At 36.0% G+C, this 72,089-nt stretch overlaps 1 long non-coding RNA gene across 1 annotated transcript; it reads left to right on the top strand.

Annotated features, from left to right (window-relative positions):
* Positions 1–25,690: 25,690 nt before the first annotated feature.
* On the top strand, positions 25,691–63,665 carry LOC135970787 (uncharacterized). The gene is made up of 3 exons (XR_010586639.1): positions 25,691–25,792; positions 62,384–62,613; positions 63,426–63,665. It is a non-coding gene; the product is annotated as an uncharacterized lncRNA (long non-coding RNA).
* The last annotated feature ends 8,424 nt before the right edge of the window (positions 63,666–72,089 follow it).

The raw sequence follows: 72,089 nt of genomic DNA, 5'->3' as shown, positions 1-72,089 counted from the left end.
GTATAGAAAAATAAACAAGAAAGAAACACTGAAGTTCATTGAAAAAGAAGTGAAAGGATTTTTTAAATATTTGAAAACTTTCAACATTATTCATAAGAAAGATAAAAGTTTCCTATTTAATAAATAGAGTTTGGAAAACTGGCTAGCCATATGCAGAACACTGAAACTGGACCCCTTCCTCACACCTTATACAAAAATTAACTCAAGATGGATTTAAGACTTAAATATAAGACCTAAAACCATAAAAACCCTAGAAGAAAACCTAGACAATACCATTCAGGACATAGCCATAGGCAGAGATTTTATGACTAAAACACCAAAAGCAGTGGTAACAAATCCAAAATTGACAAATGGGATCTAATTAAACAAACGAGCTTCTGCACAGCAAAATAAACTATCATCAGAGTGAACAGGCAACTACTAAATGGGAGAAATCTTTGCAATCTATCCATCTGACAAAGGGCTAATATCCAAAATCTACAAGGAACTTAAACAAATTTATAAGAAAAAAACAAACGACCCCATCAAAAAGTGGTGAAGGATGTGAACAGACTCTTCTCGAAAGAAGACATTTATGTGGCCAACGAACAAATGAAAAAAAGATGATCATCACTGGTCATTAGAAAAATGAAAATCAAAACCACAATGAGGTACCATCTCATGCCAGTTAGAATGGTGATCATTAAAAAGTCAGGAAACAATAGATGCTGGAGAGGGTATGAAGAGATAGGAATGCTTTTACACTGTTGGTGAAAGTGTAAATTAGTTCAACCACTGCAGAAGACACTGTGGGGATTCCTCAAGGATTTAGAACTAGAAATACAATTTGACCCAGTAAGTCCATTACTGGGTATATACCCAAAGAATTATACATCATTCTACTATAAAGACACATGTACACATATGTTTATTGAAGCACTATTCACAATAGCAAAGACCTGGAACCAACCCAAATGCCCATCAATGACAGACTGAATAAAGAAAATGTGGCACATGTACACCATGGTATACTCGGCAGCCCTAAAAAATAATGAGTTCATGTCCTTTGCAGGGACATGCATGAAGCTGCAAACCATCATTCTCAGCAAACTAACACAGGAACAGAAAACCAAACGCCGCATGTTCTCACTCATAAATGGTAGTTGAACAATGAGAACATACAGGCACAGGGAGGGGAACGCCACACACTGGGACCTGTCAGGGTTTGGAGGGCAAGGGGAAGGATAGCATTAGGAGAAATACCTAATGTAGATGACAGATTGATGGGTGCAGTAAACCACCATGGCACGTGTATACCTATGTAACAAGTCTGCATGTTTTGCACATTTATCCCAGAACTTAACATATAATTTAAAAAATAGACCAAAAACTTTATATGAACATACTTCTATTGGTGTTGTACATAAAGAATGGCACAATCTGTGCATTTACCAGCAATATTACATATGCATCAGGACTTTATTCAAGCAAGTCCACTCCTAGCAATCTAACCCTAAAATACACTTGCAAAAACATAAAAATAAGGTATTTATATGACTAATCAGTGCAGTCCTCTGTGTTATGGAATGGTTTGATCAGACGACTAAATGAAGACAATCAAAAACTAATTAAGCACCCCATTGGAATACCAGACTACTGAGAAAGAGAAGAAAAAAGATCACTATGCATCACGATGATTAATCTTCTTTGCAATGTAGACTTGGGTAAATATATGAAGTTACAAAAGAGTATCAGTAACCTCTTGCCCTTTATCTAAAAATAAAGACTACAAATATGTGTGTATGTATGTCTGCACAGAACTACATTTTATAAAATAAAAATGGAATGTCAATTTAAAAAGTGTGAAGAGTTTTCTATTGTGGAAAGGAAGAGTGGAGAAGACAACCATAAAATTCAAGCTTACCTGAATATGCCTTGTTTTGTCATTTTGAATTAAGATTCATGTGAATATTTTATAAAAGTATAAAAATAATTAAATTTAAATATAAATAGCAATCTCAAAAATCAAAAACAAAGTAAATGAAATAAATTTTCTTATCTGAGCATCAGTATTCAAATTATTTAATATATTTCTTTTATCTCTCTTTGTTTTTACAACCCCTGAGTAATTAAATGGAATAAAAGAGAGAAGAGCACTAGCTTCTTTTATCTTAAAAAATGTAACTTGCATACTCAATATATGCAAGACAATCATTATCTGGGCATAATGAGACAAAAGACAGTGTCCCCTTGTAAAAAAGCTTACATTTCAATGACAAAGATGGATACATACATTACAAGATAATATAAAATGTAAAACAACAAGAAATGGGAAACAATATCAGCCACTTCTCTAATTCAAAATAGGTGTTGCATTTTCTTTCTTGTATTCCTGTTCTGTAATTGTTTATTTCTTTTGATCTCAATTCCAATTATTCCCCAGGTGTTTTCCCATTGTTTCTATTTTCTACTATATTTTCCAGTATCTCCTCTGAGGAGGTTGGAGTGAGTAGGAGGGAATTAACAGAATTGTTAAGTATTGCCAAAGAATACTTAACATATGCAATCAGAATATCTGTGCAATAAATGTACTCTAAATATATTCATCTTGGAAAAGAGTAATTTGGAAAATAAAAATTTCAATTTTATTAAGAAAAAAAGATGTATTTCAGTTATCTGTCTCTATGGGATATAGTTTGGCTCTTTCCCCACCCAAATCTCATCCTGAGTTGTAGCTCCCATAATTCCCACATGTTGTTTGAGGGACCTAGTGGGAGATAAGTGAATTTTCGGGGTAGTTTCCTCCATACTGTTCTCATGGTAGTTAATAATTCTCACGAGATCTGGGGGTTTTATATGGGGAAACTCGTTTCTCTTGATTCTCATTCAATCTTTGCCTGGTGTCATGTAAGATTTACCTTTCACCTTACACCATAATTGTAAGGCCTCCCCAGCCATGAGGAAGTATGAGTCCCTTAAACTTCTTTTTCTTTATAAGTTGCCCAGTCTGGGATATGTATTTATCAGCTGTGTGAAAACAGACTAATATAGTAAATTGGTCCCAGTATAGTGGGGCTCTGCTGAAAATGTACCCCCAAATTTGGAAGCAACTTTGGAACTGAGTAACAGGCAGAGGTTGGAAGTTTGGAGGGCTCAAAGTGGATGGAAAAAAGTGGAAAAGTTTGGAACTTCCTAGAGACTTGTTGAATGGCTTTGACCAAAATACTGATAATCATATGGACAATAAAATACAGGCTGAGGTGGTCTCAGGTGGAGATGAGGAACTTGTTGGGAACTGGAGTAAAGGTGACTCTTCCTATGTTTTAGCAAAGAGACTAGTGGCATTTTGTCCTTGCCCTAGAGATTTGTGGAACTTTGAATCTGAGTGAGATAACTTAGGGTATCTGGCAGAAGAAATTTTTAAGCAGCAAAGCATTCAATAGGTGAACTGGGTGCCATTAAAGGCATTCAGTTTTAAAAGGAAAATGTAGCATAAAAGTTTGGAAAATTTGCAGCCTGATGATTTGATAGAAAAGAAAAACCCATTTTCTCAGGAGAAATTCAGCTGGCTGCAGAAATTTGCCTAAGTAATGAGGATGAGGAACCAAATGGTAATCACCAAGACAATAGGGAAAATGTCTCAAGGGCATGTCAGAGACCTTCACAGCAGACCCTCCCAACACAGGCCAGGAGGCCTAGGAGGAAAAAATGGTTTCCTGGGCCAGGCCCACGGTTCCCCTGCTGGGTGCAGCCTAGAGTTTTGGTGCCCTGTGTACCAGCCACTCCAGCTTTAGCTAAAAGGGAACAAGGTACAACTCAGGCCATGGCTTCAGAGGGTGGAAGTTCCAAGCCTTGGCAGCTTCCACGTGGTGTTGAGCCTGCAGGTGCACAGAAGTCAAGAATTGAGGTTTGGAAACCTCTACCTAGAGTTTATAGGATGTATGGAAACACCCGGATATGCAATCAGAAGTTTGGAAACCTCTACCTAGAGTTTATAGGATGTATGGAAACACCCAGATATGCAATCAGAAGTTTGCTGCAGGGGTGGGGCCTTCGTGGAGAACCTCTGCTAAGGCAGTGTTAACAGGAAATGTGAGGTTGAAGACTCCAAACAGAGTCCCCACTGGGGCACTGCCTAGTGGAGCTGTGAGAAGAGGGTCACCATCCTCCAGACCCCAGAATGGTAGATGCACTGATAGCTTGTGCTGTGCACCTGGAAAAGCTGCATATAATCAATGCCATCCTGTGAAAACAGCCAGCAGGGAGGTTGTAGCCTGCAAAGCCACAAGGGCAGAGGTGCAAAAGAGGTGGGGAACACACCTCTTGCATCAGTGTGACTTGGATATGAGACATGGAGTCAAATGAGAACATTTTAGAGTTTTAAGATTTGACTTCCCTGCTAGATTTTGGACTTGCATGGAGCCTTTAACCCCTTTGTTTTGGACCATTTCTCTCTTTTGGGATGGGTGTATTTATCCAATACCTGTACCACCATTGTATCTTGGAAGTAACTAACTTGATTTTTATTTAACAGACTCCTAGGCAGAAGGGACTTGCCTTGTCTCAGATGAAACTTTGGACTTGGACTTTTGAGTTAATGTTGAAATGAGTTAAGAATTTGGGGGACTGTTGGGAAGGCATGATTGCTTGTGAAATGTGAGGACATGAGATTTTGTATGGGTCAGGGCTGTCCCCACTGAAATCTTATCTTGAGTTGTAGCTCCCATAAATCCCACACGTTGTTGGAGGGACCAGTGGGAGCTAATTGAATCATGGGGGCAGTTTCACACACACTGCAATCTTTGTAGTGAATGAGTCTCAGGAGATCTGATGATTTTATAAGGGGAAACCCTTTGCACTTGATTCTCATTCTTTCTTTGCTTGCTGTCATGTAAGACATGCCTTTTGCCTTCCAATATAATTGAGTGATTTTCCTAGCCATTTGAATCTGAGTCCATTAAGCTGCTTTTTTTCATAAATTACCCACTCTTGAGTATGTCTTTATCAGCAGCATGAAAATGGACTAATACACTATGTAATAAATCAAGAACATCAGCAACAGATCTTTGTGTCTGCACACACCAACTGGAATTCAATCCAGGCAAGACAATGCATTTATAAGAGGCTTACTCAGTGACTGGAAAATTAGTAAGACTCTTCATGGGACTGCTTCACCTTCCTCATGGCTTGGTGGCTGAGTTTCAAGAGAGTATTTCAGGATCAATGAAGTTGAAGTTGTGAGTTCCTTAAAGATTTTTCCTGGAAACTAGTGCATCACTTTGACTCTACTCTATTGATCGCTAAACTTGGCCAGATTCAGAAAGAGGGAACATAAACTTCACCTCTCTATGGAAGAAATGTAAAAGCATTTGCAACTATTTTTAAACTACCACCAAGCTACCCAAACGAATAAGGATATACTTGTAAAAATAGATAAATAAATAAAATATATATATGTATATATATATCAAATACATGCATTCACACATACATACACATACAAAAGGCAAAACAAACCAAAAAACAAAATCTCAATGCATTAACTCACTAAGTGTATTTATTTTTTAACACATGTCACAGTCCAGTGCCACTTAGTGGGAGTTGGAGGAGGGGCTTGCTCCAGAGTATCATAAACACGGTTTCCTTCTCCCATGTAATTATGACATATTCTTGGGCTTGGGCCTCTTCCACTGTCAGCTAATACCTGGGGAAAGATAGTAAGCATTTAAGATGCTGGGGAAAGTTTTTAAAAATGCCAGTCCTAAAAGTGACATAAATAACATATCAGCAAAACTCAGTCACATAATTATACCTCACTGAAAGAGAAAAATAGGACATTTGAACTACCTCTTAAGAATAAATAGATTAGTGAGCATACAGCCAATCTTTGACATACCTCTTGTCTAAGACTGTTTAGTATGCTATCAAACATACCTTACGTTGGGTAATTTATAAATAATATAAATGTATTTCTCATAACTCTAGAGACTGAGAAGTCCACGATCAAGGTGCAAGCAGATACAGTGACTGGTGAGGCCCCATTTCTCATAGATGATGCCTTCTCACTGTGTCCTCACATGGAGTAAAGGGAAAAAGAGTGAACAACCTTTCTCAAGTCTCTTTTATAAGAGAGTTAATCCTATTCATGAGAGCTCCACCCTTATGACTTAGTCACATCCCAAAGGCCCCACCTTTTATTACCAACATATTGGGGTTAGATTTCAACATAAACATTTTGGAGGGACACAAACATTCAGACCATAGCACCCCAAAATTATAATTGCATGATAGATACCTGTGTAAACTATCTGTGAATTTTATGAACTTTTATCTATTAGTTAAATGAAGGAGCAGATGAACTTTAAATCCCGATATTCCAATAATCAGATTTTTGGTTAGGATTTTTCATAATAAGCCTACAGCTTTAAACAGTAAGCATCTACCTCAATCTCTAAGCTGGGCCGTCACTCCTTGAGAGTTTTGAATCCCTCATACCTTAGTTCATTTGTACTACAATAAACTAGCACATACTAGGTAATTTATAAATAACAAAAATTTATTTGTCACAATTCTAGAGACTGGGAAGTCAAAGATCAAGGGGCTAAGAGGTTCCATGTCTGATGAGGGTCTGTTCTCTGCTTACAAGGGGACACCTTGAATGTTCTGTCCTCACATGGCAGATGAGGAAAGGCAAAATGGAAGAATTCCCTTTGGCAAGCTCTTTCATAAGGGTAGTTAATTCAATTCACAATGGAGGAGCTCTCATAGCCTAATCACCTCTTAAAGGTTCCACCTTAGTACTATCACATTAGCAACGTCTGAATTTTGGAGGGTACACATTTAAATAATAGTACCCAGTTTGTTCAACAAACCAAACCCTGGACACTTGCTTTATGGTAAACTTTGTTTCTTTAGCTATTCCTTGTCTCCTGGCTTTGGACGCATTCACTGTCTCCTGTCACACATTGAATATAATGCCAGTGATCCTGGGGTTGTGCTAATATTAGTTCACGTTGTGTTTAATTCTTCTCTGTAGATTTGCAGCATTTCTCAAAGCATGCACCCCTCAACAACAGCAAAAGCCTCACTTAGGAATTTGGTAGAGAGGCAAATGTATGTCTCCCATCCCAGACCTACCAAATCAGAAACCCTGGGGATGGAAGCCCACAGCCCAAACTGTAACTATCCATTTAAGTAACTGACAGAATAAAGTGTTAGAATCACTGAACTAGAATATGCCGATTTCTCCATTTCTATATCCATAATCAGCTGTCCACCTAGTTTCTAACCTGTGTACTTATGAGCCCATGTTTCTGCTATTTTCCCAGAAAGGAGTGACTATACAAGTATTAATCTCTTTGCTCAATTGTTAGTTCTATAAGGAAATAAGTTAGGGAATATGCTGCAGCTTAATTAATACCTAGAACAAATTTTGAAATTAGCTCTTATTTACACCTTTTATTTATATAGTTGCTATGAAAAAAGCTGTCTAGTTTGTTTTTTTACAGTTTTCCCTGAAAGCTTTAGTACCATGTTTGTTACTACTCAACTAAAAACCTAATTGCTTTCCTCTTAGAAATTTTCACTGGATGGTTATGCAGTGTTTTAGAAATCTCTTGATTTGTGCACTTCTTCATTACATGTTGGTGACTATAATATTCATGTTATAACCAGTCATGTGTTTACAAATTATTTACTATTGTTTATATCTAAAAATCACAGCTATTCAAGATGAAGTACAAGTAAAAATGTTGAGTCTACTCCTATTAAGTTCTTAATTACTCTTGTATATAAGTATTTTTACCTAAAATGTCTTTTTTTTTTCTTTATTATACTTTAAGTTCTAGGGTGCATGTGTACAACGTCCAGGTTTGTTACATAGGTATACATGTGTCATGTTGGTTTGCTGCACCCATCAACTCGTTCTTAAAGTAAGTTAATACTATAATAACCTGCATAATACTTGTGATATAGTGAATAAATGCGTTTCTCTGAACTGCCGCTTTTAGAAGGAAATTTAACAGTGTTATGCAATATGCATGATGGTGTCTTTGCTGCTGCACAATGAGAATCCATTTTAAACTTGAGACCAAGCAGAAAATGATTCATTCCATCAAAGGTACTGAAAACACTTCTCCTATGACCCAACAGCATGGGCTGAAAGATTATAGCAGGAAACACACACAGAGACACACACATGAAATGCCCATGTTAGAGAAAACAAGAACTTCCGATCACACAGCCACTTTCATTAAAAAGCAAAATGAGGCCGGGCACGGTGGCTCACGCCTGTAATCCCAGCACTTTGGGAGGCTGAGGCAGGTGGATCATGAGGTCAGGAGTTCAAGACAAGCCTGGCCAAGATGGTGAAACCCCATCTCTACTAAAATTAAAAAAAAAAAAATAGCCAGGAGTGGTGGTGGGCACCTGTATTCCCATCCACTCAGGAGGTTGCTTGAACCCGGGAGGTGGAGGTTTCAGTGAGCCGAGATCACACCACTGCACTCCAACCTGGGTGACAGACTGAGACTCATCTCAAAAAAAGAAAAAGAAAAAGAAAAAAAGTACAACAAGTAGCTAGTTTTAAGCAACATTTATTTTAAAAGAAACAGGTTCTTCTATACAAATAGAACTCAGACATAATAAATGACTTGCTGAGATTAGTAATGAGCTCCTTTATGCAGTAAGTGAATATTCCAGCATTGGTATCTTAGAATGGAATAATGGCAAATAGTTTAGAACAGAACACTGGCTCTACCTGAAAAAAATTCAACCCTATTGTTTAGGGGTATTCACCACTCTCTTTGAAAGCATATCCCTGCAGTCTTATAACAGAAATCTTGGTACACTTTTATTTTTATTATTTTTATTTTTCTGAGACAGAGTCTCACTCTATCACTCAGGCTGTAGTGCAGTGGCTTGATCTCGGCTCACTGCAACCTGTGCTTCCCGGGTTCACGCGATTCTCCTGTCTCAGGCTCCGAGTAGCTGGGATTACAGGTATCTGCCGCCACTCCCGGCTAATTTTTGTATTTTTAGTAGAGAGAGGATTTCACCATGTTGGCCAGGCTGGTCTCGAACTCCTGACCTCAAGTGATCTGCCACCTCGGCCTCCCAAAGTGCTAGGATTATAGGCATGGGCCAGCGCACCTGGGCTCATTTTAAATTTGTTCTATGTAATCTGTAGAATCAAATGTACATAACTTGCTATCATCAGAGAGTGTGAGTAACTCTTGGTACATTATTTTGTGGCCTCTGTAAATTTCCAAGTTATGTAACCTCTTTGAGATTATTATAAATAGCTCTGTGAATAAGGTGGACTCTATATTGCTATTAATTAAATAGGATAAGAAGAAACTTTGGAATTCTGTTTTAGCAAAAATTGTATTGTAATTCAGAAAATATAAATTAATTACCTTCTTCCTGCCATGTATTGAGCTAGCTGAGAAGGTAGTTCTAAGAACAAGACAAATGTAGTCTTCATCCTTATTTGTTTTACATTCTTGTGAGGGAACAATAAAAAACACTGTAAGCAATAAAATATATAAAATAATTGAAGCTATTATGAGAGTTCGAGATAAGTATAATTTTAGTAGAAGAAGTTTCTAGATTAGAAAGGCAAATAATAGAACTTTTATAAACAAAAACTAAATTGACATGTAAAGGATTAAATTACATGAAGATGGAAGAAATAATGTTCCCCTTCCCCCACAAATGAAATTCTTTTTATAAAGCCACATGGTAAAAAAGTAGCCTTAGACAGAGAGGAACTGAATCATGCATGGCCTTTTGGGTCCTGATACAGAGTTTTAATTTAATTTTGAGTTCAGTAACAACTCCATAAAAATTTTAGACAAGGAGTTACACAACTCTATTTACATTTTCAACAGATATTTTAGAATAATGTATGTGAAAAAAGAAATGGGATAAATTTGGATTATAGATACCAATCGCAAGTCTAGGGCAATAGTTCAGACAAGAACATTTTAGAGCCCCAATATGGGGCATGCCAAGGCACATGGAAATAACTGAAGAGATCTGATAAAGAACTGACAAAGTTTGCTATGAATTATATGTGGAGGATGAATGAAAGTGAGGAATCAAAGATGGTTCAAAGATGAGTGACAATGCTACTGGCTGTGATGGGGAAAGAAGAAAGCTCTAATACAAGATTGAATAATAATGAAAAGTTGCATTTTTAAATAAAGTTGTGACATCTGTGAGACATCTAGTTGAAGCTATCTGATTGGGTAACTGAAAATATGAATATGGGGCTACAATGAGAGTTTTGGCAGGAATGTAAATATTGTGTAAAAATGTGTAATGATCTACCTGCCTAATAAGACAGAGAAATGAGGTGGACCCAGAATGGAATCGTGTTTAGTATGGAATAATATGGAGGAAAGGAGTTTATAAGGGAGTGGCCAAGAAAGTAGGATAAAATTCAGGAGAAAATGACATCATGAAAAAAAGGGATGAAAAAAATTAAAAAGAGGAAGTCTTCAATATTATCAACTTTTATTGAGAATTTGAGTGAGGTGAGTACACAAAGTAATTCTATGGACTTGGCACCATGAACAGAATTACTGACTATGGCAAAAACAGTGTCAGTGGGTGAATAAGGAAGCCAGAGAAAGGCTGACTGGGGAATAGGGAGTGGGAAAGTGGCGGCAGCACATATAGATTTCTCAAGCAAGTAGAAAGAGAAATACAATAGGCACGCTTGATGCTATTAAATACCAGTTTGTGGCCTCTATTGATGATAATTATTAATTTAACTGAAACCATTCAACTCAATTATATAATTTCTTTCAGCTGTTCAGGTTGGTTTCACTTACACATTGAAAGTGCAGCTGTTAGACGCTATTCATGTTGGAGTTTTGAAAACAAATTCAAAAAAGAAAGAGAGGGTTAAAGCGAATGAAAGTACTCATGAAGAAATTCTTAGAGTAATGAACCATTAAATCTAGTAAAGTGAATAGAAATAAAGGGAAACTAGGTGAGAAAGTAGTGAAATTGATGCATATGAGGGTTTGGGTGACATCTAAGTGTGGTAATGGCAGTAATTCAGGAAATGGCTGGAAATGAGAAGCTCTGTTGACTCCGTGAGTGGTCAATGTTTGGAAAGTGGAATTTCATGGCTGGCTAATATTCATAAGGTGAAGTTGCTGATAATGGCAAAGTTCAGCATCGTTATAGATCAGGATGAGTGAAAGAAAATCATCTTGGAGATGGGTGAGTCAGTGACCTTGAGGTCAAAATGCAACATGAGTCCTTGATTCAGATAACAAAGTAACCAAGGATGATGCCAGAGTTTAGGACTGTGGGAAAGACATTAAGCCAGGAGGAATGATACAGCAGGATAGTTTTGATCCCAGCTTAAAAATTTCAGAAGGTGCAGTAGAAAAGTTAATGAGGAAGATGAGTGAAGTTTATAGAGTAATTTGGAGATGCCCAACTGTTGTTCTATATATTGCATTAGTATAGACATTTTCTACCATATTTCATGGCTCAATTTTACCCATAAGCAGAACCCATTTGATGAAAAAGTTAGTGAATTTCTTATGTTATAATCAGTGTGTTATTTAAAATATATGTTCTAAAAGTTGGGTTTCTTATTACTAAAGGAGAAAGAAAGAATTTGTAAGAGTAATTGGCAGTTCCTGCCTTAGGAAATATTTATTGGCAAAATCCAGAAATCAAAATAAAGTTAGCTCATTGAACTTAAAGATTTTTGTTTGTTTTCAGCTAAGGATGTATATAATCAGTCTGTCATAGAGGCTGATAATACAGATTCATGGAAGAGTCCCACTTAATTTTATTTCAATTTGAATGATAAATTTTATAGTCACTTTATATATGATAGCTTTTTAAAAATTTGTTATTGTCAATACAATGAACCACTTCCGATTTATGTTAGAGAAGGAATATGTTATAAACTATTGGATTTATAGAGGTTAAGAATTCTAAAAAGGTAAATAGTCATACCATTCTGAAAATATGCTCCCTATCTTCAATGAAATGTAGTTAATTAACATCTTGCTTTTCTGTAAAACTCCAACTGTGTTCTTTTCTCTGAAATGTTCCTAAAATTTCAGAATTAGAAATTAGAGCCTGTAACATTTTAATTCTGTCTCTAGATCATTACTACTTCTCTCTTTCTAAATATTCTTCTTTCCTTAGGTTCACTTTACCTTCTTCATAATAATTTCCACACCTCCGGGCCGGGCGCGGTGGCTCAAGCCTGTAATCCCAGCACTTTGGGAGGCCGAGACGGGCGGATCACAAGGTCAGGAGATCGAGACCATCCTGGCTAACACGGTGAAACCCCGTCTCTGCTAAAAAATACAAAAACCTAGCCGGGCGAGGTGGCGGGCGTCTGTAGTCCCAGCTACTCGGGAGGCTGAGGCAGGAGAATGGCGTGAACCCGGGAGGCGGAGCTTGCAGTGAGCTGAGATCCGGCCACTGCACTCCAGTCTGGGCGACAAAGCGAGACTCTGTCTCAACAACAACAACAAAAAATAATAATAATAATAATTTCCACACCTCCTAGTCACTCTACCTTCCTCACTGAATATTTCAACTCTTGGACAGAGTCATCTTCACTCCAATTCTTGATGATTATGAATAATTTTAACATCCCTGCATACAGCTTCAAATAGGAAATATGATTTAAAAGTTCTCTTTAAACATCAGAGTTCCCAGCTTCTTCAAAGGGGGTCTTTCTGAACAAGGTCCCCTATAGGAGGTGTTCACAAAGTGACAAATTGTGCTTAATATTTTATCAAAACTTATAATTATGTGTTTATTTATGTAATTATTTGTTTAATATCTCCTCCACTAGATTCCAGATTCTGTCATATTGAAGAATATTTTTTGTTTTCCACTATATCCCCAAAATAGGGACTCAGAGACACTTATTGAAGAATTTATTAAAAACAATTAAATAAATGCACTTTAAAAATAAAAGATAAATACAATGAAGAGCAGCACATTATTAATTTTTAGATAATTTTTATTTGTGCTGATTCCATGTATCCCCCCAACAAACATTTAAAACACTTTACAAGCAAATACATAATAAAATTGAACAAGTATATTGAAAAGAATATTTGGCAAAACTGTTTAGAAATATATCAATTTGCTGTACCTGCTGCTAGAGATTGACCACAATTTCGCTCTGGGATTCCTAGATAAACAAGAAAAAATGGGAAATGGAATCTCCTGCAAAGTTCATAGGTTTCATAACATAAAACAAATCAGTTGCTCAAAGTTAGGGCTTTCATGGAAAATGGGATCACCCGCAATCTTCATAGGTTTTGTAACGTAAAACAAATCAGTTTCTCAAGGATAGGGCTTTCTTCTACTAAGACAAAAAAGTAATATTCTCTGCATATTCTTATAAAAGAGGTTCTCATGACACATAACAGAATTATTGCATTGGTTTTATACAACAATATTGTAACGTTCTTCAATAAAATCTAAGGGAATACTTAAATAATTACTTTGTGGCTAAAACAATGACAAGAATAAAATATTCAAAGCATTTTTAAATGTTTTGAATGAATGAGTAAATGTATTATCCTCTTAATACAAAGATAAAATTATCTCTGAACACAGATAGTGATTATGTTTTCTGTAATGGCTGTGAATGTTTATGAGAAATGGTCTGCATTCTAATAGCAGTTCACCTTGAAGTTTAATGGGACATATGCAGCTTCCCTTATTGAGAATTTCTGTAACCTCTTTAATTGTACAATACATGTACATATTTATCTTTATTACAGTTTTATTGCATTGTGTAATTGCTACACATGATTATTAGTATATATTCTCTTGCTAATAATTATTAAGCCTCTAAGCTATATTTTCTTGAGAAATAGTAAAGTACTTAAGAATCATTTTAATGTATATATTTCTACTATCTCTTTCATAAATATCTCAAATTTAACTTAGAATACAACTGTGTCTTATAGTTTAATCCCAGTTCTAATTTCAAAGCTGGGATTATACACGTTTTCAATTTCTGCTTATTGATTTTATAAGCAATTATACAGAATTATGGTCAAAAAATATATTGTTTGTATTAATTTAGATAATACTTGTTGCTATTAAAAAACACCAGTTTTTCAATGGTTTAATAAACTAGAAATTTGTTTTTCTTTTATGTAAGTATCTAACACAGATTCTGGTTGACAGTGTGCTTCTTTCATCTATATTGTGATTCAGGTGCTCACATTACTTGCATCTTATGTTTCCACACCCCTCAACCTGTCTCACTAGGAAAGAAATTCCCCAGGCAATTAAACCAGAATGTTCTAAGGCATCCATTGTATGTAATGAATTAACTTTTCTCCTAGACCTCTAACAGCCATAGTTATGTGAATCACAAAGAGAACTGAGAAAACAGTCAATCAAATTACTTACTGTGTTCTATGGTTTAGCCAGGAGCTCCAGCTGAGAAAGCCTGTCTTGGAATCTGCTTGAGTTAGCAGGAAGAGCAAGAGAGACCAGTGAAAGCATTTCTTCAAAGATTCAGGCAATAAGTGAAACACAAAATTATTATACATTTTATTGGCAAGAACATGTAACCTAGGCACAGGTGCCCAGGCGCTAGAGAAAGCGGAGCCTCTGGCTGAACAGCCTCCTTCCAGCGGTAGCTCTACACTCCGGAAAAGGAAACAGAAGTTTTGCTACAAACCTCATTGCTTTTATGTCACTGTTTTGTGTAAGATCAAAGGTAATTCTCATACGATTAAAAATAATGCTTATACCTACTCTTTATTAAGCATTTTCTACGAATAAAACCATGCACTAATCACATGATGTAACTTCTTAACAAATTTTTCAACACAGTTAAATTTGAACCCTAATCCAAGGTTCCATCTGGGAACTCTACTTCCGATACTGATTTGCTAGTATAATCAGAACTAACACAATTTGAGAAACATATATTTAGTAACTTTTATTTTCCTATGAACTTAGGGAAAAATATCAATATTCTGTTTTCTTGAAAGGACAATCTGATTCAATTCATTAAACATCTCTGAGAATGTAATTTGATAAAGAACAATCTAAATGCTGATCATCTCTTTGGTATTTATACAAAGGAGCTGAAAAACTTACATCTCCACAAACACCTACATGTTGATATTTATAGCAGCTTTCTTCATAATGGCCAAAACTTGGAGGCAACCTTCAGTAGGTGAGCAGATAAGTAAATTGGCTTATATAGATAATGGAATATTATTCAATATTAAAAAGAAATGAGCTATGAAGCCATGAAAAAACATAAAAGAAAGTTAAACACATAAAATATTGATATGGTTTGGCTGTGTCCCCACCCAAATCTCAACTTGAATTATATCTCCCAGAATTCCCACATGTTGTGGAAGGGACCCAGGGGAAGGTAATTGAATCATGGGAGCTGATCTTTCCTGTGCTATTCTCATGACAGTCAATTAAGTCTCACAAGATCTGGTGGGTTTATCAGAGGTTTCCATTTTTGCTTCTTCCTCATACTTCTCTTGCAGCTGCCATGTAAGAAGTGCCTTTTGCCTCCCGCCATAATTCTGAGGCCTCACCAGCCATGTATAATTGTAAGTACAATTAAACCTCTTTTTCTTCCCAATCTCAGGCATGCTATATCAGCAGCATGAAAACAGACTAATAAAAATGTAGTGAAATAAGCCAATCTGAAAGGCTATGTACTATATGATTCCAACTATTTGACATTGTGGAAAAGGTAAAACTATGGATAAAATAAAAAGATCAGTGGTGGCAAGGGGTTGAGGCTAGGAAAGAGAATTTTTAGTGCAGTGAAAATACCCTGTATAGTACTGCAATGACATATAGTACATGTCATTATACATATGACCAAACCCACAGAATGTACAACATCAAGAGTGAACTCTAAGGTAAACTATGGGTTTTGTATGATAAGGATATGTCGGTGTAGGTTCATAGATTGTAATAAATATATCATTCTGGTGGGGGATGTTGATAATGTGGGAGACATTCCTATCGGGTGGTATACAGGAAATCTCTACCTTTCTCTCGATTTTGTTGTGATTCTAAAACTGTTCTAAAAAAAATCAGTCTTTAAAAAGGTTGAGCAAGAGGGACAGATTATTTAAAGCACTGATTTGTGAGAAAAAATGTTTATAGCAACTATTATTTTTCTTATCCCTAAATAACAGCAGAAAGTTGTTTTTGAAAAATATTCAAGTAATACCAAAGAATATAAAGTAAAAGCCTGAAGGTCCCTCTCTGTTTCCAGCCTCTCCCAAGATTCTATTCCATGGTGGAATCACTATTAAGGAGGCATGTGTGTGTGTGTGTGTGTGTGTGTGTGTGTGTGTGTGTGTGTATACATTTAACAAAAATGCAAACAAAAAATAGTGTTATTACTTCACAATCTTTTTATAAAAACAGTATATCTTAAACTTTCATGTCATGGCATATATACTTCTATAACATCAATATATGAAGGTTAATAATGATTTTCTTATTTTAGACATTTATGTAATCGCATTTTTTCTACTATGACAAATTATGAATTTATATTCAACAATATATTTTTAAACAATCCCATGCTGTGCATATAATTCTGTATTATGCATATATCAAAAATCATTCCCCTATTGATAGATATCAGATTGTTTCTATTTTTCTACAACAATGCTGCAATAAGTATACTAATAAATACATTTGCTGTAATATACATGCATTTAGGTTTGATAAATTGTTCAGGCTGTGAAAAAGTTGTAAAATTGTATTCACATATGTTTCAAACTTTTGGTGTTATGTGAACACTTTATACTTTTAAATTACACTTTCTCATAGAATAATAATAGCATATAAGAAAATAATTAATTTGGACTGATGATCGCATATCTACTTTGTGAGTACGTGTATTTACATTTACCAAGAACCTATTATCTGTTGCATAATGAATCATATTCTTTTCGTGTATTCTTTCATTTAAATCTTACCAAAAAATCTGTAATATTATTATCTCCATTTTAGTAAATGGCAAACTGAGGCTGAAGTTATTGTTTTCTGACAACCAGCAGCAGAGGGGGATACAATTCAAATCCAAGTATATCTGTCTCTGTAGTCTGAATTCTTCATACTATACTGTCATTTAAGTTCTAACGATTTTTCATTTGAGGCTCATATTTTGTAAGTAAACTTTTTTTTGGCAAATACTTATAATTTTGATTTTTATTTCTCATTTTGATACATATTTTTTCTCTCTTATTGCTTAGGCCGAAATGTGAGTTTTACCTTGTCACCAAGAATCTTAATCAAGTTTTCCCAGTATTTCAATATTTCAGAAAAAGCATATTTGTACATGAACACTCTCTGAATTCATTATTCCAATAGGGAAGCACTTAGGAAACCTTTCAAAATTTTAAGTGTTATAAGAAAATGGTAATGTTAAAGATTCTGAAATTTATAAGCATTTGGGTTAAACTTTTATCTCAAATACCAAGTGAGCAACTCCTTTATAATTAAATTCTTTTGACTGACTCCACAATGTTACCTACTTCACAAAGATAGCACCTCTTCACTATAATTTTGTAGTCTAGTGCTTATTTCCTAATTTTAATCTATAGCATAGTAGATAAAGATTTACCTGTCCTCTAAACTCCCATGTTTTCTGGCTAAAATCTAACTTGGTATCTTTTAAGCTACAACTAAAGATCTGTCTTTTGTGCCTTTGCCTACACAAAAAGGACATTGATAGGAATAAAACTACCATTTTGAATGACTACTTCACACCAGGAATATTGAGAAGCACTTCTGCTTATTTTACCTGTTACTCTCGTTTAATCTTCACAAAAAAGTATAATGTTGATATTATTATTCCTGCTTCTAGATGTCAGACTACTACCTTTATACTCCTTGGTCATTTCATTACTACTTTTCAAGCATCAGGGCTGCTGTTGGCTTTTCCTTTCACTTTCAGTTAGCAGATGTGATTTCATGCGTATGTAGTTGAATACATGAAAAAATGCTTGCAATGTACTTAGATAGTGTTGCTGAGAGAGCTTAGGCTACAAACTAGACAAGTCTTGGTTGACCTGCTAACTCTATTATTTACTACGTAGTGAATTGGTGCAAGTTGCTGACTTTACGTGCTGTAGTTTCTTCACTGATAAAATGAAAATAAGACTAATATCATAGCATTCATGGAATGATTAAATAAGAGAACATGTGTTAAGTGCTGAGTTTCAAAGTCTGGCACAGTATGCATTAATACAAACCAGTGTTAATAATATGCTTTCAAGACATCTAGTCAAAAATGGATAAAAATATTTACTAGTATTTTAGAACACTTTTGCTAAAACATGGCTCTATTTAAAAACTGAAGAAATTTTGAAGGAGACAATATTTTGCTATAAATATTATTTTAACAATTCTAATATAAAATTAGCAAAACATAATATTTATTAAAAAGAGAAATAAAAATCAGGAGTATTCTAAGATCAGATAATCAGAATAAAGAAATGGCAAAGTCTGGGACTTAGAGGATTTTTCACCAAGAAAGTGTGAAAGTTTGTTTTTCCATTACCTACATGTCTATTTCTTTTCGTACTCTTTAGAAATATCCCAAACCACAAAACTATCTAGCAAATGGAATTAAAAAGTCATTTTTAAAATGTTTACTGGCTTAATGCTATTAAATACATACGTAATCCAAATATCATTTAGTTTTGAATATTTGTCTCAAAATATTTTTCTGCCAAAGCTATTTTTTCATTTGTGCTTTTTTCCACACTCATTTCATGTCATCTAACCAGAAAATTAAGAGATACATTTTATAAATTATTCAAAGATTTATTGCTGTTGCACTCGAAGCATAAAAATGTGATTGATTCTGTATTGCCAGAATGTTATATGGGGTATAAAAATTAAATAAATAGAATGTATAATTGGAGAATGTCATAAAAATTAATTATCTCAATAAATTAAATATGTTAGATTCTTAAAAATTACCATCAGAAATAAAGATTATTAAACAATGTATTGTTTTATGTTTGTCAAATGGCAAAAATTTCTAGCTAATATGTTGACTATTAGAAAATTTATTGATGTCTTTGCTTCAAAGTTTCAAGATTAATATTCATGAAACTTTCTTATACATTCACTGCATTCTGTCACTGTGTTAGAATGAAATGGCAAAGGAAACACAAATCGTAAAAAAAAAACTAAAGTAGGAACTGTGGCAGTTATACATATAAGCCACTCAGATCTCCTCCAAAAAACAAATAATTGCTGTTCAGTTGCAAAGGAGGTAATTCAACAGGATGCCTCCAAATGTCAATTCTGCAGGATCCACCACAGCCTTCAAGGTCATGATATTCTTGGGACAATCCCTACGCAATGACTGCACAAGGAATTAGTTTAAGATCCTAGTGATTTCCATCCAACGTGGGACTTTTCTAGCAGGCAGGCTTTGCTCTAGAGCTTTACCATGCTTTAACAGATTTGGTCAGGCCTGCATCTTGATCTGATGGCTCTCCTTGTCTAATTATATTTCATTTTCTTTCTCTTCACAGATAGTAATGCCTGTGAATCTTTTGCATTGCTTACTACTTCTAAGCTTCTAGCTCCCAGATAATCCAATCAGCTCAGGAATTAAATTCAAATGTTTTTCCAACTACATTATTGCATTTGAAGAATGAAATATTATTTTTCCAAAACAAAATATGCTTACCAAAACACCTAACTTAATAACTGCTCGAGTACAACTTCAATTTTTCCTCCAACATGAGTGAAACTATTTTACCTGTCTAATTTATATATGCATGTATTATTTATGACTGATCATTTCCCATTACTGATCTTGCATTGCTACAAACTCAGCACAGTAATACAGGGGATGCTAGAACACACATCTGGCCCAACCTAAACAATCAGACTGATGTGTTAAATTTTCTCATTAACACTGGTAGGTTAAAAATGAATGTTTTCTTCCTACCTTCATAGTTCTTAACTGGGACTCCATGTAACAAAAGGTAAATTAACAAGAAAAAAAAAATCCAAAAAAACAGAAGTTTATTCACACATAGACCTCATGTATACATAAGGGAAAACAGAGAAAAAAAGGAAATTGCTATAGGAGATCTCAAAAAAGCTTTTAAACTTCAGGCTAAATATCGCCATTTTGTTTTCTGAAACAAAGCAAGATGGCTATGGGGGAAGGTCCTAATCAGACAAGATGGCCACAGAAAGTGCCTTTAAGTTAGAGTTTGTTACGCAGACTTAAGTCCCAGCTTTCTCCATTAAGACGCGCTATTGATACTGTCTTTCTTTTCCTGGTTCAGAAAGGGAGTGAAGAAAGACCATCACAAAGGGTCTTTTCATTTATACAGGCAAATTTATCTTATAAAAGGGCTATTTCTCAGAGCACTCCTATGTCTGAAGTTTCTCAAAATAACCAGTCCCAAATAATCGATATGCCAAAGAGGCATATTTTAGAGTGGCATATTCTGGTTTTCTATGGTCATATTTTGGGGTGTTGTTTCCTCTCCCCAGAAAACACCAGTGCACTAAAAATTACTATTTATTTCTCAGTAATCACATGTCCTATCATTCCTTGTGTTTTCTTTTTTTCCAATACCCTAAGAGGTTGAACACATGACAGAAGAGAACCAACTTTTTCATTGGCAGGCTTTATATTCCTTATTTAGAGTGGATTCATATTCTTAAGGTAGTCACCTTCTTGCCTTCTTTGCAAAATATAATAAGAAAAACTTGATATCTGCATTCAGAGCTGTTGGATATAAATCTTGATGATGGTCACAAAGACAAAATTTTTCCTGGAACAGAATACGGTGGTGAAGAGGGCATGCATTTTGTTGCATATCCCTAGAGCTGAAGTTCCAGCTACCATTTCTATTACTATAAGATGAAATACCCCTTGGTTTATTACTACTAATAATGATGGCATCAGTCCTGACAAATAATTGGGTTGGACTGGAAATAAACTTGATATTAAAAATTGAAACTTTCTCTTCTGTCATTTTTCATGCATATATTCATTCATTTATCCACTTATAAAGTATTTGTAGATGCTTTGCCAATATAAGTAACTGCTGTTGACCCTGAACCTTTATAGGTTTTAGAAATGCTACTGTAGGCCATTAGAGGTAGGCATTTGGTTGTACCATAATAATAACATGAACATAGTTCCTTCTCTTACAGTATGGTGGAAATCACGTAAGTAAAACTGTACATATATATATCATGAGGTCCGTGCTATTGAATAGAAAATACAGGATGCTTTAGAAGCACAGATGACTTGCCCTGTTGTAGATATGGGGGATTGAGGCCATGGATAGATGATTGTAGGAAGTGACCACCAAATTGAGAGCTAAAGGATGTGTCTGGAGGAGATGGGGCAAGACTATAATGTCGGAAAAAGATTAAACTGTTCCAAGCAGAGTGGGTAGCATGTGTGAAGGCCCACAAATCAGAAATAGGTGGTTCTTCTTTCCCTTTTCCAAGTGTTAGACATTTCTCTAAACACCCTAAGGGAAAGGAAAAATATTATGCATGTTTAGATAAGAAACAGTGCAGTCATTTCTTGAATTATCCCTTATTGCGCATTGCCTGCGTAGAATGATCATGCAGTATTCTGTGCCTCCTTTGCTGGAAAGCACATCATTGGTTTTCAAGCTCTAACTCATGGCACCTCCCTATGAAACCTTTTCTAAGTCATAGTACAAGATTAATCATTTCCTCCACTATGCTTTGATGAAACATATGATATTCGGGACAAAGTGACTAACCATGTACATCCATAAACTCTTGCTAGAGGAGAGTTTTATTGTTGAAATAAAGAAAACAGCATAATGTTATGAAATGGGCAGATCCAATGTCACCTCAGGGGCTAAGTGTAAAATGATTATTTCATCAAAACCATCATGATAGTGAGTGAAATAAAATTGGTTCCTCAGAATCAAGGCAAAATGCTTAAGCTGGAGAAACAGAAGCTGTAGCAGCTAGGTGCCATTTACATAAACCAAGTAAAGCATCTGGCTGACATCAAGCAACACTTACTGGGGGGAAATACATCTTTCCCCAAAACTTGTTACATGAAAACTACTGTTTGCAGAAACAAGGACTAAGGTATTCTCTGATTTGTCAAATAAGCTCTGATATAGTTTGGCTGTGTCCCTACCCAAATCTCATCTTGAATTGTAGTTCCCATGATCCCCATGTGTCGTGGGAGGGCCAAGTGGAGATAATCAACTCATAGGGGTGGTTTTTCCCATGCTGTTCTTGTAATAGTGAGTTAGTTCTCATGAGCTCTGATGATTTTATAAAGGGCTTTCCCCCTTTCGCTTGGCACTTCTTGCTGCCGTCATGAGAAGGATGTGTTTGCTTCCCTTTCCACCATGATTGTAAGTTTCCTAAGGCCTTCCCAGCTATATTGAACTGTGAGTCAATTAAACCTCTTTCCTATATAAATTACCAAGTCTCTGGTATGTCTTTATTAGTGATGTGAAAATGGATTATTACAAATTCCAAAAGCAGAAGCCAAAATCAGTGCACACATCTTGATATTCACAAACACATGTAAATGCATATTGGTACCAGAGGAATATATTTTAGATGAGGATTTTTTTATCCACATTTTTAAGGACTCCCGGAGAGCTCATTTATCCTTTCTATCATGTGAGGAAATAGCTAGAAGTTGCCATCTATGAACCAGAAAGCAAACCCTTGCTAGAAACTGAATCTGCCGTATTTTTGAACTTCCCAGCCTTCAGACTTACGAGAAATAAATTTCCATTGTTTGTTAGTTACCCATTCTATGATAAATTGTTATGGAAGCTTGCATAGACTAAGACAATTGGTAAAATCTGATTAAGGACAACTTATATAATATTTTAAGTTAAGAAGGACTTCTGTCTTGGTTTCCTCAATGCACATATAAAGGGGTAGAAAATGTATAATATTTTCCTCAATCAACAAAAGGGTCATGGCTAACACTCTTATAATTAAACACATATTAACAAGAGCAAAGCATAACAAATTTATTTAATCAAAGTTTAATGTAACATGGGAGCCTTCAGAAGTTAAGACCCAAAGACCCAGGTATGACCATGTGTTTTTATGCTTAGAAATGATGTAGAATAGACAGCCATGTCGAAATGTGAGGGGAGCATAGGGCATAATCTAATAGTAATAGACTGAAGGGGAAACTCAGTGCAGTGAGGCCTGACTGCTCAGATTCCTCCTGATTCTTCCGTATACCATTCTTTCCTCCTGGGTATGGGACAGGTCCCTCTAGAATGAGGCTCTTTAAGGAAGATAGGAGAAATTGACCTTTCTGGGTTTTATGGCTTGTTCTGGAGAGAGGGATTCTGATTTCTATGACTCACAGTGGGAAGAGAAATTCTGGTTTCCATCACACACTTTGGGGGTGAAAGAGGATGGGACACAGAGGGAAGGAGAAGGTCAGAGAGAAACTTTTAAGGCTGCTTCTGAGGCCTTCCAATCTCCTTTAGTTTGAAGTACTCGGCATACCAAAACATTAAACTTTGGAGTATTGCTTTCTGAGCCACGACACATACGTACGATGGTACTTTGTTCATATCTTTATCCCAGCATTTGTTGCCATATATATACACACACACAATTATATACACTTTTATTCATATATACATCATGAGACTATCAGAGGCTGAGGTTCTCAAATTAAAAGGGACTTTAATGTTGTGTTATCTCATTGGTCTAGTATAATGTTTCTCTTTCTCTTTCAGTAGGTGAATGAACATGGATGGGTAGATTCATTACCAAAAATTATACAGCATAGTACTACTGTTAGTTATGCTATTAGGTTTTAAAGTACAGATTTTAAACATTGTATCATTAAATTATATCAAGATATTTAAGTTGAATTAGAGGGAGATAAATTTCAGTGGGAATCAGTGAGAAATCAAGCTTTGCATATGAAACAGGATTGGGAATCTCTGACATTTATGCAGAATAACAGCTGACAGAGCGAATCATGTTAGCTCACTTACATTAGAGAGTATGAATATAATTTTGTCTTGTTTTATTTCTATACTCAAAGTGTGTTGTGTAGTATTTCTTTGGCAGTAAAGATAAGAAGCAGAGATTAAAACCATTCTATAAAGAAGACTTTAGTGCATGTGCCAGAGTAATTCATGGATGTAATACCTTATTAGATGAATGATATCTCTGAAATACCTGTAAATATGTTTTTCAATTGAATATTTTCATACTTGGATTTATAATAATTTAATTAAGGAAGCTTACAGAATGAATGAATTTCTTTTGTGAATTCTCTTGGAAAATTAATAGTCAACTCTTAATTTACTACTAGTATGTTGAATTTTCTGAAGATAAGAAAATCATGTATATTCAAATATCCTCTGTGAGCATATGTTTTTTTCCTCTCTCTTTTTTTACTTTTTCTTTTGAGAATGGAGTTTTGCTTTTTTGCCCAGGCTGGAATGGAGTGACACGATCTCAGCTCACTGCGACCTCCGCCTTCCAGTTTCAAGAGATTCTCCTGCCTCAGCCTCCCGAGTAGCTGGGATTACAGGCACCTGCCATCACACCCAGCTAATTTTTAGTAGAGATGGGGTTTCACCATGTTGGCCAGGCTGGTCTCAAACTACTGACCTCGAGATCTGCCCACCTCGGCCTCCCATAGTGCTGGGATTACAGATGTTATACATAGCTACAAAAGCCAACATACACCAAAATTAAAATATTGGGAAAACGCCAATCTTAGATTGTCTGGCATTGAGGAAATAATTCTGCTTCTAGAAAAATAGGTACTTATAAAAACATATTAAGTGGTGTGCTTATATGTATAAACAGCATAAAATGAGGAACAATAAAACATAATAATTTGCATGACAACTTTCCTCTAAAGAGATGAAAGTGCTCTCCAGTGCATTATCTCATTTAACCTTAACTTCCTCTCTGCTTGAAAAGTTTAGAATTCAACATCTATAACATTTTATTAATTCCCAGCTACCTCTATATTTCCCAAAGTAGAAAAGCTTCCATCAGACAAAGTCTTTACAAACTTGCTTCAAAGTTGAATCTAAAACATAGACATTATCATTACTACCACAAGCTCTAAAGCTGCATATTTTTAAGATAAGAATTCCTAAAATATCAATCTGTTCTAGACATAATTACAAACAGTTGCAGGAAAATCATGAATTTTTCAATTCAGACAAACAGCTTTAAATCAGGCTGCAGTCCAGAAATATAAACAATTGGTGATTGAACCTACTACATTAATAGTTCAGGTTTACAAAAAATGACTCCCTTCTCAGGAATCTCTTAATCTAAGACATAAAAATTGCTATTCTTGCCTTTATAATCTCCAACCAATAGACAGCCTTTCTTTTTTAAAGTGAAAGTTATAGAACGTTTACATGGAATTTATGTTACAGGCAGTAAGGTATTACACATCTGTGTGTGTTTATGTATGTGTGTGTGTGTGTATGCACACACACACATATACCTTATAGTGTGTATGTTTATAACACACATACATATTATATGTGTGTATGTGTGGATTAAATGTGTTTTGGACACAGGACAATTGAAAGGTAATTAGGTCATAAAGGTGGATGCCTCATGAGTGGAATTCATGCACTTATGAAAAGAGGCCAGAGAGCTACGTAGATCTTTTTCTGCCATGTGAGAATACCACAAGAAGTTAGCATTCTGCATCCCAGTAGAGGACTCTCACTAGAACCCAGCTGTGCTGCATCCTGATCTCAGATTTCCAGTTCCCAGTACTGTGAGAAATAATTTGCTGTTGTTTATAACATAGACTGTTCATCCAGTCTATGGTCATTTGTTTTAACAGCCCAAACTGAAATAGACAATATGACATTAAAAAGTTAGGAACCAGATCTTCCTTTCCCTGTGATCTTATGATATTCATCTGTTTTTTTTTCCTCCAACATGCTAATCATAAATCTGATGCAGGGTATTTGTACTTGCTCTTCCTTCTGCCTGGATCTCTCCCCCAGAATTCAAAGAAGTCTCCCTCACCTTAACTTTATTCAGGCATCTGCTGAAAAATCACCTCCTTTAAACCCTTATCTGAATGACATGTTTAAGTAAGAATCCACATCTCCACCCACCAGCCTCTAAAACTTGCATTCCTTTCTTTTTCATGTATAACATTTGACAGTCTGACAATACATTATTTATATTAATGTTGTATTCATTTATCATTTATCACTGGTCTCTCCCCCTGAAATTAATATGCCATAAAGGCAAGTAAAGTTATTCACTGCTGTGTTTAGAGCAATATTTGGTCCATAATAGTGACCCAATATATATTTGATGAACAAATGAATTAATGAATTTATCTAAAAAAAATCTGTTATTTTCTCTCTTGAAAATATTTCACCTAATTAATAATAACAGAATTATTAATTAGATTAGACATTACTATTCAGAATCTTTTCAAATAAGTTGGCTTCTCAATATAAGATTTTTAGGAAGCAAACAGGATATGTTATATGTAAAATATAACATAAATTACTAACAAATACACATTATAAGGTATTTTACAATGTCACTGGAATGATACTGTTTTGTAGAATTCAACCCTGGAAGAAATGGTCAAGTCTATCACTATAATAGTCCCTACAACAATGAGATTTAACTTTTTAGGTACCACAATATCTTACAGTTAATAAAACTATAAAATTATTTCCTGCAAAATGTGTTTCAGCAAAGTGGTTTTTTTTTTTTTTTTTGAGATGGAGTCTCGCTCTTTCACCCAGACTGGAATGCAGTGGTGCCATGTCCTGCTCACTGCAAGTTACACCTCCCGGGTTCACGCCATTCTCCTGCCTCAGCCTCCTGAATAGCTGGGACTACAGGCGCCTGCCCCACGTTCGACTAATTTTTTTTTTTTTTTTTTTTTTTTTTTTTTTTTTTTTTAAGTAGAGACGGGGTTTCACCGTGTTAACCAGGATGGTCTCGACTTCCTGACCTCGTGATCCACCCGCCTCGGCCTCCCAAAGTGTTGGGATTACAGGCGTGAGACACTGCGCCTGGCTAGCAAATATCTTAAAATATTATATATTCAATTTCAGTGAGCCTGGGCGTAAGACTAAAAACTGCAGCCATAGACCAAGAGCATTTAATGTTAGAAAGAACTTTTAGAATCCCCTAGTCAAAAACCCTCATTTATAAAGTGAATAAATAGAACCATAGAGAGTTAGCATGGCTTATGGAAAGACACACAGCTGCTAAGTTGTAGGTCAATATTTTAACAAAACATGAAAACTCAGGGCTTTTTCAGTAACATATATGCTAATAAAACTTTCAAAAACAAAATTTCTGACACAACACCTTGCATGTGTTGTGAAGTCACTTGAACGTCTCTGATCTAGTAAAATGGTAAATGCCGCAAGAAAGTTCCACTAGGTCTTGTACTCCATACTTATTTTTCCAAAGTGCTTTATAAATACTTTTTTCACCACTCCAACTGTCTACCTATGTATATCTCTTCAACATCTTTTAAAATCCTCTCAATAAGATATATCATCATATATGCCAAATATTTACTTAAACTAATATGTCCATTTTTTAATATTTAATGAAAGTAAAATTTTTAACAAAGGTATCATGCTACACTATTATTTCTTACCCTGATGTGTTGGATAAAATTTATATGTACATTTTCTCATTTTTAAACATTTATTTATATTTTTGTATACATAATTATATATATATGTATATGCCTTTGGGGATATTAATTTTTCAATAGAGGAAAAATGTACAATGAAAATTTTAAGAGTTGATTGAAATAAAGCCTTGTTTGAATTAAAGCCTTTTCTGAGTTCCCTTTCAGCAACAGTATGAGAGCTTCTCCCATGTTCACTGATTCAACTATGACAGAATGTCTATATAGTATACTTTTTCCATCAATTTTTAAAATTCACTTAAAAAACTTTCTTTTTAGTGTCCACCCTAATTATTCTAGACAACACATAAGTGTGGCTAACAGTTTTCATGGCAAAATATATAAGAAGAGAACAGATATCCCATAGGGAAACTACTCAACAGAAATGTAAAATATGCTGAGTAAAGTATCAGAAGGAATGCTAACCTAATAACATTGTTACAAATTTAATTATGAATGAGTCATAATCACTTCAGTGCCATGATTTCCTAAGCACTGGTAAGATAACTTAAGAAATACACTGGCCGGGCGCGGTGGCTCAAGCCTGTAATCCCAGCACTTTGGGAGGCTGAGACGGGCGGATCACGAAGTCAGGAGATCGAGACCATCCTGGCTAACATGGTGAAACCCCGTCTCTACTAAAAAATACAAAAAACTAGCCGGGCGAGGTGGCGGGTACCTGTAGTCCCAGCTACTCCGGAGGCTGAGGCAGGAGAATGGCGTAAACCCGGGAGGCGGAGCTTGCAGTGAGTTGAGATCCGGCCACTGCACTCCAGCATGGGTGACAGAGCGAGATTCTGTCTCAGAAAAATAAAAAAATAAAAAAAAAAAATACATTAATTGACCTTTTCTCTTTAAGCAGTTCTTGAATTATAAAGTGATATATCAAAGAGATAGCGCTGCAAGAGATATATGACGTTTTGGTGAAAATGTGAGAAAATTTACTACTGTCCTAGAAATAGCTAAAAGCAGAAGAGTAAAGAAAAATATCCATAATACCCTAGAATAAAAATTTTAGGTAATAGCTAGTTAATTTGGGACATAGAAGAGAACAAAAGAGGTAAAACCATGTGAAAATGTTTATTAAAGAAAAATTAAAATATTTAAAGAAACCTTTATAGTATGATATAAAATGAAATACATTAAAATGATGAAACAATGCCCAAATATATACATTATTACGATGAATGCAAATGGACTAAATTTAAAAGTGAAAAGATAAAAATTCACAAATTGGATAAAATGAATGCAAATTCCAGAAATTCACTGTTTACAAGAGGCATGAAAAAGCATAAAACCAAAAAATTTTAAAGAACTGGGAAAAGACACATGAAGCAAATGTTAACTCCAAGATCATGTTTCAATTTAATATCGTATACAATAACCATCAGATTAAAAGGTAAAGATATAAACCTACAGAAATGACACTAAAATGTTAATGATAAAGAAAAATCAATTTTATACTGTAAACTACTTATACAATAAGCTCAAAACATGAAGCAAGACTTGATAGAACTATAGAGAAAAACTGAGAAATCTACCATTATGAATTATTTATTTCTTTATTATTCATAAGTCAACAATTTAGCAATAATATAGCAAGGGTGTACAAGATTTATAAAACAAAGTGACAATTTAATCTAATGAAAATATTTAGTCATGAAGTCTTTGCCCATGCCTATATCCTGAATGGTATTGCCTAGGTTTTCTTCTACGATTATTATGGTTTTAGGTCTTACATTTAAGTCTGTAATCCATCTTGAGTTATTTTTTGTATAAAGTGTAAGGAAGAGGTCCAATTTCAGTTTTCTGCATATGGCTAGTCAGTTTTCCCAACACCATTTATTAAATAGAGGATCCTTTCCCCATTGCTTGTTTTTGTCAGATTTGTCAAAGATCAAATGGCTGTAGATGTGTGGTGTTATTTCTGAGGCCTCTGTTCTGTTTCATTTGTCTATATATCTGTTTTGGTACCAGAACCATGCTGTTTTGGTTACTGTAACTTTATAGTATAGTTGAAGTCAAGTAGTGTGATGCCTCCAGCTTTATTCCTTTTGCTTAGGATTGTCTTGGATACATGGGCTCTTTTTTGGTTCCATATGAAATTTAAAGTAGTTTTTCTAATTCTGTGAAGAAACTCAATGGTAGCTTGATGTGGATAGCATTGAATCTATAAATTACTTTGGGCAGCATGGCCATTTTCATGATATTGATTCTTCCTATCCATGAGCATGGAATGTTTTTTCATTTGTTTGTATCCTGTCTTATTTCCTTGAGCAGTGGTTTGTAGCTGTCCTTGAGGAAGTCCTTCACATCCCTTGTAAGTTGTATTCCTGGGTATGTTATTCTCTTTGTAGCAATCGTGAATGGGAGTTTACTCATGCTTTGGCATACTGTTTGTCTATTAATGGGGTATAGGAATGCTTGTGATTTTTGCACTTTGATTTTGTATCCTGAGAATATGCTGAAGTTGCTTATCAGCTTAAGGAAATTTTGGGCTGAGATGATGAGGTTTTGCAAATATACAAACATGTCATCTGCAAACAGAGACAATTTGACTTCCTATTTTCCTAACTGAATACCTCTTCTTTCTTTATTTTGCCTGATTGCCCTGGCCAGAACAAACACAAAAAGTAATGGCAACAAAAGCCAAAATTGACAAATGGGATCTAATTAAACTAAAGAGCTTCTGTGCAGCAAAAGAAACTATCATCAGAGTGAACAGGCAACCTACAGAAAGGGAGAAAATTTTTGCAATCTATCTATCTGACAAAGGGCTAATATCCAGAATCTACAAGGAACTCAGGCAAATTTACAAGAAAAATAAACAACTCCCTCAAAAAGTGCGCAAAAGATACGAACAGACACTTCTCAAGACATTTATACTGCCAAAAAACATACGGAAAAAAGCTCACCATCCCTGTTCATTAGAGAAATGTAAATGAAACCACGACGAGATACAATCTAACGCAAGTTAGAATGGTGATCATTAAAAAGTCAGGAAACAACAGATGTTGGAGAGGATGTGGAGAAACAGGAATGCTTTTACACTGTTGGTGGGTGTGTAAATTAGTTCAACCGTTGTGGAAGACAGTGTGGTGATTCCTCATGGACTTAGAATCAGAAATACTATTTGATCCAGCCATCCCATTACTGGGTATATACCCAAAGGATTATAAATCATGCTACTATAAAGACACATGCACATGTATGTTTATTGCAGCACTATTCCCAATAACAAAGACTTGGAACCAAACGAAATACCCATCAATGATAGACTGGAAAAAGAAAATGTGGCACTTATACACCATGGAATACCATGCAGCCATGAAAACGAAGGAGTTCATATCCTTTGCAGGAACATGCAAGAAGCTGGAAACCATCATTCTTAACAAACCAACATAGGAACAGAAAACCAAACACAGCACGTTCTCACTCATAAGTGGGAGTTGAACAATGAGAACACATAGACACAGGGAGGGGAACATCACAATCCTGGGCCTGTTGGGGGATGGGGGGCTGGCGGTGGGATAGCATTAGGAGAAATACCTAATGTAGGTGACGGGTTGATGGGTGCAGCAAATCACCATGGCGCATGTATACCTATGTATCAAACTTGGAAGTTCTGCACATGTATCCCAGAACTTAAACTATAATAATAATAAAAAAAGAAAATCAGGAGGTAACATTTAAGCTGAGACCTATAAGATTACAAGAATCCAACTATGCTGAAAGTCACAGAAATGGTGTGTCCAGACAGAAGTGTCAACATGTGCATAGGCCAGATAGCAGAGCTTGCTGTATTTCTCTCAAGAGAAAATATGTATATATGTGTGACTGTATTTGTGTACACACATAGGTTGGTAAACATCTATATAATGAAAGCTATATAAAATGGCATAATATAAAAGCATGGACTCTGGAATTAAACAGCCCAGGGGCAAATCCTGCCACTTACAATTAGCAGCAAAGGTTGTTCTGCAACTCAATGCTTAGTATCAACTCTTTCTTCTGTCAAATGAGGCTTGTTATATACATGCAGCAGGACTCTTGTGGGGATTAAATGTGATTATGTATGTTAAGTATCTAGCAAGATAGTAGAATAAATAGTATATAATTTGAATAAAAGAAAATATTTAGCCCTCTCTGTCCAGCAATTAGAGTGAATATGCATCTTTATTAACACTCGTGGAACATTTACAATAATGAGTTATTTACAAGATAAAATTCCTCAAAACATAAATAATAGATGTCAAAAATATAATCTTTCACTGTAATACAGCAGTTATAATTAACAAAAAGATAAATTTTAAATCATCATATATTTGGAAAGAAAAAAGTACATGTTACATAAGTAATTAAAGAATAAATCATAATTAAATAATGTAAAAAAATGGAGCAAATAGAATGAATTAAAATTACACTGTAAACAGCACATGTGGGGTTTGAGATGTAATAATAGTTGTGTATTATGGTGAAATTTGTAGTCTTGCATGACTATGCTGAAAGGACAAAAATTAACATAATGAGCTGAGTGTCCATCATTAATTAGTAGAAAAAAAAACAAGATGAACCCAAATGAATGGAATGATAGATTTAAGAATAAAACCAGAGACTAATAAGTTGCAAAATAAAGATACTGTACAAAAAACAACAAAGCCAAAAGTTTCTTCATTGTAAAAGCTGACAATATCAACGAATCTCTGGCAGTGTTTATCAAGAGAAGAGAAAAAAACTAATAAAAACTATCTTGAATAAAAATAGATACATATATATGGGCAAAAGATATTAGACAATAATAATAGAATATCAATAACTGTATACCAAATAGTTTTAAAATGCAGATAAAAGGTACAAATTTCTTGAGAAATTCTTTCTACTGAAAAGGCTCTACAAGAATGAAAAGATTGAAGATTTCTATAATAATTAAAGAAACTGATGTCAGGATTAAACTTTTTCTGGATGGAAAACATCAGGCCCAGAAAGTTTCATAAGAAAATTCTATTAACCTTTCAAGGAACAGATTATCCCAATTTTATTTAAACTTTTCCAGAAAGGAGAATAAAAGGGAAATGTTCTTCAACACATTCTAAGAAGCCAGCATAAACCTGATACACATATTACCCTAAATGTAGAAATTTTAGAAGACTTATTATCATAAATATATCAATTTGCTACAAATTGACCTGTACATTTCATGAAATTCCAAGAAAATCATATCTTTTAATTAATTTTATAATTATTATCAAATTTACATGAAGAGTTATAATTCTAAGAAAACAGAATACATCCAAAGAATAACCAAAGCAGAATTGTCATATAAGATTTTAAGTTTAAGATATAGTTTATAAGTTGACTGAGAAGAGAGAGAGAGAGTTAGAGAGCCAATTAACTGACCTACCTATGTAGGAAACTTTTGTGTATGTTAGAGCTGTCAGTTCAGATAAGCACTAAAAGAAAAACTTTTCAATTAGTGGAGTTGGAAAAAAATGGTTTTCTTAAGAAGTACAACATTAAATCCTATCAACACTATATGTTATATTCAACTCCAGATGCATTACAGAGTTATGTATCTAAACTCTTAGTAGAAAACAACTTAAAAATTGGAGAATAAAAATATGCATGACTTTCAATCTGTGTATTCATTTTTAAATAATATCTCTTCTAAAGACCATAAAATTTAGTATTAAATTTATTCAGCCTGGCAATCACTCCATGATATAATTTTGCAGATTTCCCACCTAAATCTCCTCTTGAATTCTGGTTCCCATAATCCCCACGTGTTACAAGAGGGACCAGGTGGAGGTGATTGAAACGTGGGAGTTGTTTCCCACATCCTGTTCTCATGATAGTGAGTTCATTTTCATGAAATCTGATGGTTTTCCCGGGCATTCATTTTCCTTCTTGCTGCCCTGTGAAAGAGTGTTTGCTTCCCCTTCCGTCATAACTGTAAGTTTCCTGAGGCCTCCCCAACCATGCTGAACTGAGTCAATTAAACCTCTTTTCCTTATAAATTATCCATCTTGAGTATGTCTTTATTAGCAGTGTGAGTGCAGTGAGCAATGTAGAACGAACAAATACAATAAATTGGTACCGCAAAGCGTGGGGTGCAGATATAAAGACACTTGAAAATGTGGAAATGACTTTGGAACTGTTAACAGGCTTTATAAATTACCCAGTCTCAGATATTTCTTCATAGCAGCATGAGAACAGACTAATATATTACCTTTAAATTAGAGTGCTTAATCCATTTACATTTAATGGATTTAAACGTCTTCATGTGGCCTCTTCTCTGTGTCAGTGTCTCTCTGTTATCTCTTCCTCCTCTTATAAGGACATCCGTCATATTGGATTAAGACACCACTCATGATCTCATTTGACCTCCATTGCATTTTCTAAGGTCCCGTTCTCCAAATATAGACAATTTAGAGTTTAGGGTGTCAATACATTAATATGAATTTGAGGGCTCAAAATTCCATCCATAATACTGTTCTCCACTTCTGTTGTTTTTAACCATATCTTCATTTTATTGTTTAGTCATAAGTGTATTGTCCTGAAATCGTAATACATACCCTTAACTTATCAAATTCTACCTAAGATTAATATTATGACACTTTACATATTCTCTAGGAAACATGCAACCATATAATCCCATTGACTACTCAGTTGTTTTGACTATTGATGTTACATGTTTTGTTCCTCCTGTGCATTAAAAAACCCAAAATACATTATAGAATATTTAATTAATTAATTTAATTATTGATTTTTCATTATTTTTTCCCATCACCTCAAGGATTTTTCTTTTCTTTATGTTACAAACAATCCAATTATATCCTTTTCATTATTTAAAAATCTACAATAAATTATTGTTGACTGTAGTCCCTCTATTGCACTATCAAGTACTACATCTTACACATTCTATCTAACTATATTTTGACACCCATTAACCGTCCACCCCACCCCACCCATTACTCTTTCCAGCCTCTGGTAATCCTTATTCTGCTCTTTATTTCCATGAGTTTAATTTTTTTAATTTTTAACTCTCACAAATAAATAAAAACATGCAAAATTTGTCTTTCTCTGCCTGGCAAGTTTTGCTTAACATATTGTCCTCCAGTTCCATCTATGTTGTTGCAAATGACAGGAAATCATTCCTCTTTATGGCTAAATAATAATCCATTGTGTATGGACATCGCTATTTAAACTTCCAATTATTTTATAAAACAAATTAAGAAAGTAAAAAGTAGTTTTTAACATGAGGCTGCATATTTACCATATCTATTGCTCTTTATTCCTTCTTGTATATTTGCATTTCCTTCTTGTATTATTTTTCTTCATCCCTGAACAATTTTCCTTCGTGTCTGTTTCAGTACATATCTACTGGCTATATACCGTCACATCTTTCATTTATCTAAAAATACCTTTATTTGGTCCTGATTTTTAAAATATAATCTTAATAGATATAAAATTCGATGTTTAAAATTTTTTTTTACCTTCTGGCTTACATATTTTTGATAATTAGACTATTATCATTCTTATAATTATTCCTCTTCATACTATGTATTTTTTTCTTCTGGCCTTTAAAATGTTATCTTTTGGTTTTCAGTGATTTAACTGTAATGGCCTTGTTGGGGTTTTCCTTGCTATATTTCTACTAAGTATTTGTTGTTACATCAGTAGGTTGAGATTTTTTTTCTCTCATTCTTTTCTTCTAAGCTTTTAATTACACTTAAGATAGATTTGTTGATATTTTCTCACAGGTTAGTGATACTCAGTTTATATTTTTTATTCTTTTTACCCTCTGTCTTCCTGTTTTAATTTAGACAAATTTTATATAAGTTTACTGATAATTTTCTGCAATGTGCTTTTACCCCCATGCAATATTAAAATATCAGGTATTTTATTTTTCATTTCTATAATTAATTATTTATTCATATTTTATTTACATCCATTATTATTTGCTAAGCCAAGAAAATGGGAATTTTCCTCTCCACGTTTTTCAAGTTGTTAACACAGTAGCAAAAGATTTTCACATAGTTCCATATCTTAGCTAGAAGGGTTAGTGCACCAATGTGTATGCCTGGGAAGATGTTTTAAGGGCTAATTGCTTCAGGAACTCCCTCCCCAATAAACTAGCTAAATAAATAGAAATTAGAAATTCTTCTTAAAAGAACAATAAACATTAAAATAATTCAAACTGAAAAAATCTGTACTTTGAGATTTTTCTAAATTTTAAACAATGTATTTAAAGCTTTCTATGAATAGATTTTCAAAACCTCACAAGTACCCTCTTAAGTTGCTATCTCTACATATTTATATACATAATTCTATATATATTTTATATATATATATATTTTACCAGCCTTCTAAAGAGAACTCAACTACTATTTAGAAATGCTTATCTCAGTACATGCCAATGTTTAAAGTTAAACTAGTTTCTATACATTAAAAATTTTATATTGAGCAAATTGTTTTTAAATAATGAAAAAGAAATACAAGTGGTTTATTTCCTATGATTCATGTATTATAATGTTTCAGAATTACATAAGTGGATATTAACTAAGAAATTTATCTGCTATTTTAGAGGCACTTAAGTTTAATCCCTGAAATAGTTAAATATCAATGTAAGAAAAATTTACCTTTTAGTATTTTGAAAATCGGTTTCTCAAATTGGTTTTATCCCATTGTCATAAGAGCACTGAGGATGTGGTGCAAACAATTACTGCTGTGGAATTACAAATGTGGAGTACCAAAGGTTGAAGGAGAGATGGATTTTGAAAGGCTTCTATATTTGGATCACTGATTATCAAAATTTCTGAGACATCAGAGTTATCCTGGCATTATCCAGACCTATGGAATCAGACTGTGGTAGCAAGTCCTGAAATTTATCTTTTAATATGTCTTCTAATTGGTTATGCTGATCAACCAGGTTGGAAAATACTGAATCAGATGACATTTGAGCTGAATTCTGAAGAATGCGTAAACAATCACAGAACAAATTAGTGATAACTTGCTTTTAAAAAAGAGAGATGAACACTAAGATACGGCCATTTTTAAAAGAAAAAAGTACACCAGTTAGGTGCTGTTATTTAGAAGAGTGAGTCTGCCAAGAATATAAGAATGGACAAGAGTGAGAGAAGGAAGACACTTGATTAGGGAGTTTATTTAACTAGGCCAGGAGACAACTAATCAGGATTTGAGCTATGACAAGTAGAGAATCTGGGTGACTTACAGATGTAGCTGTTCTCTCATAGTGTAGCAATGTATTTTTATTTGACAGTATCTTCAGTGCTTTTTGAACAGAGAAACATTGTGTAATCTTTAACTTGGCTCCATTAGAAAGAAAACCTCTTATTAGGTAACGCCTTTGTAACTGGCTTACGGGGTCCTCGGGTCTGTGCTTTTTCTCCTCTGAGAAAAGATCCTATTTTTGTCACACAAGTGGTAAATGTCTCAAATTAGATCTAATGTAAGGAGTAACATCTTGACTCTGTGCCTGATTTAAGATAAGGGCACAAGGCCTATGAAGGGCCAATCTACCTGCTTCCCTTTTTATCTGCGATTAATAATTGGAAAAATATGAGCAGGGGCTATGTTAAGAGAGCCCAATTATATTAGGAAAGAATAAAGTCAACACGGATAAAAGGAGAAACATAGACAATCCTGGTAATACTATATTTCTTTTCCTTACTCTTCCCAAAAACAACCTACAAATCTGCACTGAACAAAGTTTCTTAATATGAGCAAAAAATGTCCCATTTGATTATACCAGAATACGTAGCTTAAGTTTTTCTCTAACACAGTAGAGAAGTCCAACACCTCCCATGACCACTGTCAAGCCAACTCTTAAAACTTCTCCCATCTCCCCAGTCATCTATCTCAAGCTGCTGCTTCTTAGTGGAATCAAATCCCTATTAATTATGGAGGAGTTCTCTTTCAAGGGTGATTATCCACTTGTCTTCTTTAGTCACAGATTACAATTGCTATTAAAATTGGAGGCGTTCAGAGGGCATACAAAGGCATAAGTAATAGAAATTTGTGTAGTTTAAAAAAAAAGTTTCATCTTATATTTCTAGGAAAAAAAAAAAACCTGAAAGGTAAATGTTTGTACATGTGCCAGTGCTACCCTTCTGTCATTATTAGGTGGAATGAGAATCTCTCAGGTACTACATTGTTTTGTTTTTGTCCTTTCCTAAAACTTGCTAGAGAATAACTTGGGCCATTTTCATTCACCAACCTTGAATGCACTTGCATAAATAAACAACCACTTTGATGTCTCTTTTCTACTTTTTCTATTTATTTATTTATTTATTTATTTATTTATTTATTTATTTTTATTATACTTTAAGTTCTAGGGTACATGTGCATAAAGTGCAGGTTTGTTACATATGTATATTTCTGCCATATTGGTGTGCTGCACTCATCAACTCGTCAGCACCCATCAACACGTCATTTACATCAGGTATAACTCCTAAATAAAGAGATGGTGGAAGATTTACCAAGCAAATGGAAAACAAAACAAAAAAAAAAAAAAAAGCAGTGTTTGCAATCCTAGTCTCTGATAAAACAGACTTTAAACCATCAAAGATCAAAAGAGACAAGACCATTACATAATGATAAAGGGATCAATTCAACAGGAAGAACTAACTATCCTAAATGTATATGCACCCAATACAGGAGCACCCAGATTCATAAAACAAGTCCTTAGAGACTTACAAAGAGACTTAGACTCTCATACAATAATAATCGGAGACTTCAACACCCCACTGTCAACATTAGACAGATCAACAAGACAGAAAGTTAACAAGGATATCCAGGAATTGAACTCATCTCTGCACCAAGCAGACCTAATAGAGATCTACAGAACTTTCCACCCCAAGTCAACAGAATATTCATTCTTCTCAGGATCACATGGGACTTATTCCAAAATTGACCACATAATTGGAAGTAAAGCACTCCAAAGCAAATGTACAAGAACAGAAATTATAACAAACTGTCTCTCAGACCACAGTGCAATCAAACTAGAACTCAGGACTAAGAAACTCAATCAAAACCGCTCAACTACATGGAAACTGAACAACCTGCTCCTGAATGACTACTGGGTACATAACAAAAGAAAGCAGAAGTAAAGATGTTCTATGAAATCAATGAGAACAAAGATACAACATACCAGAATCTCTGGGACACATTTAAAGCAGTGTGTAGAGGGAAATTTATAGCACTAAATGCCCACAACAGAAAGCAGGAAAGATCTAAAATTGACACTCTAACATCACAATAGAAAGAACTAGAAAAGCAAGAGCAAACACATTCAAAAGCTAGCAGAAGGCAAGAAATAACTAAGATCAGAGCAGAACTGAAGGAGATAGAGACACAGAAAACCCTTCAAAAAATCAGTGAATCCAGGAGCTGGTTTTTTGAAAAGATCAACAAAATTGATAGACCACTAGCAAGACTAATAAAGAAGAAAAGAGAGAAGAATCAAATAGACGCAATAAAAAATGATAAAGGGGATATCACTTGTAAATTTGTTTGAGTTCTTTGTAGATTCAGGATATTAGTCCTTTGTCAGATGAGTACATTGCAAAAATTTTCTCCCATTCTGTAGGTTGCCTGTTCACGCTGATGGTAGTTTCTTTGGCTGGGCAGAAGCTCTTTAGTTTAATTAGATCACAATTGTCAATTTTGGTTTTTGTTGCCATTTTGTAGCCATTACTTTTGGTGTTTTAGACATGAAGTCCTTGCCCATGCCTCTGTCCTGAGTGGTATTGCCTATGTTTTTTTCTAGGGTTTTTATGGTGTTAGGTCTAACATTTTAGTCTTTAATCCACCTTGAATTAATGTTTGTATAAAATGTAAGGAAGGGATCCAGTTTCAGCTTTCTACATATGGATAGCCAGTTTTCCCAGCACCATTTATTAAATAGGGAATCCTTTCCCCATTTCTTGTTTTTCTCAGCTTTGTCAAGGATCAGATGGCTGTAGATGTGTGGTATTATTTCTGAGGGCTCAGTTCTGTTCCATTGGTCTATATCTCTGTTTTGGTACCAGTACCATGCTGTTTTGGTTACTGTAGCCTTGTAGCATAGTTTGAAATCAGGTAACGTGATTCCTCCAGCTTTGTTCTTTTGGCTTAGGATTGACTCGGCAATGCGGGCTCTTTTTTGATTCCATATGAACTTTAAAGTAGTTTTTTCCTATTTTGTGAAGAAAGTCATTGGTGGCTTGATGGGGATGGCATTGAATATATAAGTTACCTTGGGTAGTATGGCCATTTTCCCAATATTGATTCTTCCTACCCATGAGCATGGAATGTTCCATTTGTTGGTGTCCTCTTTATTTCATTGAGCAGTGGTTTGTAGTTCTCCTTGAAGAGGTCCTTCACATCCCTTGTAAGTTGGATTCCCAGGTATTTCATTCTCTTTGAAGCAATTGTGAATGGGAGTTCACTCATGATCTGGCTCCCTGTTTGTCTGTTATTTGTGTATAAGAATGCTTGTGATTTTTGTACATTGATTTTGTATCCTGAGATTTTGTTGAAATTGCTTATCAGCTTAAGAAGACTTTGGGCTGAGATGATGGGGTTCTCTAAATATACAATCATGTCATCTGCATACAGGGATAATTTGACCTCCTCTTTTCCTAATTGAACACCCTTTATTTATTTCTTCTCGCCTGATTGCCCTGGGCAGAACTTCCAACACTATGTTGAATAGGAGTAGTGACAGAGGGCATCCCCATCTTATGCCAGTTTTCAACGGGAATGCCTCCAGTTTTTGCCCATTCAGTATGATATTGGCTGTGGATTTGTCATAAAAAGCTCTTGTTACCTTGAGATACGTCACATCAATACCTAGTTTATTGAGAATTTTTAGAATGAAGGCTGTTGAATTTTGTCAAAGGCCTTTTCTGCATCTATTGAGATGATCATGAGGTTTTTGTCTTTGGTGCTGTTTATATGCTGGATTACGTTTATTGATTTGCGTATGTTGAACCAGCCTTGCATCCCAGGGATGAAGCCTACTTGATCATGGTGGATAAGTTTTTTGATGTGCTTCTGGATTCGGTTTGCCAATATTTTATTGAGGATTTTTGCATGGATGTTCATCAGGGATATTGGTCTAAAATTCTCTTTTTTTGTTGTGTCTCTGCCAGGCTTTGGTATCAGGATGATGTTGGCCTCATAAAATGAGTTAGGGAGGATTCCCTCTTTTTCTATTGATTGGAAGCGTTTTAGAAGGAATGGTACCAGTTCCTCCTTGTACCTCTGGTAGAATTCATCTGTGAAACTGTCTGGTCCTGAACATTTTTTGGTTGATAAGGTATTAATTATTGCCTCAATTTCAGAGGCTGTTATTGGTCTAGTCAGGGATTCGACTTCTTCCTGATTTAGTCTTGAGAGGGTGTATGTGTTCAGGAATTTATCCATTTCTTCTAGATTTTCTAGTTTATTTGTGTACTGTTGTTTACAGTATTCTTTGATGGTAGTTTGTATTTCTGTGGGATTGGTGGTGATATCCCTTTTATCATTTTTTATTGCATCTATTTGATTCTTCTCTCTTTTCTTCTTTATTAGTCTTGCTAGTGGTCTATCAATTTTGTTGATCTTTTCAAAAAACCAGCTCCTGGATTCATTGATTTTTTGAAGGTTTTTTTGTGTCTCTATCTCCTTCAGTTCTGCTCTGATCTTAGTTATCTCTTGCCTTCTGCTAGCTTTTGAATGTGTTTGCTCTTGCTTCTCTAGTTCTTTCAATTGTGATGTTAGAGTGTCAATTTTAGATCTTTCCTGCTTTCTGTTGTGGGCATTTAGTGCTATAAATTTCCCTCTACACACTGCTTTAAATGTGTCCCAGAGATTCTGGTATGTTGTATCTTTGTTCTCATTGGTTTCAAAGAACATCTTTATTTCTGCCTTCATTTCGTTATGTACCCAGTAGTCATTCAGGAGCAGGTTGCTCAGTTTCCATGTAGTTGAGTGGTTTTGAGTTAGTTTCTTAATCCTGAGTTCTTGTTTGATTGCACTGTGGTCTGAGAGACAGTTTGTTATAATTTCTGTTCTTGTACATTTGCTGAGGAGTGCTTTATTTCCAACTATGTGGTCAATTTAGGAATAAGTGCCCTGATTCTGGGACTTGATTCTGAGATAGCATTTCTGGACCTTCCATGAATGAGAGGAGTGCCTATGACCCTTGAAGGGTGAGTTGCAAGCCAGGCAGGATTCACTACAAGCTGACTTAAGAGTCCTCGGATCCTAAGGGCATATTGTGTTAGTCTGGCAGTACTCCTATTGGCCTGGTTGAGACATTTTTGCATTTCAAAAGGGGAGGGGAGAGTAGGAAGGACAGTGAATTGTAGTTTGAGTTCCACCTCAGCCATGGTACTATAGAATACCAGGTATATTTTAAAGTTTTTTACCCTATTCCCTGACTCCTGGATGACACATCTTGACCCACCTGAGGTCCATAGGATTTTGTTGCCCTAAAGAGAAGAACACAGGCCTGGCTGGCTTTGCCACCAGCTGATTGCAGAGTCCCAGGGCCTTGAATGAACATAAGTAGTAGGCAGGAAGTGATGAAAGAAGACCTTGGATGAGACCCAGTGATGTGCTGGCTTCAGGTCTGACCCAGCATAGTCATAGTGGTAGTGGCCACAGGAATACTTGTGTCATTCCACCCCCAACTTTATGTGACTCAAAAAAGAGGGAAAGATTCTGTTTGTTTGGTAGAATGTAAGAGAAGAGAACAAGAGGCTCTGTTTGATAATCCAGAGAATTCAGCTGAATATTGTGCAAGACCATAAAGGGAGTTCCTTAAGACTGTCAAAGCTGAAAAAAAACCACAGTGTTGCTGGGCTTGAGGTGTCCCCTAAAGCAGATATATCTAAGAACACAACACCTGAGTTGTTTCAGATATCTGAAAAACCTTCCAAAGAAGAATGGTTACAAATATGACCATACAGTGTATACTCCAATAAATACCTAACTCTTCAATGCTTAGACGCCAAAGAATATCTACTAGCATCAACACCATCCCAAAAAACATGACCTCACCAAGTGAACAATAGCAATCAATCCTGGAGAAACAGAGATATGCGATTTTTCAGACAGAGGATTCAAAATAGCTATGTTGAGGAAACTCAAATAAATTCAAGATAACACAGAAGAAATTCATAATTCTATCAGATAAATTTGACAGAGAGATTGAAATAATTGAAAAGAATCAAGCAGAAATTCTGGGGCTGAAAAAATAATTGGTTTATTGAAGAATATATCAGAGTCCTTTAATAGCAGAATTGATCAAGTGGAAGAAAGAATTAGTGAGCTTGAAGATGGACTATCTGAAAATATACAGTCAGAAGAGACAAAAGAAAAAAAATCAATGAAGCACTTCTACAGACTTTAGAAAATCACCTCAAAAGGACAAATCTAAGACTTATTGACCTTAAAGAGGAGATAGCAATTGAGATGGGACAGAAAATTTATTCAAAGGGATAATAATAACAGAGAACTTCCCAAATCTAGGAAAGTTATCAATATCCAAGTACGAGGAGGTTATAGAATACCAAACAGATTTATACCAAAGAAGACTACGTCAAGACATTTAATAAGCAAACTCTCAAAGGTCAATGATAAAAAAAGGATTCTAAAAGTAGAAACAGAAAAAAAAATTTAAATATCATGCAATGAAATTCCAATACATTTGGCAGCAGACTTTTCAGTTAAAACCTTACAGTCCATGAGAGAGTGGTATGACATATTTAAAGTGCTGAAGGGAAAAAAGACAACTTTTACCCTAGAATAGTACATGAAGAAAAAAATGTCCTTCAACCATGAAGGAAAAAGAATTTTGCAGACAAATAAAAGCTGATGGATTTAATCAACACCAGACTTGTCCTACAAAAAATGCAAAAGGGGGTACTTCATTCAGAAAGAAAAGGAGATTAATGAGGAATAATATCACTTGAAGGTACAAAACTTATTTGTAATAGTAAGTACACAGAAAAACATGGAATACTATAGCACCACAACTGTGGTGTGTAAGCTACTCTTATCCTTAGTAGAAAGACTAAATGTTGAACCAATAAAAAATAATAAGTACAATAACTTTTCAAGACATAGTACAACAAATATAAATAGAAACAACAAAAAGTTAAAAAGTGAGGGGACAGAGTTAAGGCATAGAGTTTTTTTACTAGTCTTCTTTTTGCATGGTTATTTGCTTGTTTATGCAAACAGTGTTAAGTTGTTATCAGCTTAAAATAATGTGTTATAAGATAGTATTTATAAACCTCATGGTAAACTGAAACAAAATAACATACAATGGAGACACGGAAAATAAAAAGCAAAGAGCTAATTCATATCACCAGAGAAAATCACCTCCAGTAAAAGAAGACAGGAAGAAAGAAAGAAGGGGGAGGACACCACGAAATGACCAGAAAACAAGTAATAAAATAGCTTGAGAGCATCTGTACTTATCAATAATAAGATTGAAAGTAAATGAACAAAACTCTCCAATCACATGACAGGCTGGTTGAAAGGATGAAAAAAGAATACCTCTTGATTTGCTGCCTACGAGAAATGGTTTATCTATAAAGACAAATATAAAGTGAAAATAACGGGATGGAAAAATATTCCATGCCAATGGAAAACAAAAAGGAGCAGGAGTCACTATACTTATAACAGACAACATAGATTTTAAGATGAAAAGTACAAGAGAGACAAAGAAGTTCACTATATGATGATAAAAGTGTCAATTCAGCAAGAGGGTATAACAATTTTAAATATATATGCACCAACACTGGAGCACTCAGACACACAATGCAAATATGATTAGGGCTAAAGAGAGAGATAAGCCTCAGTACAATAATATATAGATACTTACACTCCACTTTCAGCATTGGACTGATCTTCTAGAAAGAGAATCAACAAAGAAACCTCAGACTTAATCTGCACTACAGGCCAAAGGGGTCTAATGAATATTTACAGAATATTTCATGAAATAGTGGCAGAATACACATTCTTTTCCTCAGCACATGGATTATTCTCAAGAATAGACCATATGTTAGGTCACAAAACAAGTCTTAAAACATTCAAAATGTTGCAATAATATCAAGCATCTTCTTTGACCACAATGGAATTTAACTAGAAATTAATAACAAGAGGAATTTTGAAACCTATACAAATACATGAAAATTAAACCATATGATCCTAAATGACAAGTGGGTCACTGAAGAAATTCAGAAGGAAATTGAAAATTTCTTATTAAAACAAATGATAATGAAAATACAACATACAAAAACCTATGGGATACAGCCAAAACAATACTAAGAGGAAAGTTTATAGCTATAAGTGCCATATCATAAAAGAGGAAAAATTTCAAATAATCTAATAATTCATCTTAAAGAACTAGAAAAGTAAGAGAAAACAAAACACAAAATTACTAGAAGAAAAGAATAAAGATAAGATCAGAAATAAATAAAATTGAAATGAAAATAACAATACAAAGGATCAATGAATAAAGAAATTGATTTTTTGAAAAGTTAAACAAAACTGAACGAAACTAAGAAAACAAGGGAGAGGGTCCAAGTAAATTGTTGGGGTGATTGGAACCGACACCAGGCAGTGGGAATGACAAAGTCTGGTAGAGTCAAAGGAATGAGAAAAGACAAGAGAGAAAGTGGGACCAGGGGGACAACAGTAGTATGGAGGCTGAGAAGGCCCCAAGCTCTGGGATCCCATATTATTTATTGGTGATCAAATAAAGCAGCAGGTGGTGAGAATGTGGAGGTTGAAAGGAAGCAGTGTATCGAGTGAATGAGCTACAGTTGTGATGGTTTAGCCTTTTCTTTGGAACATATGGCTACCTGAGATAATGGGAGTGCTAGAAGTAAGGAGCTAGCAAGTCCAGCAGACATGCAAGCCCTGCCTCAGCCTCTCTCACAACACTCAGCTTTTCTCCCAACATGGCCCCCTTTTCTCTTTTGTAGCTGTCATTGCTTGTTCTCCATGGTGGCTTTCTCTGCAGTGGCGGCTTCCACATCTGCAGACTAAAAGGAGACAGCACAAGCACATAATTATTAGAACAAAATTTGCAAGTGTAGAGCTTCCAATGGCCTTAATCCATTTAAGAGGATTGATTGTAGACAATCCATTGGCTGTCTTGTTCAAAATATCACTTCCAGGGAGCAGGGCTAAGTGAGCCTGAGAGGCTTCAAAAACCTGCTCTTTCATTTTAACAATATCAAGGGTGAGATTTTCATCTCTGCCCTCCAGATGACATTTAAGAGTAACATAACACAACTTTGAATCCAAAAGATCATCTTTTTGTTTATAAATTAATTGAGCAAGGCAATTGCAGGCTGTGCCACCTTTAATTACCCATTGGTGATCCAGCTTCATTTTTCTTAGCCCTTATTTAAAATAGCGTCACTCTGGTTTGAATGCTTCTTACATATTTCCCCTTTCCTTTTTACAAGAGGACCTTTAATTCTAAGGGTTGCACAAGGAGGAAGGTCTGTCTTCTGTAACTTCATGCTGAATGAGGGCAATGATATTCCTGCCTACTTATTAGGGTCTCTTGTATTCAAGGTAGAGAGGAGTTCAGTCAAAAAGTATTGGTGCATTAAGCAACTATTGTACCTCTGAATCCCAGCAAAAGGTAAAACCCTGGCACTTCAGCAGTTTTTCAACTTTGTGTGTGTGTGTGTGTGTGTGTGTGTGTGTGTTTTATGTGTCCCCATGTTATGCCAGTTGTTGTTAGTGTGACTCCAGTTGGTCCTTGTTCCATCTTTACATTCAGATTCAACTGGCTCATGGCTCATACTGGGGGAACCTGGTCCATGGTTGGGATCCATGGGTCCCTCCAGTCTCCCATTCCATGGTTGTACACAACTTGAGGGCACGCGCATGGTTTGTTCATTTCCTGCAAAAACACAAACATACCCTCACCCCCACGTTAGTAAATCTACTGAAACAGAAGCAAAGGCTTTTTTTGTTTGTTTGTTTCTTTTTTGCTGTAGCCAGGAGGCATGCCATTGCTGAAGCATTTGTAACTCAGCTTCTGCCTCTTTGGTTAATTACTGTGGGATAAAACTTACCATTGATAATGAGAATCAGGCTTTTTCTGATTAACAGAATTGAGGCTTATCCTTGTGCAACAATATAACAAAAATAGCAATCCTTAAACCTTCAATTTGCACTGTACAGGTGGGTCCACTAGATGCTATGGCTCATGATAGATCTTCAGATGTGTGGTTGGCACCCACACAGACAACTGATTGTCACCTGGAGAGACACAAGCAAATTCGCTTCCCCATATAATTATCTTTCCTTTTTCCCAGTTCTTTGTATGTGCATCCCTCCACCATATATCTTGTCCAGTCTTTTTATTTTCCCTTTGTCCTCTCAGGTGTTGTTCAGCTGCAGTCATGGGTTGATCTTTTTGTAAATTTAAAAAATTTAATGTTAGTAAAGTGAAATGCAATCAAATGTGTGATGTCTTATATTCCTGGTCCCCTCTCTTTTGCTTTTGTATTTGAGTTTTAAAGTACTATTAGCTCTTTCCACTATTGCCTATCCTTGTGAGTTATAGGGAACACCCATAGTATGGATAGTATTCCATTGTTGAAAAAAATTTAGCCATGGCTTTACTACAGTATCCTGGGCCATTATCAGTTTTGATTTTTTCAGGGATTTTCATAACTGAAAAGCAAGACAAAATATGTCTTTTGACATGAGCTGTAGCTTCCCCTGTTTGACATGTGACCCAGATAAAATGTGAATAGGTATCTACTGAAACATGAACAAAGGACAATTTTCCAAAGCAGGAATATGTGTTACATCCATCTGCCAGATGGAATTTGGAGATAAACCTCTAGGGCTTGTCAGGCAGAACAGTGTTGCACAATTTATTCAGCTTGTTTCCATGATAGACCATACATTTTTCTAAGGCCTGTAGCATTAAGATGGGTTAAAGAATGGAATTTTTGTGCATCAGCAAAGACTACAGACACCAATGTACCCACCCTTTGATTAAGTTTAGTTAAAGGGCCAAGGAGATTAGTATGTGCTCTCATATGAGTTATATAGAAAGGGGATGACTTTGTTGCACTGCTTGCTGTAAAGAATGAAATAAACGATTAAGGTGTTCATCAGTCACATTTGAATTAAGGCACATTCAATATTTTGCATGACTTGCAATACATAGGCTGAATCAGAAACAATGTTTATGGGCTGTTTAAAAGTTTTTAACAATGTTATCACAGCCATAAGTTCAGCCCTTTAAGCAGAAGCAAAGTCAGTTTGAAAAATTTGCTGTTGAGGTCCTGCAAACGAGGCTTTTCCATTACTAGATAGCATTTCCTTTTCTACATTCCTTTTTTCTGTGTCCAAATTGCCCACAATTGAAGCAAGACCTGAGAAACAGGGTACATTTTTTCCTACTTGCAATCCAGCCATAGCCTGAGTTAAAGAGTAGCCTTAAGTAAGTTACCTCCAATGCCATCACAATCCTTAATATATTCAACTAACTCATTCACTTGCCCATTAAGGGGAAAGAGAGGAGGTAGCCATTCACTTAATTCGAGATGTGGAGCCAACAGGCTAGTTAAACAATTTTTTTTTTAGTTTTCCTTTCTCTTCTTTAACCTCCTCTGGTAGCTGTTCCTCACACTCAGAATCTGAAGTTAGTTTTTTACACTCATCCTCCTCTTCCTCATCTGAATATGCCTGATCATCTGTTTGAAATGGCTCAAGAGCTGCCTTTATTAGCGCCCACATTGACCAAATGGAAGCTGGAATTTTTGCTCCATCTTTATACGCCTTTTAAAAAATATCTTCCAATTCTCTCCCTTTCATCCAACTCCATAGTTCCCTGTTCTGGAAACCATGGGCAAAACTGCTTTACTGTACTAAAGAGTGCTAACAAATTCTGAGTACTAACTTTCACTCCCCCTCTTCATAATAAATGACTTAAGAAATTCAAATAAGCAGAATGTTTGCTTTCACTTTGTCCCATTGTTACTCTGGTTCTTCTGAGCGCTCAGCTTTCCCACTGAGCTTCTTTCAGTCGTCCTTGGGTATCCTCTGATGATGTGTCCTCCACTTTCACATGCTCTAGCATTCCTTCACTGGGGTCTTCATCACCCCATGTTAGGTGCTAGGAATGTTGGGGTGATCGGACCCAACACCAGGCTGTGGGGCAACAAAGTCCACTGGAGTCTAAGGAATTGAGAGGTAAAAACGTGCTGGTCCTTGCTCTCCACTCCTCCTCGGCCTCAGCATCCACCTGGTAGCACTTGAGGAGCCCTTCAGCCTGCTATGGCACTGTGGGAGCCTCTCTCTGGGCTGGCTGAGGCTGGAGCCCAATCCCTCTGCTTCTGGGGAGGTGTGGAGGGAGAGGCATGGGCGGGAACCAGGGCTGCCGGCACTGTGCTTGTGGTCCAGCGTGAGTTCTGAGTGGGCGTGGGCTCAGCAGGCCCCGGGCAGTGAGGGAGTTAGCACCTGGGCCAGCAGCTGCAGAGAGTGTGCCAGGTCCCCCAGCAGTGCTGGCCTGCTGGTGCTGTGCTCACATTCTTGCTGGGCCTCAGCCACCTCCCCATGGGGCAGGGCTTGGGACCCTTAGACCGCCATGCCCGAGCCTCCTCCCTGCCATCGGCTCCTGCGTGGCCTGAGCCTCCCCTACTAGCACTGCTCTCTGTGCTGCAGCACCCTGTCCCATCTACTGCCCAAGGGCTGAGGAGTGCAAGCACATGGTGCAGGACTGTCGGGCAGGTCCACCTGAGGCCCTGTTGTGGGATCTACTAGGTGAAGCCAGCTCGGTTCCTAGTCCAGTGGGGACTTGGTGAAACTTTATGTCTAGCCAAGGGATTGTAAATATACCAATCAGCACTCTGTTTCTAGCTCAGGGTTTGTAAATAAATCAATCAGTACTCTGTGTCTAGCTCAAGGTTTGTAAATACACCAATTAGTACTCTGTATCTAGGTAACCTAGTGGGAACTTGGAGAACTTTTCTGTCTAGCACTCTGTGTCTAGCATAAGGATTGTAAACACACAAATCAGCACTCTGTGTCTAGCTCAGGAACTGTAAATGCACCAATCAGCACTCTGTCAAAATGGACCAATCAGCTCTCTGTAAAATGGACCAATCAGCAGGATGTGGATGGAGTCAGATAAGGGAATAAAAGCAGGCTGCCCAAGCCAGCCAGCGGCTACCTGCTTGGGTCTCCTTCCACAGTGTGGAAGCTTTGTTCTTTTGCTCTTTGCAATAAATCTTGCTGCTGCTCACTCTTTGGGTCCATGCCACCTCTATGAGCTGTAACACTCACAGCAAAGGGCTGCAGCTTCACTCCTGAGGCCAGCAAAACCACGAACCCACTGGGAGGAATGAACAACTCCAGACAGGAGGAACAACTCCAGACACGCTGCCTTAAGGGCTGTAACACTCACCATGAAGGTCTGCAGCTTCACTCCTGAAGCCAGCGAGACCATGAACCCACCAGAAGGAAGAAACTCTGAACACATCGGAACATCAGAAGGAACAAACTCCAGAACCACCATCTTTAAGAACTGTAATGCTCACCGTTAGGGTCCATGGCTTCATTCTTGAAGTCAGTGAGACCAAGAACCCACCAATTCCGGACACAGAATGAGAAAAGACAACTGAGGAGAGAAAGTGGGACCAGGGGGCCAACGCTAGTATGGAGGCTGCGAAGGCCCTGAGCTCTGGGAGCCCAAGCTATTTATTGGTGATCCAACAAAGAAACAGATGATGAGGATGTGGGGGTTGAAAGAAGTGATGTATCAAGCGAATGAGCTACAGCTGTGACGGTTTAGCATTTTCTTTCAAATATATGGCTACTTGAGATAATGGGAGTGTTAGAAGCAAGGAGCCAGCAAGTCTAGCAGACATGCAAGTCCTGCCTCAGCTTCTCTCCTAACACTCAGCTTTTCTCCCAACATAAATAAAATCAGAAATAGTAAAAGATATTACAACTGATACCACAGAATTTCAAAAGAACATTAGTGGCTACTATGAGCAACTCTATGCAAATAAATTGGAAAATCTAGATGAAATGGACAAATTCCTAGACACATAAAACCCACCAAGATTCAACCAAGAAGACATTCAAAATCTGAATAAACAAATAATGAGTAAGAAGACCAAAAGTGTAACACAAAGTCTCACAGTAAAGAAAATCTCAGGACCTGATGGCTTCACTACTGAATTCTATCAAACATTTTAAGGAAAATAATAACAATCCTACTAAAACTATTCTGAAAAATAGAGGAGGAAATACTTCCAAACTCATTCTGAGTCCAGTATTACCCTGAAACCAAAACCTGACATACATAAAAAATAAAAAAAATTAAAAAATAAAAAAATCCAAAACAAAAAAACTACAAGCCAGTATCTCTGATGAAGATTAATGCCAACATTCTCATCAAAATATCAGCAAACTGAATTCAACAATACATTAGAAAGATCATTTATCATGACCAAATAGGATTTATACCTAGAATACAAGAATGTTTCTACATATGCAAATCATTCAGTGTGATACATTATATCAACAGAATGAAAGACAAAAGCCATGTAATTATTTCAATACACCCTGAGAAAAAGCATTTGATAAAAATTAAACATTCCTTCATGATAAAAACTCTCAAAACAACTGAGTACAGAAGGAATATATCTCTACATAAAAGCAATTCACAACAAATCCACAGCTAGTATCATACTTAATAGGAAAAAAAACTGAAAGCTCTTCCTCTAAGATCTGGAATATGACAAGTATGCCCCATGGCACCACTGTTATTCAACATAGTACTGGAAGTCCCAGGTAGCACAAAACAAAGTCAAATCATCTTTGTTTGCAAGTGATATAATCTGATATTTGAAAAAACAAAGACTTCTCAAGAAAACTATTAGAACTGATAAACAAATTCAGTAATATTGCAGGATACAAAATCAATGTCCAAAAATTAGTAGCATACCTGTCAACATTGAAATGTGAAAAAAAAATAAAAAGGTAATCCAATTTGTATTAACTACACATTCAATTAAATGCATAGAAATCAACTTAACTAAAAACTGAAAGATCTCTATAATGAAATTTGTAAAACACAGATGAATGAAATTGAAGAAGACACCAAAAAATGAAAAAAAAAATATTCCATTCATGGATTGGAAGAATCAATATTGTTAAAATATCCATACTACCCAAAATAATCTACAGATTCAGTGCAATCCTTATCAAAATACTAATGATATTCTTTACAGAATTAGAAAAAATAATCTAAAATTTATGTAGAACCGCAAAAGACCCAGAATAGCCAGTATCCTAAGCAAAAAGAACAAAACTGGAAGAATCACATTAACTGACTTCGTATTACCCTACTGAGTTATAGTAACCAAAACAGCATGGTACTGGCATAAAAACAGACACATAGGCCAATGAAACAGTAGCAAGACTATAAACAAGTCCACACACCTACAATGAACCCATTTTTGATAAAGAAGCCAAGAACATTGGGGAAAGGACAGTCTCTTTAATAAGTGGTTCTGGAAAAACTGAAATGAAGAAGAATGAAACTAGACCTCTAACACTTATCATATACCAAAAAATGAAAATGGATTAAAGACTTAAATCTAAAACTTCAAACTATAAAACTACTATAAGAAAACATTAAGGAAACTCTCCAGGACATTGTTCTGGGCAAAATTTTCTTGAGCAATACCCCACAAGCACAGACAGTCAAACCTAAAATGGACAAATGAGATTACATTAGATTAAACAGCTGTACACAGCAAAGGACACAATCAACAAAGAGACAGAATAGGAGAAAATATTTGTGAACTATCCTTCTAAGAAGGGAGCAGAATACGTAAGGAGCTCAAATAACTCTGAAGGAAAAAATATAATAATCCTATCAAAAAACTGGCAAAGGATTTGAATGGACATTCCTCAAAGAGGACATATACAGATGGAAAATAGGCATATGAAAATGTGCTCAACATAATTGATTATCAGATAAATGTAAATCAAAACATCAGTGAGATATTTCACCACAGTTAAAATGACTTACGTGCAACAGACAGGCAACAAGAAATGCTGGCAAAAATGTGGAGAAAAGGGACCCTTTTACAATGTTGGTGGAAAAGTAAGTTAGTACAACCACTATGGAAAACAGGTTGAAACTTCCTCGAAAATCTAAAAATTGAGCTATCATATAATCCAGCAATCCCACTGCTAGGTATATACCCCCCCGAAAAGAAAATCAGTACCTCAAAGAGATATCCTCATTTCTATGCTTGTTGCAATACTGTTCACAATAGCTAAGATTTGAAAGCAACCTAAGTGCCCATCACCAGAAAAGTGGTTAAAGAAAATGTGGTACATGAACACAACAGAGTACTAATCAGCCACATTAAAGAATGACATCCAGCAATTTGCAACAACAGAAATGGAACTGGAGATCATTATGTTAAGTGAAATAAGCCATGCACAGAAAGGGAAGCATAACATGTTCTTATTTATTTGTGGGTTCTAAAAATTAAAGCAATTGAATTCGTAGACACAGAGAGTAGAATAGCTCCCAGAGGCTAGTAAGTGTAGTTGGGTTCTACACAGCAGAGAAGTCCAACACCTTCCATTACCACTGTCAAGCCCACTCTTAAAACTTCTCCCATCTCCCCAGTCATCTATCTCAAGCTGCTGCTGCTTAGTGGAATCAAATCCCTATTAATTAGGAGGAGGTAGTAATGGTTAATGGGTATAAAAATAGAGAAAATGAATAAGACCTACTACTTGACAGCACAACAGGGTAACTAGTCACCTTAAATGTACATTTTAAAATAACCTAAAGCATGTAATTGGATTGTATGTAACTCAAAGAATAAATGTGTGAGGGAAAGTCTACCCCATTCTCTATGATGTGCTTATTTCATATTGCATACATTTATCAAAAGATCTCATGTACCCCATAAATATAAACACCTACTGTGTATCCACAAGGAAATAAATAAATAAAGAGTGGGGTAAAAAAATCTTAAATGAATATGCAAAAATCAGTTGTATTTCTATACACTAAAACTAAAATATTTAAAAATAAATCAAGAAGCCAATCCCATATACACTAGCATCCAAAAAAGTGAAATACTTAGAAATAAATTTAACCGAGGAGATGAAAATACACTCTAAACTACATGATACTGATATAAGAAATTGAAAAAGACTTAAATAGAAAGATATCTCATGTTTATGAAATGGAAGAATTAATATTGTTAAAATTTTCATATTATCCAAAACAATTTATACATTCAGTGTAATATTTATGAAAATTCCAATAGCATTTTTCACAGAAAGAGAAAAATAATCCTGAACTTTGTAATAAACCACCAAAAAATCCTGAATTATAAAAACAATCATGTGAGAAATGAATAAAGCTGGTCGTATCACACTCCCTCATTTTTAATTGTATTACAAACTAAAGTAATCAAAATATATGGTGCTGGCATAAAGATAGACAATTTGGCCTGGCACGATGGCTCACCCCTGTAATCCCAGCACTTTGGAAGGCCAAGGCGGGTGGATCACGAGGTCAGGAGATCGATACCATCCTGACTAACATAGTGAAAACCCGTCCCTACTAAAATACACAAAATTGCCCAGGCATGGTCGGGAGGGTCTGTAGTCTCAGTTACAGACCCTCTACAGAGAGGCTGAGGCATGGCAATCGCTTGAACCCAGGGAGGCAGAGGTTGCAGGGAGGTGGAGGTTGCAGTGAGCCGAGATTGCGCCACTGCGCTTCAGCCCAGTGACAGAGCCAGACTCTGTCAAAATAAAAAAAAAGACAGAACAATGGAATAAATAGAAAGCCCAGAAATAAACCATATATATATGGTTAACGAATCTTTAACAAGTGTGGCAAGAATACACAAAAGGGTAAGACAGAATCTTGCTCTGTTGCCCAGGCTGGAGTGCCTTTTCAATAAATGATCTTAGAAATCCTGGATATCCACATGCAAGAAAATGAAATTGGTCCCTAAGTTATATCATATACAAAAAGTAATTCAAGTTGGATTCATGTCTTAAATATGAGATCTGTCACTGTAAAACTATTAGAAGAAAACATAGGGGAAAATTTTTGATATGGATAGTCAAAATAATCTTTTGGACATGACACCAAAAGCACAGACAACAAAAGCAAAAATAAATAAGTGAAACTACATTAAACTAAAAAGTTTCTGTACAGTGAAGGAAACAATGAACAAAACAAACAGACAACACACAGAATGGGAGAAAATATTTGCCAACCACATATGTAATAAGTTCGTAATATCCAAAATAAAGAAATCATATTATTCAATAGAAAAAAACAAGTTAAAAATGACTGGAAAACCTGAATAGACATTTTTTTCAAAGGGGACATATTGAACAGCCACGAAGTATGTGAAAGGGTCTTAACATCATTAATCATTAGGGAAATGCAAATTAAAATACTGAGTTATCACTTCATGTATATTAGAATAATTGTTTTCAAAAAAATTAAGAGATAACACATGTTGGTCAAGATGTAGAGAGAATGAAATTCTTGTACACTATTGGTGCAACTAGGTGTTTGTATAGCCATTATGGAAAATAGTATAGAATTCCTCAAAATACTAAAAATAGAACTATAGTATTATCTAGCAATCCCTTTTCGGAATATACATCCAAAAGAAAATAAAATTTGCATCTCAAAGAGATATCGTAGCTCCTATGTTCATTGCATCTTTAGTCATACTAGCCACAATATGGAAACAACCCACACATTCATTGATAGACAAATGGATAAAGAAACTGTGTTCACACACACATGCACCCAAACACACACACAATGCAGTATCATTCAGCCACAAAAAAAAACAAAGAAGAAAATCCTGCCATGGCAATAACGTGGATGAACCCAGAAGACAATATGTTAAGTGAAATAAACCAGACACAGAAAGATGAATACTGTATAACCTCACTTATATTTGGAAAGTAAAAAAGTCAAACTCATAGAAATAGAGAGTAGAATGTGCTTGTTTAGGGGCTGTGGGTTGGGAGATATGAAGAGATTCTGGTCAAAGAGTGTAAACTTTCAGTCATAAGATGAATACGTTTGGCCATGTTTCACGCTTGTAATCCCAACAGTTTAGGAGGATGAGGTGGGTGTATCACCACAGGTCAGGAGTTTGAGACCAGCCTGACCAACATAGTGAAACCCTATCTCTACTAAAAATACAAAAATTAGCTGGGTGTGGTGACGTGCACCTGTAGTCCCAACTGCTCGGGAGGCTGAGGCAGGAGAATCGCTTGAACTCCGTAGGTGGAGCTTGCAGTGAGCCAAGATCACGCCACTGCACTCCAGCCTGGGCTGAGAGCAAGATTCTGTCTCAAAAAAAAAAAGATGGATAAGTTTTAGGAATCTGAAATATATCATGGTGACTGTAGTTAACAATACTACTGTATTGTTTACTTGAAATTTGCTTACTTAGATTTTATGTGCTCCCACCAGATACACATACAAAGTGGTAACTATGTGTGGTGATGGACAGGTTAGTTAATTTGGGGTAATCATTTCACAATGTATACATTATATATACATTAATATTATATCATGTTGCAGACATTAAACATATATATTTTTATTTGTTAATTATAGCTCAATAAACCTGGAAATAAACACTTCCGGTTTTGGACAGTGAAACCTCTGATTTGATTAAATAGAAACTCAAATCTCTCTCTTTAAATCAGACTTTAATATTTCAATACAAATCCATCCTAATTAAAGAGGATTTTACCTATTAAATTTAAACATTGATGTTCTTATATAATAGAAGAACAATAAATGATTATTCCTAAGCATATGAAACTATTCAGTAGCTAAAAATAGAGACTCTTTTGGCAGAATAAAACAAAAAGGCTTTTTTCCCTCTGAATATTTGCCATAAGAAAGCTTAAAAAGTCAACTAACTGTAATTTATACACTCAACAATATTCAAAAAGTCTTTATGTCTTTAAAGAAGAATAAGTTTACAAATGTGGCTTTCAGATATAAAACTTGATTACCAAAATATATAATTCAATCAACACAAGAAAAAGCAGTTTAAATATTGCAAATAATTAATCAATTATCTTTTAAAATATCTTATGATACATTCCCTGAATTAAGGCAAAAAACTATTCAACAACAAAGAAGATCTATTTTTAAAAAAAATATTTAGAGGTTGTGAAGTTTTCTGAATTTTAATAATAAATTGAAGCTCTGAAGTATGCATGTATATATGTGTATGTGTGTGTGAAGATGTATAGAGAGACTGTTAGTAGGAAAATAAAAGCAAATTGCTATCAAACATTTCTTAACAGTAAAATGTAAGAAAATAATGCAATATGTGTTCAGTTTTCTAAATACAAAGATTGCACACCTCATATTCTATGCCAAAGTAATATATTCTTTAGGAGTTAGAAAAAAATCAACACAAATCGTCTGATTCTTAAGAACTTAGAAAACATTTACAATTTTTGAAACTAGGATACTCAGAATTATTCCAGAGTACCGTAAAGAGAAATTTTTCTATTTTCAGAATTCCAACCAAAGAAAATAATTATTTCCTAAAATTCTTCCTTTCATGGTGGAAATCTGCCTTCCCAAGAGAGATATCCTATATCCCAGATGATTAAAAAAAAGAGATAACTAAATGTACGTACACTACAGGCTATAGAAAAGCATTCCACTGAGCAATGCCTATAAAACCCATATACTGAAGCTCTGCCTATTCTGTCTTGAGTTTTTTCTGGGCCTAGCAAACAAACACATAGTATTTTCATGTTGAACCCTACCCACGGAAAGTGAAGCTATCTTTAAAATCTCAGGTTTCTTAAGGATGACCCCAATTTCCATACAACCCAGTCCTGCTTCAGTATTCCAAAGCAAGATCTCATTCACTAATGTTTCAGTTTGAGGGCTTAGATATGTTTGTCTCAAAGCCAGTAGCCACTCTTGGTAATGTACAACTCTGATTTTTATCACATTGTCTTTTGTTCCCTAAGAAAGTGACCTGGTGTGTCTATGACAAGAATTATTGGAGACCCCAAAATATGAGGATAGGTTTTATCCTTGAAGTGAGGGGAAAGAACAAACTAAAATATTTCCATGAGTTTCAAAGAGATTGGAGAAATTGATCATTTTTGGTCTCATGCCAAAATGGAGCTGATAAGGCTGTGTAGTTCACAGACCGAGTAGTTTCCTATGCCCCAGTTTTATGTCCTATAAGAGAAATGGGGAGTAAGTATCACATAAGAACAAAAAGGCCTGGCCCTCCTAACATCCAGCTGCATGAATCGAAAGGGCAAAAGGTAATAGACTTAACCTAAGTCTTGTTACAGTGCAACTGCAGGAAGCACAAAAGGCAGCCCAGAGCATGCATCTTAACTTTAGTACAAAGGTTCCCTACCCATGTGGCCTATTTAAATTCAGTATGAAAGACAAGAACCACATGATTATCTCAATAGAGGCAGAAAAGGTTTTTGACAAAATTCAACAGCCCTTCATGCTAAAAACGCTCAATAAATGTGGTATTGATGGAACGTACCTCAAAATAATAAGAGCTATTTATGACAAACCCACAGCCAATATCATACTGAATGGGCAAAAACTGGAAAAATTCCCTTTGAAAACTGGCACAAGACAGGGATGCCCTCTCTCACCACTCCTATTCAACATAGTGTTGGAAGTTCTGGCTAGGGCAATTAGGCAAGAGAAAGAAATCAAGTGTATTCAGTTAGGAAAAGAAGAAGTCAAATTGTCCCTGTTTGCAGATGACATGATTGTATATTTAGAAAACCCCATTGTCTCAGCCCAAAATCTCCTGAAGCTGATAAGCAACTTCAGCAAAGTCTCAGGACACAAAATTAATGTGCAAAAATCACAAGCATTCTTATACACCAGTAACAGACAAACAGAGAGCCAAGTCATGAATGAACTTCCATTCACAATAGCTTCAAAGAGAATAAAATACCTAGGAATCCAGCTTACAAGGGATGTAAAGGACCTCTTCAAGGAGAACTACAAACCACTACTCAGTGAAATAAAAGAGGACACAAACAAATGGAAGAACATACCAGGCTCATGGATAGGAAGAATCAATACCGTGAAAATGGCCATACTGCCCAAGGTAGTTTATAGATTCAATGCCATCACCATTAAGTTACCAATGAGTTTCTTCACAGAATTGGAAAAAACTGCTTTAAAGTTCATATGGAACCAAAAAAGAGCCTGCATTGCCAAGACAATCCTAAGCCAAAAGAACAAAGATGGAGGCATCACCCTACCTGACTTCAAACTATACTACAAGGCTACAGTAACCAAAACAGCATGGTACTGGTACCAAAACAGAGATATAGACCAATGGAACAGAACAGAGTCCTCAGAAATAATACCACACATCTACAGCCATCTGATCTTTGACAAACCTGAGAGAAACAAGAAATGGGGAAAGGATTCCCTATTTAATAAATGGTGCTGGGAAAATTGGCTAGCCATAAGTAGAAAGCTGAAACTGGATCCGTTCCTTACTCCTTATACGAAAATTAATTCAAGATGGATTAGAGACTTAAATGTTAGACCTAATACCATAAAAACCCTAGAAGAAAACCTAGATAGTACCATTCAGGACATAGGCATGGGCAAGGTCTTCATGTCTAAAACACCAAAAGCAACGGCAGCTAAAGCCAAAATTGACAAATGGGATCTCATTAAACTAAAGAGCTTCTGCACAGCAAAAGAAACTACCATCAGAGTGAACAGGCAACCTACAGAATGGGAGAAAATTTTTGCAATCTACTCATCAGACAAAGGGCTAATATCCAGAACCTACAAAGAACTCAAACAAATTTACAAGAAAAAAACAAACAACCCCATCAAAAAGTGGGCAAAGGATATGAACAGATATTTCTCAAAAGAAGACATTCATACAGCCAACAGACACATGAAAAAATGCTCATCACTTACCATCAGAGAAATGCAAATCAAAACCACAATAAGATACCATCTCACACCAGTTAGAATGGCAATCATTAAAAAGTCAGGAAACAACAGGTGCTGGAGAGGATGTGGAGAAATAGGAACACTTTCACACTATTGGTGGGACTATAAACTAGTTCAACCATTATGGAAAACAGTATGGCGATTCCTCAAGGATCTAGAACTAGAAGTAACATATGACCCAGCCATCCCATTACTGGGGATATACCCAAAGGATTATAAATCATGCTGCTATAAAGACACATGCACACGTATGTTTATTGCAGCACTATTCACAATAGCAAAGACTTGGAATCAACCCAAATGTCCATCAGTGGCAGACTGCATTAAGAAAATGTGGCACATATACACCATGGAATACTATGCAGCCATAAAAAAGGATGAGTTTGTGTCCTTTGTAGGGACATGGATGCAGCTGGAAACCATCATTCTTAGCAAACTATCACAAAAACAGAAAACCAAACACCGCATGTTCTCACTCATAGGTGGGAACTGAACAATGAGATCACTTGGACTTGGGAAGGGGAACATCACACACCGGGGCCTATCATGGGGAGGGTGGAGGGGGGAGGGATTGCATTGGGAGTTATACCTGATGTAAATGACGAGATGATGGGTGCTGACGAGTTGATGGGTGCAGCACAGCAACATGGCACAAGTATACCTATGTAACAAACTGGCACGTTATGCACATGTACCCTAGAACTGAAAGTATAATAATAAAAAAAAAATTCAGTATGACTGAATATCAGGTCTCCAATGGATCCCAGTTTGCCTCAGATCAAATTTTATAAAATAATTTTGAACACTAAGACACACTCTCTATTCTAAATAACTTTTAATTGAAAAGGAAATAAGAATTTTATTTACAAACTATTTGAAGAATAAGGGTAAGTAAAGAGAATACTAAATTTTTAGAACTTTGATGATATGACATACTTAAGGGAAAATGATTTTATTGAACTACTTTATTATTAAACAAGAAATAATGAAAGAAAACATACTATGTTTATAAAGTACTTTAGCATTGCAGAAACTAACATCTAAAAAAATCATAATTGTTATCATCATTATAAAACAGTAATGATTTAAAATAATAATGAGTCACCAGAAAGGAAATCTGAAAGAAGAAATTCATAAACATAAAGACAGTAACAAGAAGAAAATTATTTTAAATATTAAAATATCAAAGAAATTTTTTATTTCAAAGTCACAAGAAAATTGATAAAGCTCAGAAAAAACCAACCAAGAAAAAAGGTAAGAAAGCCAAAGTAAAAATGAGAGTAAAACATTCAGTGAAACCACAGATATGAAAATAAGTAAACATTATAAGAGGTTGTAAGGCACAACTCTTTACACTATATCAAAGATCAATAAAATGTACATGTTTCACTTGAAATACACAATTATTCATTTTAAATGAAGAGGCAGAATGCAGACAAAACTCATAGAGTTAAGACTCCTCTCGATGAATAGATGAAATACGGACACAATTTGAAAGATTTCTATATGGTTTTTACTCTGCAGTGCCTTAGTCCATCCTCCAATCCTTTTCTCAGGAGTGTTTCTTTTTTGTTTTTGATGTATCCAATCTCCACTTGATTTCAATTTTGGAAGAGTTTCTCAAAATGTCTAGTCCACCAATAATGCGTTATCATGCTTTCCTATTAGGTATTACCACAAAAAATTAACACAATTTCTATTTCCATAACATTAATGGCAGGAATTTAGTTAGAACTGTATTCAGCCTCTCATCTTATATCCATATTCCAAGAATTCTTGAAAGTGACATTTCAAAGCCATAAAGTATAGGAGGGGATTATTTAGATGACACTAGGTTTAACAATTCTATTTTATTTTACCTTACACCTAGAAATTACCACTAATAGTATAAATTTAAGTATCAAACATGAGATGATTAACACTTCATAGCATCAGTAAATAAAACAAGGCAATGGTCATAACAAGTTCACTTCATCTATAGTTCTTACCTGAGCTCAAGTAAGCAATTAGACTCACAAGGTCACAGTAGGCCTGGCTGGCACCTGTTTACTCAGAAGGAATTGAACTGGAAATACGGTAAGGCAGCAGGGCTTTATCACATTTTTTTTTTTTTCACCATGAGTTTTACAGAACTCCATAGAGCAAACAAGGTTCTATTCTTGCTGAAAATCCAGGTAACAGTTCAGGTACAAGGAATGAAATATACACCAGTGAGTGCAAGGTTCAGAAACCAGGTCCTGCTTTACCTTCATGGGATACTCAATAGCTGAGCTTGCTTTCTTCTAGGTCCAGCCCTGTATTATTATAATTTGACCCTCAAAAGTTGAGGAGAAATCAAAAATTAAAATGATAAATCGATTATAATAAGTATATAAAATAAAATATAAAATTAAATTAAAAGTTATAAAAATATAAATGGTTTTATGTTAAAATTGTTAGAAAATTCTTTAAATTTTAGAGATGTATTACTTATTTTGTATAGATATTTTTAAAGTGAAAATTTCTGCTGATTAGGATTTTGTTGGGTTAAGGTTTAATGAAACACTGCGTGTGTGTCTGTGTGTGTGTGTATTGCTAGTGCTTTATAACATCACTACTATTTATTTATATAGCATTGTGGACACTGTGAGCTGCCCAGCTATCCCTTCAAGGAAAAATGCATTGTTCTAGCTTCCAGGAATGTTATTGGCAGGTGACATTTAAATCTCAACCCTTTCAGGGTTTGCCTCAACTTCAGAGAATGAGCCTACCTGACCAAGTACAAGATCCTTTCCAGGACAGCCCATGAGGGATGACTGACAGAGCAAAGGCAGAAAGGACTAGCCATTCAGGAGCATGAGAAGTAAGTTTAGGATGCCATACCAACTTGTCACCTTGTGTGAAGCCCCGTGGGCCCCTTTCATATCCCATGCACCTAACTCTTTTGCAAGATAAGCGGTGCTACAGGATACCAGCTACCAGGTGGATACAAGCTCCTGATATGGTCAGGGAAAGAGAATAAAAGCCCCTTGTTTATGATGAGGCTCCCCTCATTTCCAGCCTATGAGCACCAAAAGCCCAAGAGGCTCTTAGCTAAAATTTCCTGCCTTGGGGAAGCTAGAGACATCTCCAAGGTCCCACTTGAGCAGCTAGGTTCAGGGTTTAGATTGTAATGACCTTTTCCTCATTTTCATAGTAAAAAAAAAATAGGCTCCTAGGTGGAGATTTTAAATGCTAATGTCTTATACAATGCGTGTTAGAGCATGTCGATGCTGAATGTATGTGCCAATCTCAGGTCCACATTTGCATACTTGACCTCACTTTTATGTATTTTATAAATATATATGTACGGCTCCTACAAAAGGAATTGCCCCTAAGGCACTAAGGACTTTCTCTCCCTTTAAGCATCCTACTCAGCCTCTCAGAGTCTACTTTTGCTTTACAGTAAACTCATTGGCCTACTTTTACTTTGGACTTGCTCTCAAATTCTTTTTGTGTAGTGAAGTCAAAAACCTGAACTGACTCACCAACAACAATATTGGCCCAATCTGAGATAACACAGCAGGACATTTTAGCTCGAGTTCCATGTGGGATTGGCTAAGACCATTGCTGGATCTGGATTACAGCAGGACACTTCCCTCTGCCTAATCTTTTCCCCTCCTTTGCTTTCCACAGGCATTGATCTCAAGGGCTCGCATAGAAAATATGTGCATATTAAACTCAGTATCGTAATCTGCTTCTAGGCAAATGTTACCTACAACATCCAGTGGAAGAGAGTAGGAATTCAGGGAGATTGAAGTTGCCACCATTGCAGAAGAAAATCATTGTTGAGCTAGGTCTCAAATTTATTATTATTACCGTTTTCCACATATTGGTGTCCGAAAATAAACCTGAAATAAATGCTTAAGAAAAAAACAACCTGAGTGCTATCTTTTATCTATACATTCAGAGCCACATATAGATTATTTAGAAAATTAATTTCTAGGAATAGAGTAGCCTAAAATACTTATGCATTTTAGATGAATACAAATGAGAAGCAGTATATTTATATCAGCTTTTCTTAGAAAAAAACCATGATTGTATTTACAGACGCATTTTAGTTGTGATTAATTTGAAACTACCTTCTAAAACTTCCAGTTGTTCTTAATACCTCTGTGTTTTCAGTTCCAGATGCAAGATAAAAAGTTATAAGATTCTGTATCTTTTCCATCACCATTTCCTCCCACAACACACACACACACACACACACACTCACACATATACTTTGAGGTAGAGTTGAGTCACTTTTAAATTCAATTTAGTTGAAGAAAGGTCAAGAGGAATCATATGATGTTAAAAAAATAACAGTTTAAGAATTTTGATAAGAAAAAGAAGAAATTAGTGCCATCTAGCATATCAGGATGGCCTAATTATTGTGAGTTTGTTATTTTGAGTTATATGACTCTAAGGCTAGGTGTCAGAGTTCCAGGATACAAAGAACATAATTCCTAGACAATTTAAGTATAAAAGAATCTTCAGATGGAATAGTCAGGCTTGTATGGGAAATAGCCAACAAAGTCCAATTCATACCTAATGGCTGCCCCAGTAAGAAACTAATTCATCTGTGACTTGGCACAGACATTGCAGCTTGCACCACTGAGGCAGGACATTGGATATGAGAACTTCTGCTTCCACTTCCTCAGAAAGCCAAACATTTTGTGAAAAGATAAAAGCCATGCTGTTTCTGCATTCTCCCTTTGCTTTCTTCTTGAACAGACTGAAGTGGTGTGACTGATTAGTGAAGTTTGTATCACATGAGTAGGAAGAACTGGGAAAGCGAGTTTCCAGCTTCTAACTTGAGGAGCTAATGCTCATATTACAGGAAATTCCATAGATATTAGAAATTCATTCCAAAGTTGGCCACCAGTCATGGCAAATAGCCACACGATATATTCCCAATTTTCCTTCCAGTTGGTGTCTGAAAAACAAGCAAACAAACAAAACCTGCTTCGATAAGTTTAGGCTATTTGCTCAAATCTGCTAAACCCTTAATATATACTTAATAATACTGTGCTAAGCATGTGGGAAGATTGGCTTGTCACACCACAGGTGGTGTATTTGGAAATGCCACGAGAAAAGAGATGGTGACTTTTCTGGAGATTTGGGACTGTAAGCCGTGCTTCAATATGAAAGTGCTGTAAAGACTGAGTTGAAAGGTACATATGATTTAGGCAAAGTGGAAAAGTTGCATGTGTGTGTGTGTGTATGTGTGTGTGTGTTTATGTTTCTTTATATGTATGATAGAAGGTTTCTGATAAATGGAAACAGAGAGCAGAGGAAAGGATTTGTTAAGACTAAGGGTAGTGCTAGGCAGATTATGTAATGGGGTACAATCAGTTTAAGAAAGGATGAGCTACTGAATAAAGGCTAAAGTCGATCTTTCTCTAGGGTGTAATTTTCATTTTAGTTTTTCAGGATGAATAAAAAATTGTACTGCCTTTTACATCAGCTTGATATACAAAATAAAAGTATTGCTTCTTATTTGCAGAAAGTTATGAGAGACTACTTAGCTTTATGACCACTGTGCCACTTAGCTATGTCCCAGTGCCAGGTTGACTCCCAAGGATAGCTATGGGGTTTTGGGAAGAGTCACAGGTGGCAGAGAAAATCAAGAAGTGAGAGATACTTTTGTCTTCTGAGATAAGCAAGAAGACAAATAGATATGGAAACTTTGAAGAATGAAATTTTCCATATATCCGTAGATAGCCCCTCCCATTTTGGCTAAGGAGAGTAGCAAATAAGAAATTGTTGTTTGAAGAAAAGGACTAGATAGAAACATTGAGGGAGATGATGAGGTCACGACACAGTCAGCAGTGGGCAATTGAAACTCTAAATTGAGGGAAACTGCCAGGTTAATAACTCCTGCACACACTGGGTATTTACAGTTCAGTTGCAGAGACTTCCAGAAAATAGCTTTATTTTCCTCCTAGAGTTTGAAAGTCCCTATTCTGAGAACTAAGACGCTGTCCTACGATTAGACACAAGCTAGTGACCAAAATCATCAAGTTCTACTGGAAATTGTGACTATTGAAAAAAATAGTTTAATCTTTCAGAAGAAATAGACTCTTGGGAAAGTGGACATAAAAATACTTTGTAAGAAAAAAAAGCCAAATTGAGAGATTTGGAAGCTCCACATACAGTGTGGGAAAAGAGGATAAATTCAGCAGCAAGAAAAAGCATGGCATAATGGAAAGTGTCTCTGCACAAAATTCTGAACAGCATCGTGATTCAATAGAGAACTCAAGATGACAACACTACAGGAGAAAAGCTGATAGTAGAAATGAAAGTGGAGCCTGCCTTATTTAACTTGGCATAATGTACCCCAGTTCCATCTACGTTGTCTCAAACAGCAGGATACTACGTGATCTCACTTATTTGTGAAATCTAAGAAAGTCGATCTCATAGAAACAGAGACCAGAAAGATGGTTACCAGAGGCTGGCAGGGAGAGGGTGGGATAGGGAAAGGGAAGATGTTGATCAAAGGATATAGAGTCTCAGACTGGAGGAATAAGTTTTAGTGATCTAGTGCACTGCAGGCGACCACAGTTAATAATGGTGTATTATAGATTTCAACATCTCCGAAAGAAGAAATTTTTAACACTCTCACCACAAGAAGATAAGTTGGTGAGGTGATGTTAGGTTAAGTAGCTTATTGACTCTTTTTACTACTATCTGTATAGTTCAAAGCATTACACGGGACCCCATAAATATATCAATTATTATTTGTCTATTAAAATAAATTTTCAAATATAAAATTTGAGAAAAATATACAATAAGTATTTCAGATAATAGACCAAGTTTTAAAATGCCATTTTAAACACCCAAATGCAAGTATGCTTCATACCTGTTATCTAATATTTGAAATAGAAAATACTATTATTTAAACTGCACTCTAATTTTAGAATATTTGTCACAATTGTGTTTTTGTAGAACCACATTACTGATGTATATAGTAAGTAAGCCAATTTGATTTTATCTTCACATTACTATCGACCATAACATCCTTAGGAGAGGTTCTAGAACAAGTTCTTCTTAGATGGAATTTTATATGATAATGAGTCTCAAAATTTAACATTATAGTTTGTTTGAGCTTTAATTAGTCCTAGACAGTCTTAAGGTAATAATTTTAAATTTCTATGAATATAAGTTTAATTTGCTTATTGGCTAATTTTTGTATTTTAACTTAAATGAATAAAGAAAATTCTACTCTTTTGTATAATAGTAACTCCTAGAGCAGGCTTAGGTAGTCTGTGTCCTTCAAAATTTGTCCCCGTCTATAACACACAGAAGCTAATCAGATTTTTAGCCACTATTCAGCATTTGTGCATGCACTAATTCTTGAATATTTATTCTGTGCCAGAATCTGTGTTATTTGTATAATTGTACTTTAAGGTTATGCTGTAAAAGTGACTAATATTAATAAAAGAGACACTTGTATGTCTTATACATTCTACAATATTAGGAAAAGAAGTTACAATCCATGAAAAAAAAGACTTCCAAAATAGGATTGAAAGAGCAGTCATGAGACTTAGAGGCATAGAAAACCAGATATTGGTAGAACGAGTAACAAAGAAAGTAGGAAGAACAAGAAAATAAATGAAATTTTCAAACAATAATGAAAATTTGCCACTACCTCAGCATAGAGTAGAAAAATTTAACTTGTGTTTGTGTGTTTGTATGTGTGTGTATGCCTGTGTATATGTGTGAATGTAAAATACATATGTTTGCTCTTTCTGTCAGATTATTTTCTGATAATGGCCTGAATCTATATTTATTCCAATAAATTGATATATGGATTTATAAAAAGGTGCTGTTATTGAAAAACAGAAACTAGAAAATATGGAAAGAAGGTTTAAAATCTTTTACACTTAAAACCTAAAACTCATGACTCTCAGCTCTTATTTTCTAGGACAATCTTAGCTTAAGTTAAAAACTGAAACAGCTAGGAATGTATAGCTATTTTGTTTTGCTCTGCAGGAGTATCCAAAAACTTCAATCCTTAGAAATATCAGGGCATAGCAACTGTCCTTGTTTCCTTAGATCTGAGAAGGCATTTATATATGAAGGGGAATTTATTAAGTATTAACTCACATGATCACAAGGTCCCACAATAGGACATCTGCAAACTGAGGAGAAAGGAGAGCCAGTCCGAGTCCCCAAACTGAAGAACCTGGAGTCCGATGTTTGAGGGCAGGAAGCATCCAGCATGGGAGAGCAATATAGGCTGAGAGGCTAGGCCAGTCTAGTCTTTTCATGTTTTTCTGCCTGCTTTATATTCTAGCTGCATTGGCAGTTGATTAAATGGTAACTACCCATATTAAGTGTGAGTCTGTCCTTCCCAGCCCACTGACTCAAATATTAATTTCATTTGGCACCACTCTTACAGACACACCCAGGATCAAAGCTTTGCGTCCTTCAATCCAATCGAGGTGACACTCAGTATTAACCATCATACCCTCCCTCTCCTTTGGTTTTTGTAACTGTATTAGAGCATCTAAGCCTGGTGCTTAAAATCTCCAGAAGAGTATATAGCCAAGAAAGCTGCAGGGCCACTCCATGGAGAAAGAAGCATTTGCCTTTTCATGTCATATGAAACACACACACACACACAACGTACATATATATATATATATAGGTTGAGATACCTGTTGAGGCTGTGCATGCACCTTTCATTGCAGGTCAGCCACTTGCATAAGAGCTTGTGTCTGTTTTGCCAAAATTTCAGCTCTTTCCCTACAGGAGATAAGACTCTCACTAACGGCAATCTTAGCAGATTTGAGGCTCAGTATCTGCTTCTGAAGCCAGGAGACAGAATCTCTGAGTTCATCATTTTCTTTAATCACTTTGTACACTGAAATTACGAGCAACCAACCAGCTTCATTATATTCCTTGGTTCGCCACATATTTTTAAAAGTATTATGTATAGAGTCACTAAACTCCTTGCCTCTCATGAGTAGTGAATCAGAAGTCTCAAAGGCATTTATTTTGAATAGCTCTCTATACAGTTTACACCAAGGACTATCAGTGTTCTCCATACTATTAGAATTAGGGTCCTTAGGCCGGGCGCGGTGGCTCAAGCCTGTAATCCCAGCACTTTGGGAGGCCGAGACGGGCGGATCACAAGGTCAGGAGATCGAGACCATCCTGGCTAACATGGTGAAACCCCGTCTCTACTAAAAATACAAAAAAAAAAAAAACTAGCCAGGCGAGGTGGCGGGCGCCTGTAGTCCCAGCTACTCCAGAGGCTGAGGCAGGAGAATGGCGTGAACCCGGGAGGCGGAGCTTGCAGTGAGCTGAGACCCGGCCACTGCACTCCAGCCTGGGTGACAGAGCGAGACTCCGTCTCAAAAAAAAAAAAAAAAAAAAAGAGAAGTAGGGTCCTTAGCATTTTGGAATCACCAAATATATACATATTAAGTATATATAATATATAGAATATATAAATATGTATTATATAATATATAAATATTATATATAAATATATAATATATATGTATTATTTTATAAATATATATTAATATTTGTAACAAAATATATACATTTAATATATTATATATATTAAATGCAGATTAAATGCAGGGACTCTGCATTTAATGTTGCAGCTCAGGGGACTATAAAAGTTCTAACAGTTTATTTGCTTGGTTAGCTGCAAAAGATGGCCCACTGTGAGTGAGCTGGAAATGCTTAATCTCCCTTGGTTTAATGTAGAGTAAGGGGTCAAAAGGCTCAGAAAGATTAGGATGGGCCTGGCACGGTGGTTCATGCCTGTACTCCCAGCACTTTGGGAGGCCATGCAGGTGGATTGCTTGAGGTCAGGAGTTGGAGACCAGCCTGGCAAACATGATGAAATTCCATCTCTACTAAAATACAAAAATTAGCCAGGTGTGGTGACACATGCCTCTAATCCCAGTTACCGAGGAGACTGAGGCAGGAGAATTACTTGTACCCAGAAGGCGGAGGTTGCGACAAGAGAACTGCTTGAACTCAGGAAGTAGAAGTTGCAGTGAGCTGAGATCATGCCACTGCATTCCAGCCTGGGTGACAGTGCAAGACTCTGTCTCAAAAAAAAAAAAAAAAAAAAAAAAAAAAGATTGGGATGGTGGAGTGGATTAGTCACTTTGGTGCTACTCATCCCAGCTGGAATGGTCCAGAACATATACCCATGACCAATGCCTTGTGAAATAGATTCATGATGATAGCACCTGCGTCTTTGAAGAACCCTGTAATTGCTTTTCTCTGTATATCAGATCTAACAGTGGGAACCACAGTCACTCAATTACAAAATTTAAGTACAGTAGAAATAATTGGATCCTGAGGTGGCAGGGCCCAAGTGGGATCACCCTACCATCAAAGGCAAGGTGGGCATAGCTACCATAATGGACAGCAGAAACAAACCAGCAATCAGACTAGTCTGACTTGTGTATCGCTCTGGCATTGGTTAATTAATCACGATTTTCCTACAAGTTAAGTTGATGGGGAGTCTACTATATTCCTACTTAATTTATATAAGCAGAAAACTTCTAGGTTGAATTGATAAAAGACTAATTTGAATTATAAAAACAGAGAATCATGAATACATTTCCAGATTTAAGTCAGTTTACAGTCCCAGAACCCCTTGAATGAAGGGGAGTCTGGGTCCCCTTGAGGAAGAACCACACTATAGTACTGAAAATTTATGCAGTGAATCTTTCTTCCATTCTTCCCCAAGGAAACCTCCTGCCTTTCACCAGGGTAACTGCATCAGGGGAAGGGAAATGATCAGACATTTGGGGACTACTGGACACTGACTCTGAGCTAACGTTGATTCTAGGAGACTCAAAACATCATTGTGGTTCTCCAGTTAAAGTAGGGGCTTGTGGAGGCCAGATAATTAATGGTGTTTTAACTCATGTCTGACTTAAAGTGGGTCCAGTTAGTCCCCAGACTCATTCTGTGGTCGTTTCCCCAGTGCCAGAATGCATAATTGGCATAGACATACTTAGAAGCTGGCAAAACCCACATGTTGGCTTCTTGATTGGTAGGGTGAAGGCTGTTTTAGTGAGAAAGGCCAAATGAAAGCCATCAGAGCTGCCTCTAACTAGAAAAATAGTAAATCAAAAACAATATTACATCCCTGGAGGGATTGCAGAGATTAGTGCCACCGTAAAGGACTTGAAAGGCTCGGGAGTGGTGATTTGTACCACATCACCATTGAACTCTCCAATTTTGTCTGGGCAGGAAAGAGAGGGATTTTGCAGAATGACAGTGGATTATTGTAAGCTTAACCAAGTGGTGATTCCAATTGCAGCTGTTGTACCAGATGTGGTTTCATTGCTTGAGCAAATTAACACATCTTCTGGTACCTGGTATGCCGCCATTGACTTAGCAAATGTCTTTTTCTCCATTCTTTTCCATAAGGCCCACCGGAAGCCATTTGCCTTCAGCTGGCAAGGCCAGCAATTTACCTTTACTGTCCTACCTCAGGGGTATATCAATTCTCCAGCTTTGTGTCATAATCTTATTTATAGAGACGTTAATTGATTTTCGCTTCTGCAAGATATCACACTAATCCATTACACTGATTGAATCCAGTGAGCAAGAAATAGAAAACACATTGGACTTACTGGTGAGACATTTGTGTGCCAGAAGATGGGAAATAACTCCAAGTAAAATTCATGGACCTTCTATTTCAATAAAATTTCTAGGGGTCCAGTGGTGTGGGGCTTGTTGAGATATTCCTTCTAAAGTGAAGGATAAGTTGCTACATTTGACCCCTCCTACAACCAAGAAAGAGGCACAATGCCTAGGAGGCCTATTTGGATTTTGGAAGCAACACATTCCTCATTTGGGTGTGTTACTATGGCCCATTTATCAAGTGACCCTAAAGGCTGCTAGTTTTGAAAGGAGTCCAGAATAGAAGAAGGCTCTGCAACAGGCCCAGGCTGCCATGCAAACCGTTCTGCCACTTGGGCAATATGAACAGCAGATCCAATGGTGCTCGAGGTGTCAGTGGCAGATATGAATGCTATTTGGGGCCTTTGGCAGGCCCCCATAAGTGAATCACAGTGGAGGCCTCTGGGATTTTGGAGCAAGGCCCCGCCATCTTCTGCAGACAACTATTTTCCTTTTGAGAGACAGCACTTGGCCTGTCACTGGGCTTTGGTGGAAACTGAACATTTGACTATGGGTCATCAAGTCACCATGCGACCCAAACTACCTATCATGAACTGGGTGCTTTCTGACCAATCTAGCCATAAAGTGGGTCATAAACAGCAGCATTACATCATCAACTGGTAGTGGTATATATGTGATCAGGCTTGA

This window comes from Macaca fascicularis, chromosome 5 (assembly GCF_037993035.2).
Source record: "Macaca fascicularis isolate 582-1 chromosome 5, T2T-MFA8v1.1".
Taxonomy (NCBI): Eukaryota; Metazoa; Chordata; class Mammalia; order Primates; family Cercopithecidae; genus Macaca; species Macaca fascicularis.
This window is presented reverse-complemented; position numbering and strand designations above follow the sequence as displayed.